Below are 72,089 nucleotides of genomic sequence, written 5' to 3'. Positions count from 1 at the left end.
GACCATACAAGATATGCAAAAGAGATTTACACATATGGTTAATCATTTTGCATCATTGGAAAAAATATTTCCTAATGAAGATCTCATTAACAAAGTGTTGAGATGTTTAAGCAGGCAATGGCAACCAAAGGTAACTACAATTGCAGAATCGAGAGATCTCACTAACATGTCTCTTGCAACTCTTTTTGGAAAGCTTCAGGAACACGAAATGGAACTTATGAGACTAAATCAACATGAAGAAAATGACAAGAAAAAGAAAGGAATTGCACTTAAAGCCTCATTTCCAATTCAAGAAGAAAGTAACAAAGAGGACTTGAATGAAATAGAAGAAGATGATGATTTCAGTTTCTTCATAAAGAGATTCAATAAATTCCTAAGAAACAAAGGAAATGAAAGAAGATCAAACTTCAAACCAAAGAAAAGAGGAGAAGATTCGTCTTCTATTCCAAAGTGTTATGAATGTAATCAACCTAGACATCTAAGAGTTGATTGCCCTGGTTTCAAGAAAAGAATGGAAAAATCTGACAAGAAAACCTTCAATGATAAGAAAGCAAAGAAAGCTTACATCACTTAGGAAGATAACAATATAGATTCACTTGGAGACTCTGAAAATGAAGTTGTGGATCTAAGTCTCATGGCCAAAAACTATGAAAGCAAATAATAGGATTCTTTGGAGAAAAGTTGGTACATTGATAGCGGACGCTCTAAAGACATGACGGGAGATGCATCAAAGTTTATTCATATTTCTCCCAATAATAGTGGACATCTGACCTATGGAGACAACAACAAAGGTAAAATTCTTGGAGTTGAAAAATAGGTACGAATCCTTCTACCTCCATAGAAAATATTTTACTTGTTGATGATCTTAAGCATGTTGGATCAAGTGGCCTCGAAATAATTAAGAAGGGGGGGTTGAATTAATTATTAATGTGTCTTGACTAATTAAAAATATATCCTTCTTAATGTTACTAGATTCAATTAGGCTTTTACTACTAAGTTAAGAAAGTAAAGAACATAAATAGAAACTTAACCAAAAGTAAAAGCAATAATTAAAAGTACACAGCGGAAATTAAAAAGTGTAGGGAAGAAGAAGACAAATACAAGATTTATACTGGTTCGGCCACAAATCGTGCCTACATCCAGTCCCCAAGCAACTTGCGGTTCTTGAGATTTCTTTCAACCTTGTAAAATCCTTTGCAAGCCAAAGATCCACAAGGGATGTACCCTCCCTTGTTCTCTTTGAATAACCAAGTGGATGTATCCTCCACTTGAACTGAACCACAAGAGATGTACCCTCTCTTGTTCTCAATATAACAATCCCCAAGTAGATGTACCCTCTACTTGTACCACAAATGATGTACCCTCCAATGTGTTAGGACAAAGAATTATCAGGCGGTTAGTCCTTTGAATCTTTGTAAGGGGAAACAAAAGATATCTCAAGCTGTTAGTCCTTTAAAATCTTTTGCTTAAGGGGAAGGGAAGAATCAAAAGAATTCTTAGGCGGTTAGTCCTTTGAATTCTCTTGGAAAGAGAGAAGGGAGACACAAAAGAATTTTGGTGGTTAGTCCTTCTATTCTTTTGGCAAGGGGTGAAGAGAAGAAAAGATAGCACACTTTTGTTTTCTGCAGAATTTTCACTTGCAGAAAAACAAGGTTTGGAAAAACAAAACTTAAAAAGCTTTTTGGCAAAGGAATTCTTAGAAGTTCTAAAAAATTGTTAAAGAGTTGTAAAAGTTCTTTTGAATGCAAGTCAAGGTCTTACTTTTATAGACTCTTCATGTTTGGTCAAGAAAACCATTGGAAGAGTTATAACCTTGAGAAAATCATGTCAAGAGTTACAACCTTGAGAAAATTATGTCAAGAGTTACAACTTTTGAACTTTTATTCAAAAGTTATCACTGGTAATTGATTACCATAATCATGTAATTGACTACACAATGCATTTATGAAAAGTTGTGACTCTTCACAATTGGATTTGAATTCCAACGTTCAGATACACTGGTAATCGATTACCAATATAGTGTAATCGATTACTCCATTTTGAAAAATATTTTGGAACATTACAAATCAGTTAAAAACATTTTGAAATCAAATTTGGTCACTGGTAATCGATTACTAGAGAGTAAATACTTTGGTAACTTAGAAATTTTTTTAGAAAACTCTTTTGCAAAACAAAATTGTGCTATGTTTGGATTTTTCAAAAATACTTCCCTTGTGAAGTCTTGACTGTTGCTTCTCGATTTCTTCTCTTGAATCTTGAAATCAACTTCTCTTGAATCTTGAGTCTTGAATCTTGATCTTTGTTGTTCTTGAATCTTGAATCTTGGAACTTAATTGTTCTTGAATCTTGATTCTTTGAGGCTTGATTCTTGAAGCATGATTCTTTGGAACTTGCTTAACTCTTGATTCTTTGGCATCATCAAAATAATCTTGGAAGTCATTGCTTCAACAATCTCCCCCTTTTTGATGATGACAATCCTGAAATCAAGAGGATACATACAAGTTTTGTTCTACCGTTCACTCATATATTTCTCCCCCTTTCTTTTTGAATTTATGCTTAATTTTAAGGCTTTGAAAATATAATATCTTGATTTCTAAAATACCCATTTTTCTCTCCCCCTTTGGCAACATCAAAAAGGCCAAAGTGCATAAAACATGAATAATTTAAAGCATACACAAAGCATAATTTATAAAACAAACATAAAAGATTCTAAAACATACATAAAGCAAAACATGAATAAAACCAAATTGAAATGCAAACCACTTAGTCATATATCACAAACCATAAATATCATGTTTAGTCATACTAAGCAAATATTAAAAAAAATACTTAAGTGTTCAAATGTCATAATAATATAGCCAAATACACGGCTAGAAATCAAAATACTATTAATAATAGTAATGTCTAAACTGATGGTGGTGGTGGAGGTAAATCAAGGCAGTCGCGAATGATGGTGACATCTTCTTCAACCTTTGTGATCCTTGAGTCCATTTCATTGAATCACGTGTCCACTTGTCGTTCCAAAGCATCAAACCTTTCACCAACATAGGTTTGAAGTCCATCAAACCTGTCCAAAATACTCTGAAGCAGAGAAGAGTCGCCTTCAACCGGTAATTGTCCTTCATCATCATTAGGTTGAGTACCCTTTTTTACCCAAGAGCCATCACGCTCTTTGCGGTAACCAAAGGACGCAACCACAGCAGCACCGATCAAGAAAGATCTCTTGATTGGAACATAAGGTTCAGAATCAAGAGGGATGTTAAAATGTTGAAGGAAAAGAGTGACTAAATAAGGACAGGGCAAATGAGCATTTAATCACAATGCCTTATGCATGTGATGCCGGACTAGGTGTGCCCAGTCAATTTGTCGGCTGGTATGAAAGGCTCACATGACTATAAGATCTTCTTCAGAAACCTGTGCAAGGTTTGAAGATCTTGAGAGTAAGATACGAACAATAAGATAGTGAAGGATGTGGCTTTCAAGAGCCAATGAATCGGCAAGCAGCCTTCCGGTCATATCCGCTTGGTTGGTGCAAACCAACCGGCGGGCATCATGCACAGAAAAATCAAATTTCCAATCATCATCCAGTGTACCTTCAAATGGTACACCTTCACTAGGCAATTGGGTCAAATCATAGAAGAGGGATTGGTCAATGACCATCTTTATCCCATAAACCTCAAAAATCAAGGTACTTTCTTGAATTTCAAGGTTAGAATAAAAAGCTTTTACCAATTCAGAATACACCGGCAGTTTTAAAGACATAAAGGAAATGAGATTTGAGTTTTGAAATACTTGAATGCATTTGAAACTCTCATCAGAAAAGAAATCCATATCTATGAACTTAGGGTCAATGATAGAATGAGAGGAAAAGAGGTTTGTGTACCATATATGTTGTTCTTCCGATGAGAACAATGAGGAGAAGGAAATGGAGGAAGGAATTGGACTATTCTGAGCCTCGGAGTGCCATTGGCTTCAACTTGAAGAACCCTTGCGTTTCTTCGAATCTTGATCTCGATTATTCTTGAAACTTGATTCTTGAAACTTGATTGTTGAATCTTGAATCTTGATTCTTGAGACTAGATTCTTGAATCTTTGGAATTTGCTTAACTTTTGATTCTTTGGCATCATCAAAATAACCTTGGAAGGCATTGCTTCCACAATCTCCCCCTTTTTGATTATGACAATCCTGAAATCAAGAGAGTACATACAAGTTTTGTTCTACCGTTCACTCATCCCTTTCTCCCCATTTCTTTTTGAATTTATGCTTAATTTTAAAGTTTTGAAAATATAATATCTTGATTTCTTAAAATACCCATTTTTTCTCCCCCTTTGGCAACATAAAAAAGGCCAAAGTGCGTAAAAAATACATAATTTAAAACATACACAAAGCATACTTTGTAAAACAAACATAAAAGATTAACCATACATGAAGCAAGACATGAATAAAACCAAATTGAAATGCAAACCACATAGTCATATATCGCAACCCATAAATATTCAGTCATACTAAGCAAATATTAAAAATACTATGTGTTCAAATGTCATAAGCATATAGCCAAATACATGGCTAGAAATCAAAATATAATAATAATAATAAAGTCTAAACTGATGGTGGTGGTAGAGGTAAATCAAGGCAGTCACAAATAATGGTGACATCTTCTTCAACCTTTGTGATCCTTGAGTTTATTGCATCGAATCGCATGTCCACTTGTTGTTCCAAAGCATCAAACCTTTCACCAACATAGGTTTGGAGTCCATAGAGTCCCCTTCAACCGATAATTTTCCTTCATCATCATTTGGTTGAGCACCCTTTTTTACCCAAAAGTCATCACTCTCTTTGCGGTAACCAAAGGACGCAACCACAGCAGCACCGATCAAGAAAGATCTCTTGATTGGAACATAAGGTTCAAAATCAAGAGGGATGTTAAAATGTTGAAGGAAAAGAGTGACTAAATGTGGATAAGGTAAGGGAGCATTTAATCACAATGCCTTATGCATGCAATACCGGACTAAATGTGCCTAATCAATTTGTCGGCCGGTATGAAAGGCCCACATGACTATAAGATCTTCTTCAGAAACCTGTGCAAGGTTTGAAGATCTTGGGAGTAAGATACGAACAATAAGATAGTGAAGGATGTGGCTTTCAAGAGCCAATGAACCGGCAAGCAGTCTTCTGGTCATATCCGCTTGGTTGGTGCAAACCAACCGGCGGGCATCATGCACAGAAAAATCAAACTTCCAATCATCGTCCAGTGCACCTTCAAATGGTACACTGTCACTAGACAATTGGGTCAAATCATAGAAGAGGGATTGGTCAATGACCATCTTTATCCCATAAACTTCTGAAATCAAGGTACTTTCTTAAATTTCAATATTAGAATAAAAAGCTTTTACCAATTCAGAATACACATGCAATTTTAGAGACATAAAGGGAATGAGATTTGAGTTTTGAAATGCTTGAATGCATTCGAAACTCTCATCAAAAAAGAAATCCATATCTATGAACTTAGGGTCAATGATTGAACGAGAGGAGAAGAGGTTTGTGTACCGTATATGTTGTTCTTCCGATGAGAACAATGAGGAGGAGGAAATGGAGGAAGGAATTGGAGTATCCTGAACCTCAGAATGCCATTGGCTTCTACTCGAAGAACCTTTGCGCTTCTTTGATGGTTCTACCATTTGATAGACTTTTTCGAAATTTCAATTGGTTGAAATGTAAGAGAATGATAAAAGATGAATTTTGGGCTTTGTGGGAAGTGATTTGGATAAGAAATGAGTGAGTTATGGCAAAAATACGAATTGGGAATGAGGGTTTCACGAGAGAAATGGAGGTTTTTGATTTCTGATTTTTGAAATCTGAATTTATGGGAGCAGGGACGTGTTGTACTCGATTACAACATTTGGTAATCGATTACACTCTTCCTGACTTGCTGTAATCGATTACAGTATTGTAGTAATTGATTACCAGAGAGCTTTTTAGGAAAACTAAGTGCTAAATGAATTCTTAGAGTGAAAGGATTTGAAAAGGGGTCAAAATATTTTATATCTAAAAATTCTTATATGAAAATAAATATATATAGCATAATAGATTAAAAAAAATTTATGAATGACTTTTAAGCAAGTAATTCACATATCATACAAAAAAAATAATGCAAGAATCATATGTACTATCAACTATTTGTTTTAATAATAAACTTCATGCTTCAAGAAAGAAAATAACTCAATCAAACATATAAGCACATAGCAATCAATCAATACAAAAAAAATAATTTGTTAGTCATCATATAAATAAGTTAATTGAAAGAAAAATTTCAATCAACTAAATTTAAAAGAGAATGATTTTGATGTTACCTTTTTCATGATTCAAGTGCCTAGATCTTTGAAGATGGAAGTCAACCTTTTGTTTTTCTTACTTAAACTTCTTGAGAGATGTTTTCATCACTTTCATAGTCCTTGGATAGAAGGTTGATCTCCTTCTCCGAACCATCGGATGAGTCATTGTCATCCCAAGCAATATACGCCTTCTTGGATCTTCTTTCTTTATAGCTTTGTGTTTCTGAAATTGCCATCATATGGCATCATTAAAACATCAAAGGCAAAGTCTTTGCTTCTACATATTTTTTTTAATACAATTTATATTTGTGTTTCTGAAATCCCACAACTTCCATATGATTATAGAAATGTTTGTAACTTCTCAAACACCTGAAATTGAAATTTTTGTCCTAATCATGCTATTTTTTCTTTTATGAGAGCATATGGAGCCACTGATGAGTGATGTACCTTGTGAACCATAAAAAACGTTTGCACTATTAAAACCAGTAACCCCTTCTTTTCTCTACTTTTGTCTCAGCTTTTTTGTACAAAACTAAATCTGAAAAAGGGTTTAGATGATAGTCTATTATTCTATTTGTACTTTGTTAGAGACCTAGGTTGACGTATCTTTAATAATCTTAAAATAGAAAACTGATGAACCTTTATCATGTTCATGTAAAAAATAGTGAAAAATAAATAGGCTAAGAAAGTAGAATCAGTTCCTTCATTTGTAGTGGTGTTATTTTTTTTGGCCATCCTTTCTTTACTTGGCTTTGGAGTGTCTAGAGAGAAGCGACGGAACGTATAGTTTCGCTTTCTTTTTCTCTTTATCCCCATCAGAAGAGAAAATTCAAAGAAGAAAATAAAGCTCTCTACATCTTGAAGATCATAAAACCAATCTTGATCCTCATCAACCTTTCACCATTCATTATGGCTAATCCAGGTACGCTTCCACATTTAGTTTTCATCATGATTTTGAGTATGGGAACACAATGGGGTTTTTTTTTATCTTTATGCAGTAATTTCTTTCTACATGGATAGAAAGCATGTGGTTAGGATTGATGATTGTTTGTTAGAATAAAATTAGGTTGATTGATTGAATCCCTACAATTTGGTATCAGAGTCACCCATACTTGATTCATGTATGATTTTGGAAATTTTATTTATTCAGGCTGCTGGCATATTCTAAATTTTAAATGAATTTAGATATTTTACATATTTTTGCTTGATCTTACCAACAATATATAACTTTGTGCTCGTTCTTACTTTTAGAGGTCACTGCAGTAAATTAAAATAACAATCATGAGCTTCTAAAATTTGAAATAGTTAAATAAAGTTAAAATAATTTACTCTAGAAATGTTTTATTTTTGGATTTGGTGCATCAATGTTCAAAATTTAGCTACGGTATATCATTTTAACTGTTTATCATTTCAATGAGCTAATTGAATCAAGATATCACCAAAGTGACCTCTCTTGTGTAGATTGTTCGGGAGAAATGTTAATGTGTGTGATTATATATATGAGTGGTGATTGGCCCAAAGGAAAGCTGCCATTTAACTAATTTTCATACATACCTCTAATGTTAATCGTATGATAATCATAAAGTTTTGCATGTGAATGATAAATCACATCAAAAGATGGGTTTGTTATTTGATATGCTTTTATATCAATGTTTGAACATTACAACAAGGATTTCACTAGCAATTAATACCACTGTCTAAAGACTTGATATTAATGGTGCACTAGATATCTTGAGATGGGTTATACCGTTATTTAAATGCATTGATGACTGTTCTGTTAGCTTATTATATTATTTGTTTTGATCTTTCCAGTTGTTGCTTCTATATCTGCTAATCTAAATTCGGTTCTGGTTCTTAATGGTACAAATTTTAAGGACTGGAAAGAGAACATGTAAATTGTTCTTGGCTGCATAGATCTAGACATTGCATTAAGGAAACTTCATGAGAAGTGGGATCACTCATGTGACATCCTAGAATTTCTATCCGGAATTTTGTAAGTGTTACAATATATATATATATATATATATATATATATATATATATTATTCAGTGTGTATATATATATATATTCTTGGTAGAAGTATGTACATTGGGGGAAAGATACGCGGGCTAGACTAATTAACGAAGAGTAACCCATAACCGGATGGTTATAGATTAATTCACAATTAATTAGTCTAAAAATTATCGTTTTGCATGCAACTTAAAATTTAACAAAACCAACCTCTGAACCACGCTCAGGGTCTCATTTTGAGCGTTTTGATATATATATTGCCTACTTTCGAAAACGGGCCCCGACGGGTGCAGAGAAACGCGAGGAACTAGAACCAGAGAGGCGGCACGCAAACCGAGGCAGGATTTCAGCTTCCAAAAAGGTCCATTTTTTTTCTCCTTTATGGCTGAGTATGAGGTCAAATCAAAGGAAAAGGTGGGCCCTTTTGCTCCAATTAAAAGTAGGACATGTGGCATTTGCTTTTGAAAAGAAAATGAAAAAGAAAAGAAAAATCATTTTTTTTATAAAAAGCCAAATCTTCTCTCTCTTTCTTTAGAAAATTTCAGCAGCTCTCTTTTCTTCCTTTTCTTCTCCTCCATTGTTGTCCCTCTTGAAGCTCCAAATTCCCTTCATTTCTACCCCAAATTGCAAGGAAAAGCTATTTTTGGAGTCTAGGAGCCTACCTCTACTTTGTGGGGCATTAAATTTCAGGTAAGGGTGGACTTTTTCTCACTTGAAATATGTGGGTGTTGGGTTTTTGGGAGCTATAATGGGTAGTTCTACTAGGTTATTGCCTTAGGGTAGTTGTTTGTGAAGGAAATTGTTGAAATTATGTTAAACTTGACATGTTTGATGTAAGCAAAACTACCCATGTTGATTTAGGGTTTAATAATGATGCTTTGTGATATATGTATGCTTAAAATGTTGATAGAAAACTGGTAGAGAGGATGGGGAGAGTTAACTTAGAGTTAAATGTGAGAATGGTAGTGTTGTAGGTGGAAAAGTGTGAGATTTTGAGGGTTAGAAAGACAAATTTGGGGTTAGGGGAAATTTGAGTCTAAAGTGAGTTGATTCTAGTTTAGAATGTCATTTAGGACTTGTAGGAAAGCTTGGTCAGAGCAAATGAAGAAAATGAGTGACAAATGTGAAAGAAAAGAGCCATTTATAGGGTAAATTGAGTGTTGAGAGGTAATTTTGAATAGGTGGAAATTTTACCTTAAAATCAGTTTGAGCAAGTCTAATTCAATGTTATAGACTTGATGAAGATGAGAGTTTACCCCAAAATCACCCAATTTTCATTTTCACCTTTCAAACCTTGAAAATTCACTAAATTTGATGGGTTTTGGATACCTAGAATTTTCTTTACCTTGGTTTGAAATTTGTTTTTGGCTTGAACATGATTTATACATGTTTTAGGACTTGTAGGATCCAATTTGAGTGAAATTGGATGCATGCAAGCTGGATTTCGAAATCTGCAAAATTATGCAGAAAAAAGCTGTCAAATTGTGCAGCAAAACTGCCAATTATGCAGAAAAAATGGTTGTGCAGTGCTAGTTTCTGCTGTCACGGGAAAGGCAGTATATCTCATGTTCTAGACATTTGCTAGTAGATCCCAACGGTCAAAACTTAGATTTCTGTATTAGGAACCCTCAGTTAAATTTTTAAGGCGATCCAATGGTTAACGAATCGGAACAAAAAGGATGTTACTGAGGTATGTGGGTAGGAAAAACTCTGTGGAATTTTGAATGAATCTTGTGCAAAGATTTCTGCCTCCACTCTGTTTTTCTTTGTTTAAGGTAGTTTCATGACAAATGGGATTGAATTGATTGGATATTGTGAAAGCTTGGAGGGGTTGATGGGGACCCGGTGCTGAGAGGAACGAGGAGAAGGCTACGTACATGCACGTGAGCTAAATTTAAAGGTGGGCAGCTGGGGATGGTGTGCTTATGCCTGGCTTGTGGAAATGTGATAGTTGATTTGTGCCATCGCCCGATTGCCACCTAGTACCACATATGACGGGTGCCCCATAATCCAATAAGCTTGATGTGAGAAAGCATGGAAGAGTCAATCTTCCTACTTTTATTTGTTGACCACAGAGTGGTACCTGGAGATATGTTGCGAGGATCAGGAGACCTTGGGGACGTCAGGTGGGGTGCTATTGCCCAAAACCAAGCTTGGCTAATCCCGACCCAACCCGGGCATAGTCAGCTAGTGAGAACCTGCAACGTACCTAAACAGGCGAGCTCCTGGCAGTCAACCAATAAAAGAACAAAAGCCCACGAAGCAAGGAGGCTTGTGTGGCGGCTGGCCAGCTATTTATCTTGGGTGTTATCTAAAAAATACCCTCTGGTAATCGATTACAGGGTTTAAAAATTGAGACAGGATGTTAAGTAGCTTCTGGTAATCGATTACACAGTGTGATAGGGCACTGGTAATCGATTACCAGTTGTGTGTAATCGATTACATAGTGTTACCTGCTACTGGTAATCGATTACCATTTATGTGTAATCGATTACACAATGTAACTTTTAGATTCCAATGTGCAAAGGCTGTGTAATTCGTTTTTGGGCACTGGTAATCGATTACATACTTTGGTAATCGATTTACCAGAGAGGAAATCCCTTGAAAAAGACATTTTGACTATCCGTAGTTGTTATGGGATGCATTGTATTGTTACCTGTGTAGTTAGATTTCTTGTGAAAGAGTCTACCCTCTTTCTTTCATCTCTTGTAGATCGCGATGGCAGTGCAGTTGATCCATGATCACGTTGTGATGGAGTGCCTAGAGGGTGTTTGGGAGACCCTCCAAGGCAATGAGAGGTGCCGATTTCGTGGCACAATTTGACTCACTGCTACTTCACTAGTACATCCGGAGCAACCGGCACGCACACTTCAGTAGCCTGTGGAGTGGATACTACCTACACCTACTCCATATCGACTAGTTGAGCCGGTTCAAGTGATAGAGGTGTCATCCTCTGAAGAGGATCTTGAAGAGGACCCAGAGGAGTTACCTCCTAAACCTGCTGCAGATGTCCCTGACTTCCCAAAGGATGATGAGGACCCACTCCCTGATGTTGATTCTCCAAAGGATATTATGTTAGCATCTGAGGCAGACTCTACATAGGAGAGTGGCCTTGGAGGGATAGTGAATAGTGACGACTCTTTACCATAGCAGATGGCTCCTTAGATTAGGCGTACATACTTTTTGTGGGTAGGTGTATCTAGTTCAGACTGCTAGGTTTACTCTTTTGATTTTTGGGTGGGTAGACCTCTTGTATAGAAATTTTGATGATTGTATATATTGTGGCTGAAGCCACCACAGTTGTTACCTTTGCTCTAGATGTCACTGTGCTATTTTGCAAACTCCCATATTTTAGACAGTTTTTGATGATGGAAACAATTATGTTTTATCTTATTATTTGACAAAAAGAAATGTTAACGAACTTTATTTGAAAAGAGTTTACCGACCACACCTTATTATCTTTCACGTGACGATCTAAAATGATGGCTGGTATATTTTTAAAAGAGAAAAATAGTTTGGAGGTTATGAGTGATCAGAAAGAAATGAATCTGAACATAGTTATGAACTATCCATTCAGGACTCTATAGTGATAATTTTCCTTCTGAATTTAATTACTGTGAAATGAATAACAGTGCGAAAAAAAAAGAAAAAAGAAAAAAAAAATTCCCATGGTTTCTGCGATTTGATTTATTACTATTAAACCAGTCATTATTTAGGGACACCACAACTCAAATCACATGAGTCTTATGATCATTAAGTGTGGCATTCCTGAGGTCTTTAGGGGTACTTTTTTAGATGATATAACTAGTGTCAAAGAATTCCTTGCTAAAATTGAAAAGCGCTTTGCAAAAAGCGATAAGGCAGAAACAAGTACTCTTCTTCAGAACTTCATTTCCATGAAGTATCAAGGCAAAGGAAATGTCAAGGAATACATTATGGGAATGTCAAATATTGCTTCAAAATTAAGGGCGCTAAAGCTTGAAGTTGAAAATCAACTCAACCAAAGAATCAAGAGTGTCAGATCTGACTGTGATGGTGAATACTATGGCAGATATGACGGTTCAGGTGAACAACGTCCGGGGCCTTTTGCCAGGTACCTAGAGGAATGTGGAATCGTCCCACAATACACCATGTTGGGGTCACCTAGCATGAATGGTGTGGTTGAAAGACGAAACAAAACTCTTAAGGATATGGTAAGAAGCATGATTTGTCATTTTAACTTACCAGAGTCACCCTGGGGAGAGGCACTAGAGACTGCAGCTTACATTCTAAATAGAGTGCCAACCAAGGCAGCTGCCAAAACACCTTATGAGCTTTGGGTTGGGCGAAAGCCTAGTCTGAAACATTTTCATGTATAGGGATGTCTAGTTGAGGCAAGGCCTTATAAGCCAAATGAAAGGAAATTGGACTCCCAAACAGTGAGCAGTTACTTTATTGGTTATTCTGAAAGATCCATGGGCTATAAATTTTATGATCCCAAATTAAAGACAATTTTTGAGACGGGAACTACCACATTCTTTGAGGATATTGAGTTTGGTGGGAAGAATAAGGTCAGAGACTTTGTCTTAGAGGAAGAATTAGTAACAATTCCAGAACCAATTCATACAGTTGCTTTTGATAAAGCAAATTCAGAACCTCTACAAGATATTGTTATTGAATCTCCCACTAAAGATAATTTGGTCGTTCATAAAGAACAAACTCAAGATCCTCAAGAACCTATACTTCATGAGCCAGTACCTTTGTGGAGATCTACAGGAGAAAGGAGAAGTGCTATTCCAGATGATTATTTGGTATTTCTTCAAGAACATGAGGAAAATAATGGTATGATGGAAGATGACCCAGTCAACCTCCATCAAGCCATGCAAGATTCCAACTCAGAAAAGTGGATTGAAGCAATGAATGAGGAGTATAAGTCCATGCTATGGAAGGAAGACTTCCAAGATTATTTTGATGATGCCAAAGAATCAAGAGTTAAGCAAGTTCCAAAGAATCAGGAGTCAATAAGCTTCAAGAATCAAGTTTCAAAGAATCAAGATTCAAGAATAATCAAGTTTCAAGAACAATCAAGATCAAGATTCAAGACTCAAGATTCAAGAATCAAGAGAAGACTCGATCAAGAGAAGTACTAAAAAAGTTTTTCAAAAACATTGAGTAGCACAAGAATTTTTCACAAAATCTTTTACCAAAGAGTTTTACTCTCTGGTAATCGATTACCAATAGCCTGCATTATTTTCAAAATTTATTTACAAAGTTGTAATTGATTACCATAATCATGTAATCGATTACCAATGTTTTAAAACGTTATATTTCAAATTTCAAGAGTCACAACTAGTGATAAAACATTTTCAAATCATTTTAAACTTGTGTAATCGATTACACAATACTTGCAATCGATTACCAGTGTTTCTAAACGTTTTGATTTTCAATTTTAAACATGAAGAGTCACATCTTTTGATGTGTAATAGATTACACTATAATGGTAATCGATTACCAGTGATTGATTTCCAAAAATAAATTTTCAAAAGTCACAATTCTTAAAGTGACTTGTTTCTAAAGATTTTTTCAAAAGTCACAGCTTTTTAAGTGACTAGTTTTCAAAAGAGTCATAATTTTTAAAAGATGACTAGTTTTAAAGAAATTGCCAAGAGTCACAAACTTTAACTTGAGTCATCAAATAATTATAAATATGTGACCATGGCATGAATTTCTATAACATTTTTTACAGAACTTTCTGATTCATTTCTCTTTATCTTTCTAAGAATTTTTGTTCAATACTTTCTCTTTCATGAAAAGTTCATTGACCAAAAACTTGTGCTATTCTTTTTCTTCATTCTTTTCTTTCTCTTGTCAAAAGATTCAAAGGACTAATCGCCTGAGAATTCTTTGGTTTCGTCCCTTCTTCCTCTTGACAAAAGATTCCAAAGGACTAACTGCCTGAGATATCTTATATTTCTTACAAAAGATTTCAAAGGACTAACCGTCTAATATATCTTTTCCCTTTCCCTTTATACAAAAGATTTCAAAGGACTAACCGCCTGAGATATCTTTTGTATCCCCCTCACAGAGAATTCAAGGGACTAACCGCCTAAGAATTCTTTGTCCTAACACATTGGAGGGTACATCCTTTGTAGCACAAGTAGAGGGTACATCTACTTGGGTTGTTATATTGAGAAAAGGAGAGGGTACATCTCTTGTGGATCAGTTCAAGTGGTGGGTACATCCACTTGGTTGTTCAAAGAGAACAAGGGAGGGTACATCCCTTGTGGATCTTTGGCTTGTAAAGGATTTTACAAGGTTGAAAGAAATCTCAAGAACCGTTGGAAGCTTGGGGACTGGATGTAGGCACAAGTTGTGGCCGAACCAGTATAAATCTTGTGTTTGTCTTCTTCTTCCCTACACTTTTTAATTTCCGTTGTGTACTTTTAGTTGCCGCTTTTACTTTTGGTTAAGTTATTGTTTCTGTTCTTAACTTAGTAGTAAAAGCCTAGTTGAATCTAATAACATTGAGAAGGATAAATTTTTAATTAGTCAAGACACATTAATAATTAATTCAACCCCCCTCCTTCTTAATTATTCCGAGGCCACTTGATCCAACACATACAAGGCAACAAGGTTTAGGAACTTGTCCTATTACTAGAAGGTGTGAAACCCATTGGTTGCAAATGGATATTTAAGACCAAGCGGGATTCCAAAGGTAATGTGGAGAGGTATAAGGCTCGTCTTGTGGTGAAGGGCTATACCCAAAAGGAAGGGATTGACTTTAAAGATACTTTCTCTCCAGTTTCATCAAAAGACTGTTTTAGGACAATCATTGCTCTTATTGCACATTATGATTTGGAGCTGCATCAAATGGATGTCAAGATGACATTTCTCAATGGCAACATTGATGAGACAATTTATATGGTGCAACCAAAAAACTTTGTGTCAGGAGACCCAAAGAATATGGTTTGTAAACTGACAAAATCCATTTACGGGCTAAAACAGGCATCTCATCAATAGTACCACAAATTTCATCAAGTAATTCTCTCATTTGGTTTCGAGATGAATCTTGTTGATGATTGTGTGTATCACAAATTTAGTGGGAGCAAGTACATTTTCCTAGTCTTATATGTTGATGACGTACTGCTTGCCACTAATGATATAGGCATGTTGCACGAAACCAAGAGATTTCTACCAAGAAACATCGAAATGAAAGATTTTGGTGATGCCTCCTTTGTATTAGGAATTCAGATACACCTAGATCAATCTCGGAGTATTCAAGGATTATCACAAAGGAGTGTAGAAGCAAAGATTTTGATGTTTTGATGATGCAAAGGGATCATGCGCTTCTCAAGTTTAATTCAAGAGGATCATACGCTTCTCAAGGTTAATTCAAGACAAGAATCCAAGAAATTCAAGATATATGATCAAGATAATCTCTAGATACTTAGGAAGGGAATTCCAAGTTGAAACAACAAGAGGTTTGGCCAAAGAATATGAGTTAAAATGTTTTTACAAGAGATTTACTCTCTGGTAATCGATTACCAGAGGATGTAATCGGTTACCAGTGGCCAAAATACTTACTGAAATGCTTTTAAAATGTTTTTAGATGTTTTTGAAAACATGTAATCGATTACATAAGTATTGTAATCGATTACCAACAGTTAAAACTATTTATAACAGCTATTGGAAATTTGAATTCAAATTTTACACCAAGTAATCGATTACACATGGATGGTAATCGATTGCTAGTAGTTATTGAACATTTTATAACATGTAGAATTCAAATTTTAAGCCTGTAATCGATTACACAAGTCTTGTAATTGAATACGAGAGAAGATTTTCAGAAAATAATTTCCAAGAGTCACATCTGTTCAAATGGTTTTTGAATGGCCATCAAAGGTCTATTTATATGTGACTTGGAACACGAATTTGCTTAGAGTTTTTCTGAACAAAAAGTCTTATCCTCTCAAAAGCAAAATTGTCTTATCCTCTAAAACATTCCTTGGCCAAAACACTTGCAATTCAATAAGGAATTATTTGAGTGCTCTATTGTTCAATCTATCTCTTTCAAGAGAGATTTCTTCTTCTCTTCTTCTTACATCTGAAAAGGGATTAAGAGACTGAGGGTCTCTTATTGTAAAGCAATCTGAACACAAAGGAAGGGTTGTCCTTGTGTGGTTCAGAACTTGTAAAGGGTTTTTTACAAGATAGTGGAACTCTCAAGCGGGTTGCTTGGGGACTGGATGTAGGCACAAGGGTGTGGCCGAACCAGTATAAAGCTGAGTTTGCACTTTCTCTTCCCTTAAACTCTTTTATTTATTGTTGCTTTACATTTACATTCAGATTGGTTATTTTGAATCATCTTTAAGGGAACTTAGAACTAGGGTTAAAATCAAAGTAGAATTTTTAATTAGGGGATAGTTTGTGATATCTTAATTCAACCCCCCATTCTTAAGATATATAAGGCCACTTGTCTAACAAGTGGTATCAGAGCTTCATTCTTGTATAAAGTTTAGAAGCTTCAAGAATAATGGCCTCAACAAACTTCTTATTCCCAGAAGGAAATTCAATAAATAGGCCTCATATTTTTAATGGAGAGGGTTACCACTACTGGAAAACCCAAATGCAAATCTTCATTGAGGCAATAGACTTAAATATTGGGAAGCCATAGAAGTAAGACCTTATGTACCCACCATGGTGGCTGGAAATGCAACAATAGAAAAACCTAGAGAAGAGTGGACTAAAGATGAAAGAATATTAGTGCAGTACAATTTAAAGGCTAAAAACATCATTACTTCTGCCCTAGGAATGGATGAATACTTTAGGGTTTCAAATTGTAAGAGCGTTAAGGATATGTGGGACACTCTACAAGTTACACATGAGGGAACAACTAATGTCAAACGATCTAGGATAAATACTTTAACTCATGAGTATGAATTATTTAGGATGAAGACAAATGAAAGTATACAAGATATGCAGAAAAGATTCACACATATAGTTAATCATCTTGCATCATTAGGAAGAATATTTCCAAACGAGGATCTCAAAAATAAAGTGTTAAGATGTCTAAGTAGAGAGTGGCAACCAAAGGTAACAGCCATCACAGAATCTAGAGATTTGTCTATTATGTCTCTTGCTACACTATTTGGAAAATTACAGGAACATGAGATGGAGTTGCAAAGACTAAATCAACATGAAGAAAATGATAAGAAGAAGAAGGGAATTGCTCTTAAAGCCCCATCTTCAATCCAAGAGGAAAGTGACATAGAAGATTCAATTGACTTAGATGAAGATGAAGATCTTATCCTCTTTGTCAAAAGATTCAACAAATTTATTAGAATGAGAGGAAATCCAAGAAGACAAAACTTCAAACCTAAAAGAAGGACTGAAGAGTCATTTCAAACTCCAAAATGCTTTGAGTGCAATCAACCCAGACATCTGAAGGCTGATTGTCCAATCTTTAAGAAAAGAATAGAGAAGTCTGAAAGGAAGACTATTTGAGAAAAGAACACAAAAAGGCCTACATCACATGGGATGATAATGACTTAGAATCGTCTGATGATTCTAAAAAAGAAATGATTAATCTATGTTTAATGGGAAAAAACTATGAAAGCGACGAAGATGTAACATCATCTAACAAATCTATTTCTTTTGATGAGTTACAAGATGCATTTGCTGAATTACATAGTGAATCAATTAAACTAGCAAAACTTGTTTCTTCATCTAAGAAAACAATTTCAGATTTAGAGAAAGAAATTTCAAAATTAAACAAAGAAATAGATCTTCTTAAAACTGAAGTTTCAATCTCTAAATCTAGTGATAAAGTTCATGTTTCTACTATGACTAATGAAAAAGTAAATTCATGTAGATGCTATGGCAAATATGTAGAAGAAATTAAAAATTTGAGAAACTCACTTGCAAAATTTTCTATTGGCAAGAATAACCTAGATGTCATATTAGGAAATCAAAGATGTATTCTTGATAAAGCAGGAATTGGATACAAACCAGAAAAACAGAAAATGTTTTACAAAAGTTTCTTTTCTTCCTCACAAAAATATAATTCTCCTTTCATTACATGTTTTTATTGTGGAAGAAAAGGACATCGAACATCTACATGCTATTTTAAGAAAAATTGTAACAACATTAAAATGATTTGGGTCCCAAAAGGATCCATTGTTCACACTAACACTCAAGGACCCAATAAAAATTGGGTACCTAAGTCACAATGTTAATCGTGTAGGAACCATTGAGGAAAAAGTGGTACATAAATAGCGGGTGCTCAAAACATATGATGGGAGATGCATCATAGTTCACACATATCTCTCCCAAGAAAAGCGGGCACGTAACTTATGGTGACAACAACAAAGGTAGAATTCTTGGAGTTGGAAAAATAGGTACGAACTCTTCAAACTCCATTGAAAATGTTCTACTTGTTGAAGGCCTTAAGCACAGCTTGCTTAGTGTTAGTCAATTATGTGATAAAGGCTATCTAGTATCATTTGATTCTCAAAAATGTCTCATTGAACATAAACGTGATACTAATATAAAGCATGTAGGGTTTAGAGTCAACAATGTTTATATGATAGACATAAGTCAAAAACTAGATAATAATCAATGTTTTCTTAGCAAAGATGATGATCCATGGCTATGGCATAAACGAATTGCTCACATAAACATGGAACAATTAAATAAATTAATTTCAAAAGATTTAGTTGTTGGTTTACCTAAACTAAAATTTGAAAAAAGATAGACTGTGTGATGCATGCCAAAAGGGAAAACAAACTAGAGTTTCATTCAAATCCAAAAACATTGTTTCAACTACTCAACCATTACACTTGTTACATATGGATTTGTTTGGTCCTTCTAGAATTATGAGTTTTGGTGGAAGCTATTATGCACTTGTCATTGTTGATGATTATTCTAGATATACTTGGACACTATTTATCACTCATAAGAATGATGCATTTCAAGCATTTAGGAAACTTGCAAAAGTTATTCAAAATAAGAAAAATCTCAAAATTATATCTATTAGGAGTGATCATGGGGGTGAGTTTGAAAATAAAGAATTTGATTTATTTTTTGATAAGCATGGCATTGAACATAACTTTTCTGCACCTAGAACCCCTCAACAAAATGAAGTTGTTGAAAGGAAAAATAGGTCTTTGGAAGAAATTGCTAGAACTTTATTAAATGATACTCCTCTTCCAAAATATTTTTGGGCTTAAGCCGTTAATACTGCATGCTATATCATGAATAGGGCTTTAATAAGACCCATTTTAAAGAAAACTCCATATGAATTGTTCAATGGTAGTGTCATACCCTAATTTTTTCCGGGAGTACTTGCGGTCAGTCCTTGAACCTTGTTTGCTCCCTTTGGAACCCTCGAAACAAGCATCCATGCGTAATCCATAAAGTTTCGCAACATTCCGGAAGGAAAACGAGCATAGTTGCGTAATCCGTAAAGTTTTGCAACATTCAAGAAAGAAAATAGGTGTCGTTGCATAATCCGTAAAGTTCCACAACGTTTCGGAAAGAAATCAATAAAAAAAACACAAAAGGGGGGTGTATTTAATGAAAAGAAGGGTGCAAATAGCAACCAAGCCCACTTGGGCCTTCCTGAGGGTTCCAAAAGAAGGCAGTGCCTTTTGGTGGAAGCAACCCTGCTCGCCTGGGCGAGTTGGGCAACAACCACCTCCCTCTTTTCTCCTATAAATAGGGAAAAGAAGGCAGAGCAAAAATGTTCAACCCTTCTGGTATTGAGAAATCTCTCAAAATTAGTGAGAAAAATTGTTTCCGTGAAAAAAATCCAAGCCGAGGTGCTTCCTTAACGCTTTCGAGACGTTTCCGTAAGCAATTTCGTGGAGATTCTTCACCGTTCTTCATCGTTCTTCATTCGTTCTTCGTCGTTCTTCGGTCTTCGGCCGGTAAGTTCCTGAAATCAAATCTTTCAATTCATTCTATGCACCCTTAGTAGTCCCTATTTCTTTTGCATACTTTTGTTTCCATTACGTTTGTTTTTCGTACCCCCTTTTAACGTGCTTTAACCATTTATTTAAGCCATTATCTCGCCTAATAAATGATAAAATGAATTTCAACCGATCATTTGTGTTGTAATCTCGTTTAATCACTGTTAAAATAAAATCCAACCGATCGTTCACGTTGTAACCTCGGTTAAATAAAAAAAATGCAAAATAATGATAAAATAATCAAAATATCTTTGAATAAAATAATAAAAAAAAAATCAATTGGACGTTTTTCTTTGGAAGTTTCCTTGAATGAATTGACTAATAACCAAAGTGAAACTAAAGCTAAAATCAACTCACAAATCAAGCTTTGTCCGCAAAAATCACTAAAAACCATTTTAAGGTCCAACGCCTTAAACGGTCCTCTTTGCTTTTATCGGTTAACATGGACTGTTCAAAAGCATAAAATCAACATGTAATTTTACCACTTTTGCAAGAACTACGTAGGTCTGATTTCCTCATCGCAATTGAGGATACGTAGGAGCAAAAGCCCCGCTTTTGTCGACCACCCCAAGAGATCGTTAATGGTCCAATGCCTTAACGTTTCTCTACTTTCAAAAACCAAGAGATCGTTAATGGTCCAACGCCTTAATGTTTCTCTCCTTTCAAAATCAAAAGATCGTTTAATGGACCAACGCCTTAAATGACCTTTTGTTCGGTTAAAATATATCTTGCGAAAAAAGATAAAAACAACTTAACCAACATTTAGTTCTCAAAGAACTACGTAGGTCTGATTTCCTCATCGCAATTGAGGATATGTAGGAGCGAGGGAAATACCCTTGTCGACCACAAAAAGATAAAAAATACAAAAGGCATAAAAAGAAAAAAAACGTAAAAAAGGGAAAATAAAACAAATTGAAGATATAATATTGTGCATCCGATTAAAGGCTGTCATCCCTTGCGATGGACGCGTGGGGTGCTAATACCTTCCCTGTGCGTAAAAACAACTCCTGAACCTTTCACGATTAAAGTTTGTAGACCACACCTTTTCAGTTTTTTTGACGTTTTCCTCGAATAAACGTTGGTGGCGACTCCGTGCATTTTCCTCCCTTGGAAGACGCACCCATGAGTCTCGCGTCGCCCTCCTGCAGAAGGGTAGGTTGCGATAGTTGGCGACTCCACTAGGGACTTGTTTTAAGAGAGTTAGGCCATTTTTGATCTATGTGCATTCCTTACCATGACTTCTCTTTTGTTTGTTTTCCTTTATTTTATCTTATGTCCTTGTATATAACTCTTTGATGCTTTTAGTGTGCTTTTTAATGTATGCATGAGATAGATATTTATTCATTTGATGCACACAAACACCAACACCTTTTTGCACACACGGTGAGTTAAAAAAAAAGGGCCCTATACCCAGGTCCATGGGAACATAAGGAGTGAAGGTGAATTTGTGGTCATGTTGGGTCTCTGACTTGCTTGATAATAGTGAACCCTCATCTAGAGTTTTTCTCTTTGATAACATATTGTTGTTGGTAGTCCCTACTGCCGCAATATGTTTGTTAAAGGGAATGACACCTCTAGAAACCGTCAAGAGAGATATGACCACCTTGGGAATTATCACTAAAAAAACTTTTTAGTTCCTCCTGTTTAGGTCCCTAAAATAGGGGCACGAAGCGAACACGCTACGTACCTGTTAAACACTACCATGCACATAAACTTAAATGACATATACCCTTTTTGTTGTATGATAATTTGTGGATATTTCCATGTTGTGTATATCTCCTTGTTACCTTTTTTCGCATTTGCATCATGTCATCATGCACGGGTTGCATTTTGATCCCCTCATTTTGTCACGAGAAGTCGAAAGGTCTGTGTCACTTTCTTAAATGCATGCATCGGGCGCTATGCTGCTCGAATGCTGTATTTAAGAAAGAGATGATCTCCCGGCCTTTCATATCCGTAAAATGCATCTGTGCCATAAGCATTTTTTCATGCATTCATCCATTTTTCCGGTGATAGATGTCAGAGTCTTGATTCACACAGGATTTTTATTCCACTTTAGTAAAACATGGGATCGAGTCAGGCGCCTTGGCTTAAAAAGAAGTTCTATCAAGTCAAGATAGGGAGCCTAGAAGTCGCCAGTCTGAAAGAGTTAGGATAGTTGATGGGTCAACTCCAGCGACAAGCCTTTCGCAAAGCCTATGGTAAGATCTGGGACCTAACCATGGCGAAGGTCTCCACGGAGGCCATTGCCTCCCTCGCCCAATATTATGACCAGCCTTTGAGGTGCTACACCTTTGGGAACTTCCAGTTAAGACCCACGGTGGAAGAGTTGGAAGAGATCCTGGGATGCCCTTGGGAGGAAGGAAACCATATCTTTTCTCAGGCTTTTATCCCTCCTTGGCTAGAATTTCCAAAATAGTCAAAATCTCAACACAGGAATTGGACCGCGGAAAGCAAGTCGAAAATGGGGTGCTTGGAATACCAATGAAATGTTTGGAAGAAAAGGCGAGAACCTTGGCAAGTCAAGACAAATGGGCCCCGTTCATGGACATCCTGGCACTCTTGATCTTCAGGGTGGTCCTCTTTCCAAATGTGGATGGGTTGGTGGACCGAGCAGCGATTGATGCTTTTCTCGCCTTTTACGACCGCAGGGAAAGCCTGGTTATCGCTATCTTAGCCGATCTATATGACACATTCGACCGAAGATGTGAGAAAAACAGTGCAAGGATCGTTTGTTGTACACTGGCCCTCTACGTATGGTTGGTTTCACACCTTTTTCGCCAAGAGGTGAGACCTGTTTGCCCGATAGAAGGCCACCACTCATGCACCGAGAAAAAGGAGGCAAACTGGGACCGACTCTTAGCAAGCAAAGAAGGAGCGTCTGTCAATTGGTTCCCCCGATGGAAAGAATAATGGAAGCTTGCTTGTGGGGCTTCTATGGAGGTTGGATCTTTGAGCTTCAATGAGGTCCTTCAATGGTGATTTTCCACCATGGAGATGCAGCAGAAGACAAAGGAGAATAAGTGAGAAGAGGCGCCATCCACTAGGGAATAAGCCATGGAAGAAGGAGCTTCACCACCAAGATGAGCCTTGGATAAGAAGCTTGGAGAGGATGCTTCAATGGAGGAAAAGAAAGAGGGAGAGAAAGAGAGAGTGGGGAGCACGAAATTGAAGGAAGAAAAAGGGAGAGAAGTTGAACTTTGAGTTGTGTCTCACAAGACTCTCATTCATCAAAGTTACAACAAGTGTTACATATGCTTCTATTTATAGACTAGGTAGCTTCCTTGAGAAGCTTTCTTGAGAAAACTTCCTTGAGAAGCTTCTTTGAGAAAACTTCCTTGAGAAGCTAGAGCTTAGCTACACACACCCCTTTCATAACTAAGCTCACCTCCTTGAGAAGCTTCCTTAAGAAGATTCCTAAAGAAGCTAGAGCTTAGCTACACACACATCTCTAATAGCTAAGCTCACCTCCTTGAGATGAGAAGCTAGAGCTTAGCTACACACCCCCTATAATAGCTAAGCTCACCCCCATGACAAAAAACATGAAAATACAAAAAAAAAGTCCTTACTACAAAGACTACTCAAAATGCCCCGAAATACAAGGCTAAAACCCTATACTACTAGAATGGCCAAAATACAAGGCCCAAACGAAGGAAAAACCTATTCTAATATTTACAAAGATAAGCGGGCTCATACTTAGCCCATGGGCTCAAAATATACCCTAAGGCTCATGAGAACCCTAGGGCCTTCCCTTGGATCTCTAGCCCAATCTACTTGGAGTCTTCTACCCAATGCCCTTGCGGGATAGGATTGCATCATTCCCTCCACCTTGGAAAGGATTTGACCTCAAATCCCAAGGTTCTTTATACTTTGGGCTCCTTCCCTCAACACCTGTAAAAAGAAAAAAAAACATATGTATTAGTGGTGTTTGGTATGTTGAAGTAAGGTAAGGTTTGAAAACCCATTTCCTGGGCATCTTCCCATGAAGGAACATGGTTTCTCACCAACTCAATGAGTGGTGCTACAAGTATAGAAAAATATGGGACAAACCTTTTGTTAAAGTTTGTTAAGTCATGGAAGCCCCAAATTTTTCTTATACTTGGTGGAGTGGGCCACTCAGGAATGACCTTTATTCTCTTAGGGTTCATGGGAACCCCTTGATCACTATTTGAAAAATTAAGAAAAGTAAGGCAATAAAACATACCTTTTTCTGTATTTTCATATTGATTATTCCTACCAAAAAGTATGACAAATCTAAGGTGTCCCATATGAGTACCTAAGTTTGTATTGAAACTAAAAATAAGAATAAACCTACCTAATGGGTCCCTATGTACACACACCATGAAGATGTTAGGTGTACGAGTGATTTTACAAAAGAGGGTTGCACCACTCAAAACATTCATCATACCACCTATTTTAGGGACTTGGTGCCTAATAATACCTATTTTGGGCACCAACAAAGCACAAGGATTTAAGCTCTTGCGAACCAAACTCTCATCCAACAACTTCTTTACTTGAGGAATAAACTCAAGCCCAAGAGGTGTGGCAATGCTAGCAAGTGCCTTTTTACAAAAGAGAAAATGTGGAGGTTGTCTAAGAGGGAAAGTTTCTTTATTGTTTGTCTTTATTGTAAAATGAGTTTCCTTCTTAGCTAAACTCTTGGAGGAGACACTTACCTCCTTGCACTTCTCTTTAACCACTAATGGTTGTCCTTCTTCTTGGGGGTAGATTTCTTCACTAGATTCTTCCCCTTTTGCTTTTTCACTTTCACTAGAGGAAGGTGAAGTAGTAGCCTCATCTTGGCTACTATAAATGTCTTGGCCCCTCATAATCATGGTTTTTGTGGTGGGGCATTGAGAAGTAATGTGTCCTCTTCCAAGACATTTAAAGCACTTTATAGAGCTAGTTTTCTCTTGCATACTAGCCTTAGGGGCTTGCTTTTCTATTGTCTTTCCCTTATCATCTTTGGGCTTAGAAGGTGTCACCCCTAAGATGCCTTGACCTTGGTCTTTCTTTGGATAAGAGTGAGAGACATAAGATTTTGAAGTAGACATCTTTTTAAGTTGTTGCTCTACCCTTATTTCCCAATCTATGTTAGCCTCTACATTGTCCTTCCCATGGAAGTATGAGAGTTTAATGTTAGCCTCTTGAGGATTTCTTTCCTTTTCTCTTCTATGGGAGTGAGGTCTAAGATGTGACCTATGCCTTCCTTCGTAATAGTCACGAAGTTCTTCACTTAGGCTTTTGCAAGAGTTATGACTTCTATAGGAGGCATGTTTTTCTCTTTTCATTTCTTTCATTATTTTTCTTCTTTCTTCCTCTCTTATTTTCTTTCTTTCATCTTGACTTATTTCTTCCACTCTTTTTTTTCCTTTTTCTTTTCTCTCTTGTTTTTCTTTCCATAACTTTAGGGAACTCAACTCATCTAAGATTCTAGATAAAGGGTCTGTATGACTAGTACCCTCGCCATTAACACTAGATGAATGATGACTCATGTTGGTTCCTAAGTTGCGGTTCTTTCTTGTTGGAGGTTTGAAAACAAAAGGTAAAAGAAATTATGGTTGAAACTATCCAAAATAAACACTAAAAGAGGTGTGAAAGATAAGGTAAAACTAATTGGTAAAAGGAAACCTATCTAGGCGGTTTGACAATGGAAGGTAAAGGAAATAAGCTATGAAAGTAAGCAAGAAATGTAAACTAGGCGAATCCTAAGAGTGTTTGGATGACCAAATTCAAGGTTCCCAACAAAACACTCACTATCCTAGGGAAAAATTGCCTAAAATTATTGCACACAAATGGAAGTTTGGTAACCTATTGGAGGCTCCCAACACACTTCCAATGAAAGGCCTTTTTGTTACAAAACTTGAAAGCAATGAAGGTAAGTAAATTGCAAATTACAAAATTAAAAAACGGTCCTCAATTTTGGTGGTTGTTCTCTCTTTGGTGATTCACTCAATTTGGAGTGCTTCTTAGTCCAATAGCTCTTAAGGTGGTTGGCCCCTTGCTTCTTGACTCAGATTCTTCAAGGGATGACACCAATCCTCCTTTCCAATTCCCTATATGGCAACTCACAAACAAGGAAACAAAGAGACAAGCAATAACCAAAGACCAAAAAAAATGAAATGAAAGATAAACCAATGGAGTTTTTAACAAGACAATTTTTCAAGGATTATTCAACAATTAAAGCAATGAAAAGGACATAGAAGCAAGCTAAGACTAAAAGAGAAACTTAGAATGGCTCTAGAGTAGAGTAAAAAAAACTAAAAAAAAAAGACTCAACAAACCTCTAGCTTTGGCACTTGTCTTCACACTAATTTTCAATTGAAATTTCCAATTATAGAATAAATTTTGAGCCAAAACAACAAGCACACTTCCCTTTCACCCTTTTTTTTCTGGATACTGATTTTCCTGCCAACTTGTGTGATTTTTCGTATTTTTTCATTTTATCCAAATCACTTGTTTACTTTTTTATAACTTTTTTCCAGATTTCTAGAAAATTCAGTAAAAATTTCAGCTAAAAATTCGAAGTAACCAATTCTCAGTAATTTTTACAAGTTTGTATGTCCAAGCTGCCAGCACCAGCGATTTGTTTCTTTAAGCATGGTATATTGATTGCCTTGGGCTTACTTTCAACCTTCCTATGTATGTTGAACTCACTAGGATTTTTTACCACAGTTTTAGGAGTTCAATATTCACTTAGGATCAACATTTCAGCCAGCAATTCAATCACCAAAACTCAAATTCACAATAGACACAATCATAAGGAAACCTAAAAGTTCAAGAAAAGGTTCACAATCAAAGACTCTCTAAGAATTTTGCATGAACATGTTAAGGACTAATTAACATGAAAGATTTGACTCAAATCAAATAATAGGCTAAAATAATTTCATACACTCATGAACAAATGAGTTAGACAAAGAAACAAGAAAATAAAATTCAGCACAACATATGAAATCTTATGTGACAAGTTTCATTACTAGACATGACTTCTATGACAAAACTGCAATAGGTGAACAAGTCACTCTAGATTTTTGAGGTTTTCTTCTACTTTAATATTTTTGTAAGAATTTTATGGTTTAGGTTTCAGCCACAAAAAATAACAAGACAAAACTCAAAGGAACCTAAACTCAACACAATTCATGGTTCAAGAACAAGAACAACAAATTTGAACCATAGAAAATCAAATCTAGTTTCTATAGCAAGTTTAATCGGTGGAAACTCTAAAGAATCATGTTAACAACATTTAGAACAAGACATGCGAGGAGATACATGGAGAAAAATGAAGAAACAACAATGGAAGAGAAGGTAAAGAAAAAAAATTAATGGAGGTTTAAGGAGCACCTAGTTGAAGCTCTTGTGCTCTGATTACCACTTGATGGAAGCTTGCTTGTGGGGCTTCTATGGAGGCTGGATCTTTGAGCTTCAATGAGGTCCTTCAATGGTGATTTTCCACCATGGAGATGCAGCAGAAGACAAAGGAGAATAGGTGAGAGGAGGCGCCATCCACTAGGGAATAAGCCATGGAAGAAGGAGCTTCACCACCAAGATGAGCCTTGGATAAGAAGCTTGGAGAGGATGCTTCAATGGAGGAAAAGAAAGAGGGAGAGAAAGAGAGAGTGGGGATCACGAAATTGAAGGAAGAAAAAGGGAGAGAAGTTGAACTTTGAGTTGTGTCTCACAAGACTCTCATTCATCAAAGTTACAACAAGTGTTACACATGCTTCTATTTATAGACTAGGTAGCTTCCTTGAGAAGCTTTCTTGAGAAAACTTCCTTGAGAAGCTTCTTTGAGAAAACTTCCTTGAGAAGCTAGAGCTTAGCTACACACACCCCTTTCATAACTAAGCTCACCTCCTTGAGAAGCTTCCTTAAGAAGATTCCTAAAGAAGCTAGAGCTTAGCTACACACACATCTCTAATAGCTAAGCTCACCTCCTTGAGATGAGAAGCTAGAGCTTAGCTACACACCCCCTATAATAGCTAAGCTCACCCCCATGACAAAAAACATGAAAATACAAAAAAAAAGTCCTTACTACAAAGACTACTCAAAATGCCCCGAAATACAAGGCTAAAACCCTATACTACTAGAATGGCCAAAATACAAGGCCCAAACGAAGGAAAAACCTATTCTAATATTTACAAAGATAAGCGGGCTCATACTTAGCCCATGGGCTCAAAATATACCCTAAGGCTCATGAGAACCCTAGGGCCTTCCCTTGGATCTCTAGCCCAATCTACTTGGAGTCTTCTACCCAATGCCCTTGCGGGATAATGAAAGTCTTATGAGATACACTTCAAAGTTCCACTTCTTTCCTTCTTTTATTCCTTCAATTTCGTGCTCCCCCCTTCTCTCTTTCTTTTCCTCCATTAAAGCATCCTCTTCAAGCTTCTTATCCAAGGCAATTCTTGGTGGTGAAGCTCCTTCTTCCTTGGCTTATTCCCTAGTGGATGGTGCCTCCCCTATCCTCTTCTCCTTTGCCTTCCGCTGCATCTCCATGGTGAAAAATCACCATTGAAGGACCTCATTGAAGCTCAAAGATCCAGCCTCCATAGAAGCTCCACAAGCAAGCTTCCATCAAGTGTTCCCTTGATGGGGACGAGGGGTTGCATTAATTGCATTAATTACAATCCCATCCTCACCATAAGACAATTTGGCTACCCTATGAGAGGAGCACCATTAGAGGAAGGCCTCACACCTTTTATTGCGCGAGGTTTCAATAGCACCAACGTGAGGGTGCTTCAGAGGGTCCGCAAGGCATGAGAAAGGGTGCAAAAGAAGGACGAGGAACTTAGGGGAAGTAGCAATGGGCCCATCGACGGTTACCGTAGGTGGTTGAAAGCCTACACACAAGGTCTGGATTGGCTTCCAAATTTGAGAACTACTAAAGCGGTGGAGGGTGAAGCTCCAGAAGAAGACGAAGAGGTACAAGCCCTTAAAACAGAGCTTGAGAGAGCCCAAACAACCAAAGAAAAATTCAAGTTAGCAGCTGTTAGGATCCGAAAAGAGAACGCCGAACTGAGAGACATCAACATAGCCACCATCAAAGAGGGCCCACAAGGAAGAACATGGCCGGAACAAGTTCCGAGGGGCTATGTGGGGCAGTAACAACGAACTTAAACTCCGAAGAGAGGAAAGGGACCAATCGCAATTAGATGGCATAATTCTGAAGGACGAATTGAAGACTTGCCTAAGGTCAAAGAGGAGTTTGTCTCAGCGGTTATGCGAGACCGAAACAAATTGCCATCATCAGCAAGTACAAGGAAGAATTAAATTTGGCCACCGCCCATGAGCACGAAGTGGCGGACGAATACACCCGAGTGTACGCAGAAAAGGAGGCTAGAGGAAGGGTGATTGACTCATTACATCAAGAAGCGGCGATGTGGATGGACCGGTTTGCTCTCACTTTAAACAGGAGCCAAGAACTTCCACGATTACTGGCAAAGGCCAAAGCAATGGCAGACGCGTACTCCGCCCCCGAGGAAATCCACGAGCTCCTCAGCTATTGTCAACATATGATAGACTTGATGGCCCATATAATTAGGAGCCTTTAGGGAGTTTGTATTGTCACTCAGATCTTGACTAGTTATAACTTTCTAAATAAAATGAGTTTATCCCATGATTTTACTCCAAAAATAAGTGCGAATCAAATCACTCCCACACTTTATCTCTAGCATGCATTCATTCCTCATTACGTACTCCTCACATTTTGTCTCTTTAGGAAAGACGCCATTACTAAACACGCCCCAAGGCATCCCAATCGCACCAGATCCAAATCTAGGACGATGGGTGACCTAGAGGAAGTGCAGGAACAGATGAAAGCCGACATGTCGGCTTTGAAAGAACAAATGGCTTCTATGATGAAGGCCATGCTGGGAATGAAATGACTAATGGAGAGTACACCGGGGCATGTCAGCAACCCCCATCCGGGGTACAACCAAGGTGCTTACCCCTACGGTTTACCGCCCAACTACACACCACCAACCATGCATGAAGACATGGGTTACATTACTCCCTTCATCCTCGAAGGGGAGCCTCCTCGGCATCCTAACGGGGTCCACAAGAATCCTCAAAAGCATGCTCAGGGAGACGTCGACTCATACTCCCCATTTCCCACTGAGGGGTTGGCGCCCAACTCACTACCACAACCCAACATCACGGGAGAGCCTCGAAACCACCCAACACAGCCAATGTTTCTATCCGTGGGAGAGCCACCCCCGACAGTGGAAGGAAAGGGGAAACTCGATCTCATCGAAGAGAGATTGAGGGTTGTTGAAGGATTCGGCGATTATCCGTTCACAGATATGACCGACCTGTGCCTTGTGCCGAACGTTGTCATCCCTCCGAAGTTCAAGGTACCTAACTTCGATAGGTATAAAGGGACGACTTGTCCTAAGAATCACCTAAAAATGTACTGTCGAAAGATGGGTGCATATTCTAGGGACGATAAGTTATTGATGCATTTCTTTCAAGATAGTTTGGCTGGGGCAGCAGTCATCTGGTACACTAACCTAGAAGCTTCCCGCATCCGCACCTGGAAGGATCTAATTACGACCTTCCTTAGGCAGTATCAGTACAGCTCTGACATGGCTCCTGATCGAACTCAACTGCAAAACATGAGTAAACAGGAACACGAGTCTTTTAAAGAATACGCTCAGCGTTGGAGGGACCTAGTAGCGCAAGTAGCCCCTCCCATGGTCAAGAGAGAAATGGCTACTATGATAGTAGATACCTTACGTGTATTCTACTATGAGAAATTAGTGGGCTACATGCTCTCTAGCTTCGTGGACTTAGTTTTCGCGGAAGAAAGGATTGAGGTGGGTTTGAAGAGGGGAAAGTTTGATTACGTCTCCCCAGTAGGTGCCAGCGGTAGGAGTGTCGGAACAACTGGGGCAAAGAAGAAAGAGGGAGATGCCCATACCGTCACTTCAACACCTGCGTGGCCCAAGCCACCACAAACCCCCGACGGTACCCACCAATACGCACAACATCACCCGAGTTTTTTGGCTCGCGCTGGGGGCTCTCCCGACACAGCACTCGCCCAGCCAAGGGCGCCCACGCCCCTAGAAGGGGGAGCTCCTCAGGCTCCGGCTCCAACCCGACCTCACTCGACCAATAATGCCCACCTTGGCTCGAGCTCCAACACGGCAAGGAACTTCTTGCCAAGGCAGGCTCAGATTTTCACCCTGATCCCAATGACGTATGGGGACCTCTTACCATCTCTCATCACCAACCAATTGGCCATGGTGATTCCGGGAAGGGTCCTCCAGCCTCCATTCCCAAAGTGGTATAACCCTAGCGTAACCTGCGCATAACATGGGGGAGCCCCAAGCCACTCGGTCAAACAGTGCTTGGCCTTGAAGAGCAAGGTCCAAGGCTTGATAGAAGCCGGATGGTTGACATTTCAAGAGGACAGGCCCAACATAACGACAAACCCTCATGCCAATCATGGAGGGGGAGCTGTTAATGCCATCAAGGTGAGTAGGTTGCACGAGCTCAAACTTTTGAAGGATGTAACGACCTCCAGAAGGTTTATCTACAAAGCCTTGCAAAAGGCGGGCATGATTCCCCGCGGCGAGCACAAAGAGGATTCATGTTTAATGCATCCGGGCGTACTGCATGATATGCAAACGTGTTCAACGGTAAGAGATCTATTGCAACAAATGATAGACTAAGGCCGGCTTGAGGTTAGCAATGAGGGGGAAGAGGAACAACATATATGCATGCAGTTGGCAGATAAGGAAGGTCCTAAAAGGCCTAAACCCTTGGTAATACACTTCACCAGGGACACGGCTCCCCAAAGGCCCCGACACCCCTCGGCAGTGTCGGGCGTTAGACCTATTATGTTTCCTTACAAGAACAGTCATGCAGTTCTGTGGAGGTACGTCCCTCCGGGCGATATGAAGGAAGAAGCTACCGACGTAAAGTTTCCCAACATTGCATAAAGAAAATAGGTGTCATTGCATAATCCGTAAAGTTTCGCAACGTTTCGGAAAGAAATCAATAAAAAAACACAAAAGGGGTGTATTTAGTGAAAAAGGGGTGCAAATAGCAACCAGGCCCACTTGGGCCTTCCTGAGGGTTCTAAAAGAAGGGGGTGCCTTCTGGTGGAAGCAACCCTGCTCGCCTGAGAAAAATTGTTTCCGTGAAAAATATCCAAGCCGAGGTGCCTCCGTAATGCTTGCGAGACATTTCCATAAGCGATTTCATGGAGATTCTTCACCGTTCTTAATCGTTCTTCGTTCATTCTTCGGTCTTCAACCGGTAAGTTCCCGAAATTGAATCTTTTAATTCATTATATGCACCCTTAGTGGTCCCTATTTGTTTTGCGTACTTATGTTTTCATTACGTTTGTTTTCCGTACTCCCTTTTAACATGCTTTAACCGTTTATTTAAGCCATTATCTCGCCTAATAAATGATAAAATGAATTTCAACCAATCATTTGTGTTGTAATCTTTAATCACTGTTAAAATAAAATCCAACCGATCGTTCACGCTGTAACCTCGGTTAAATAAAAAAAATGCAAAATAATGATAAAATAATCAAGATATCTTTGAATAAAATAATAAAAAAAATCAATCGGACGTTTTTCTTTGGAAGTTTCCTTGAATGAATTGACTAATAACCAAAGTGAAACTAAAGCTAAAATCAACTCACAAATCAAGCTTTGTCCGCAAAAATCACTAAAAACCATTTTAAGGTCCAACGCCTTAAACGATCCTCTTTACTTTTATCGGTTAACATGGACCATTCAAAAGCATAAAATCAACATGTAATTTTACCTCTTTTGCAAGAACTACGTAGGTCTGATTTCCTCATCGCTCTTGAGGATACGTAGGAGCAAAAGCCCCGCTTTTGTCGACCACCCCAAGAGATCGTTAATGGTCCAACGCCTTAACGTTTCTCTCCTTTCAAAATCAAAAGATCGTTTAATGGACCAACGCCTTAAATGACCTTTTGTTCAGTTAAAATATATCTTGCGAAAAAAGATAAAAACAACTTAACCAACGTTTAGTTCTCAAAGAACTACGTAGGTCTGATTTCCTCATCGCAATTGAGGATACGTAGGAGCGAGGGAAACACCTTTGTCGACCATAAAAAGATATAAAATACAAAAGGCATAAAAAGACATAAAAACATAAAAAAAGGGAAAATAAAACAAATTGAAGACATAATATTGCACATCTGATTAAAGGTTGTCGTCCCTTACAACGGATGTGTGGGGTGCTAATACCTTCCCCGTGCGTAAAAACAACTCCCGAACCTTTCACGATTAAAGTTCGTAGACCACACATTTCTGGTTTTTCCGACGTTTTCCTTGAATAAACATTGGTGGTGACTCTATGCATTTTCCTCCCTTGGAAGACGCACCCGTGAGTCCCACGTCGCCCTCACGCCGAAGAGTAGGTTGCGACTGGTAGGAAACCAAACATCTCACATCTTCATGTTTTTGGTTGCAAGTGTTTTGTATTAAACAATGGAAAATAAAACTTAGGAAAGTTTGATGCTAAATCAGATGAAGGAATTTTCCTTGGTTATTCTTTGCATAGTAAAGCTTATAGAATATATAATAAGAGAACAATGACAATTAAAGAATCGATTCATGTTTCCTTTGATGAGTCTAATGTTATTTCTCCAAGAAAGGATATTTTAGATGATATTTCAGAATCTTTAGAACAAATGCATATTCATGGAGAAGATTATAAAGGAAAAGGAGAAGGAAGCAATGAAGATACTCCAGTAGAAGTCAAAGCAAATAATGATCTTCCAAGAGAGTGGAAAGCTTCAAGAGATCATTCCCTTGACAACATTATTGGTGATATCTCAAAAGGGGTAACAACTAGACACTCTCTCAAAGATTTATGTAATAACATGGCTTTTGTATCTATGATTGAACCTAAAAATTTAAATGAAGCCATAATAGATGAAAATTGGATAATAGCTATGCAGGAAGAACTAAACCAATTTGAAAGAAATAATGTTTGGGAGTTAGTTGAGAAACCCGAAAACTACCCAATCATTGGGACAAAATGGGTGTTTAGAAATAAATTAGATGAAAATGACATAGTTATTAGAAATAAGGCTAGATTAGTCGCCAAAGGATATAATCAAGAAGAGGGGATAGATTATGAGGAAACATATGCTCCAGTTGCTAGATTAGAAGCCATCAGAATGGTATTAGCCTATGCATCCATAATGGACTTTAAGCTTTATTAAATGGATGTAAAAAGTGCATTCTTAAATGGCTTTATTCAAGCGGAAGTATATGTAAATCAACCCCCTAGATTTGAAAACTCAGACAAGCCTAATCATGTTTTTAGATTAAAAAAGGCTTTATATGGCTTAAAGCAAGCCCCTAAGGCTTGGTATGAGCATTTGAGTAAGTTCCTTTTAGAAAAGGATTTCTCAAGAGGCAAAGTAGATACTACTATTTTCATAAAGAGAAAATTACATGATATTTTATTGGTTCAAATTTATGTTGATGATAATATTTTTGGATCTACTAATGAATTATTGTGCAAGGAATTCTCTCATGACATGCAAAGTGAGTTTGAAATGTCAATGATGGGAGAACTTAATTTCTTTCTTGGATTACAAATTAAATAAACCAAGACTGGAATTTTTGTCAATCAATCCAAGTACTGCAAAGAGTTAATTCACATATTCGGGATGGAAAATGCTAAGCACATGGCTACACCAATGAGCACTGCTTGCTATTTAGATAAAGATGAAACCGGTCAGTCAATAGATGTTAAGCAATATCGAGGTATGATCGGATGCCTTTTTTATTTATCCATTAGCAGACCTGATATAATGTTTAGTGTGTGTATGTGTGCTAGATTTCAATCAAATCCCAAACAGTCACATCTTAGTGTCGTTAAAAGAATCATAAGATATTTGTTAGGCACTATGAATATAGGTTTATGGTATCCTAGGAATTCCACATGCACCTTAATAGCATACTCTGATTCAGACTTTGCCGGTTCTAAAACAGATAGAAAGAGAACAAGTGGAACTTGTCAATTCATTGGATCTGCTCTAGTCTCTTGGCATAGTAAGAAACAAAATAGTGTCGCTTTATCCACTGTAGAAGCGGAATATATTTATGTCGGCAGTTGTTGTGCACATATTTTATGGATGAAGCAACAACTCTCTGACTATGGAATCCTTCTTGACCTTATACCTATTAGGTGTGATAGTACAAGTGCAATCAATCTTTCCAAAAATCTAGTTAAACATTCTAGAACCAAACATATAGAAATTAGACACCATTTTCTAAGAGATCATGTTCTGAAGGGAGATTGTGTGCTAGAATTTGTTGATACAAAGAATTAGCTTGTTGATATCTTCACAAAACCTCTCCCCAAAGAAACATTCTTTTACATTAGAAGAGAATTAGGCCTATTAGATATTAGTGATTTGGATAAATAAGGATTGATTGGTTGATTGAAATATTTATGTTTGATGATTGATTGATTGTATTTGATTCTAAGATTTTGATTATGTTTGATTGGTGTGTTATTGTGTGATTGATGCTTGCTTGATTGAATTAAAATGAGTATCAGTATTGATGATTGATATAGTTAGATGTTTTTAGCATAGACATAGATAATTTTTAGAAGAAAAAGCCTAGTTAGTGTTCTGGTAATCGATTACCATTACGTGTAATCGATTACACAAGAACAGATAGCCTGTAATTGATTACAGCAACCTGTAATCGATTAACAGAAGGCTAAGGGCTCCTGTAATCAATTACCAAACCTTGTAATCGATTATAGAATGTCATCTTCTATAAATAGGCACGTTTCAGAAGCTGCAGTCACGAAAACTTTGAGCTACGGTGCCCCCTTTCTCCCAAAACTTCCAACCATCATATCTCACTCATTTCTCAACCAAATCACCTCCCACAAAGCCCATTCTTAATCATTTTTTATTCTCTTTCATTCCAATCGATCAAAATCTTCATCAAATGGCCGAATCATCCAGGAAGCGCAAGGGTTCATCCACCTCCCTTGTCATCCTCTACACTAGAACACCACGTCTCGGAGCCACCGGAGCATCCCCGGCACCAATTCCACCTTCCTTGTCATCCTCTACACTATTTTCATCTGATGAACAACGTATCCAATACTCCTCTCTCTTTCAATCTCATCAAATTCTTGATCCCAAATATCTTGACCTAGAATTCTTTGATGGGGAAACATTTGATTGCTATCAAATGTTTCAAAACACTAGTCTGATTCCTTTTATGTCATTAAAACTACCATATTATCCTGAGTTAGTACAAGTCTTTTACTCAAATTTGAAAATTCAGGATGGAACTTTAATTTCTGAGGTGCATGGTATTCCTATGATTATTGATGAGTCTCTTTTCTTTTCTCTGACATAACTACCCAGTCAAGGTGCACCTTTTGAGGGCACCATTGTTGACGACTAGAAGTTTGATTACTCCAGTCATGATGCCCACCGCATGGTCTGCATTGACCAGGCGGATATGATCGGCAGACTTCTTACCGGTTCATTGACATTTGATTGCCGCATCATGCACTATATCATTGTTAGAATTTTGATGCCTCGTTCTTCTAATCTAGCTCAAGCCTCTGAGGATGACTTGATTTTGATGTGGGCTTTCTTGACCTGTCTTCCAATCGACTGGGCCCATTTGATTCGCCACCACATGCATAAGGCATTGCGGTGTAATACACCTCTACCTTACCCTCAGCTTGTGACTTTATTTCTTCAACATTTTGAAATTCCCTTGAATTCTGAGCCCTTTGTGCAAGTTAAACGTTCATTTGCTATTGGTTCCAGTGTGGTAACCTCCTTTGGCTACCGTAAGGACATGGATGGGCAATGGTTGAAGAAGGATGCGCAACCTCCGCAAGATGAGCGTACTCCCTCTCCTCCGACTCAACGAGATGACTCCTCAGCCCTCATGCATGAAGTTCTTTCAGAGTTACAAGGCCTCTGCACCTATGTTGGTGAGCGCTTTGATTCCTTGGATGGTCGTATCGATGCCATTGATGCTCGCTTTGCAGGCATGGATACCCGCATCACTCAGCTTGAGGAGGATATAAGTTATGTTCGTCAGTGCTTCAATCTTCCTCCACCATCTTCATAGATTTAGATTATTATTATATTTGATTTTACGCCGTGTATTTGGCTATGTTTTTTAAGACATTATTCTTAGAACTTTAGTTATATTTAAGTATTTGGCACTTAGTATTTTATGACTGAATTATGTTTGATTTTGACTTATGAATGATTATGGTTGTGTTATTTTCTGCCTTATGTTAATTTCCACATACTTTGGCTTTTTGATGTTGCCAAAGGGAGAGAGAAATGGGGCTTAGAAGCTTAGAAATCAAGAGATCATAAATTCCAAAACATAGAGGGAGTATGGAATGAGTGAACGTTCTATCTTCTATCTTGTATCTTGATTTTAGGAATTAAATTGTCATCATCAAAAAAGGGGAGATTTTATAAGCAAAGACTTTGATGTTTTGATGATGCCAAAGGATCATGCGCTTCTCAAGTTTAATTCAAGAGGATCATATGCTTCTCAAGGTTAATTCAAGACAAGAATCCAAGAAATTCAAGATATATGATCAAGATAATCTCTAGAGACTTAGGAAGGGAATTCCAAGTTGAAACAGCAAGAGGTTTGGCCAAAGAATATGAGTTAAAATGTTTTTACAAGGATGTAATCGATTACTAGTGGCAAAAATACTTACTGAAATGCTTTTAAAATGTTTTTAGATGTTTTTGAAAACATGTAAACGATTACATAAGTATTGTAATCGATTACCAGCAGCTAAAACTATTTATAATAGCTATTGGAAATTTGAATTCAAATTTTACACCCAGTAATCGATTACACATGGATGGTAATCAATTACCAGTAGTTATTGAACGTTTTATAATAGTTAGAATTCAAATTTTAAGCCTGTAATCGATTACACAAGTCTTGTAATCGATTACCAGAGGAGATTTTCAGAAAATAATTTCCAAGAGTCACATCTGTTCAAATGGTTTTTGAATGGCCATCAAAGGTCTATTTATATGTGACTTGGAACACGAATTTTCTTAAAGTTTTTCTGAACAAAAAGTCTTATCCTCTCAAAAGCAAAATATTCTTATCCTCTAAAGCATTCCTTGGCCAAAACACTTGCAATTCAATAAGGAATTATTTGAGTGCTCCATTGTTCAATCTATCTCTTTCAAGAGAGATTTCTTCTTCTCTTCTTCTTACATCTGAAAAGGGATTCAGAGACCAAGGGTCTCTTGTTGTAAAGCAATCTGAACACAAAGGAAGGGTTGTCCTTGTGTGGTTCAGAACTTGTAAAGGGTTTTTTACAAGATAGTGGAACTCTCAAGTGGGTTGCTTGGGGACTGGACGTAGGCACAAGGGTGTGGCCGAACCAGTATAAAACTGAGTTTGCACTTTCTCTTCCTTTAAACTATTTTATTTATTGTTGCTTTACATTTACATTCAGATTGGTTATTTTGAATCATCTTTTAGAAATCTATCTTTAAGGGAGCTTGGAACTTGGGTTAAAATCAAAGTAGAATTTTTAATTAAGGGATAGTTTGTGATATCTTAATTCAATCCCTCCTTCTTAAGATATCTGAGGCCACTTGTCTAACAAGGAGCTATATCAAAAAGATACTTAAAAGGTTTGGCATGCAGGAATGTAAATCTGGGGATACTCCAGTTGCTAAGGGAGACAACTGCAGGGAGTTTGATGTATGCCCAAGTATGTATGCATTCGGATATAGCATTCATAGTTGGGGTATTAGGCAGATATTTAAGCAATCCAGGAATGAATCATTGGAAAACAGCCAAAAGAGTTATGAGATATTTGAAGAGAACAAAGTATTATATGCTCACATAGAAGAGGTCAGATGAGTTGGAGATCACTGGGTATTCTGACTCGGATTTTGTAGGATGCCTTGATAGTTTGAGATCCACTTTGAGTTACATTTTCATGTTAGCCGTTGGTGCGGTTTCATGGCGCAGTGCCAAGTAAACCCTTACTACTTCATCCATTATGGCGGCAGAATTTGTGGCATGCTATGAGGCATCAAATCATGGAATATAGTAGAGAAATTTTGTCACAGGGCTACAAATTATGGAGGAAATTGAAAGACCACTTAAGTTATATTGTGACAATAAATCAACTGTATTGTACTCTAACAACAATAGGAGCTCGACCAAGTCAAAGCATATTGACATCAAGTTCCTAGCTGTTAAGGAAAGGGAATAGAGTGGACAAATTTCCATAGAACACTTAGGGACAAAATCCATGATAGCAAGTCCTCTTACTAAGGGACTTCCACCCAAGGTCTTTCATGAGCTTGTTTCTCACATAGGTGTTTTACAGTTCAAGGAATCTTTGGTTTAGTGGGAATTAGTCACTTTTATGTATTTTATGTTCTATGTTAGATTTTATGTATGCATACATTGACTTTTGGATATATTTAGTTGTGTGTGTGTGTGTGTTTTTTTTTTTTATTATTCAATTGTTACACTTTGTACATTAAGGTTATTAAATGATCTCATTAAGGTAAAGTAGGACCAATTGAAAATAGACGTGTATAGGCCACCTTCACGCAAGTTTCATGCTACACATTTCATGATGAGTTTATGTCATTTGATTCTATCAGCATTAGTGATCATTGATGAGTTTAGTTGTGATTGATACAATGAAAACTACTTTGGTTCTACATGCGGATGTAATCAATGGACAAGATTTTTGGAATATGCTCAAGGCATATAATGGCAAATTTTGAGCTCATAAAGTCTAACACATTCATAAGGATTGTAAGGATATATATATTTATGACTAGTGAGAGATTGTTAGCAATTTTGGGCCATATATATATATATATATATATATATATATATATATATATATATATATATATATATATCACATAATTGAATGAGTTAGGGCCATTATTTTATTAGCCAAAATATTAAAGTGGTCAAATCAATATAAAATTATGGCTAAGGGCATATATGTCATGAAAGGCTAATTGTGTAGATACCATTAGTGATATTATAATTTGATGAGGGGCCATATTATAATTATCAAATTTGGGGTAACTGATGGCAGTTACAAATACAAGAGGTTATGGTCCCCATTTGTAGAGAGAAGCGACAAAATGTATAGTTTCACTTTCTTTTTCTCTTTATGCACATCAGAAGAGAAAATTCAAAGAAGAAAATAAAGCTCTCTACATCTGGAAGATCATAAAACCAATCTTGATCCTCATCAACCTTTCATCATTCCATTATGGCTAATCCAAGTATGCTCTGCATTTAGTTTTCATCATGATTTTGAGTATGGGAACACAATGGGGTTTTATTCATCTTTATGCAGTAATTTCTCTCTACATGGATAGAAAGCATATGGTTAGGATTGATGATTTTTTGTCATAATTAAATTAGGTTGATTGATTGAATCCCTACATCAAGTGCATTTTTCAATCAAATATTATTTAAATGGATGTCACATTTGTTGTTTGTTGGGTTATTACTTTCTGAAATGACAAAAATCAAACCTGAAGGAATATTGTGCAGTTATTTTGAACAGACAACAATGGTAGTGACTAATTGTAGTTTTTCACTTCATTTGGTTGAATATTTTGGGGAATACTTGCATGTTTTTGCATGTTTACTTTATTGGGCTTAAATTATCTCATATTCTGTGTGTGTGTGTGTGTGTGTGTGTGTGTGTGTGTGTGTGTGTGTGTGTTTCAAATCTTATTGAACAGATAATAGCACTGCTTCCTGACACACACGGAGCAAAACTCACTAAGAAGCTTAGTGAAGCCAACCAGCAAAATCAGTTTCTAAAAAGATAGGTATCTGGACACACACACACACACATATATATTATATTTGTGCCAAACTATAGATGGATCATTGGGAAGATGTATGGGATGTCAATAATACATGGGATGGATTTAATCAATTCAATCTAGATGTAGCATCTTCTTAATTATGATGTTGATAGGTGAATGAATTCATTAGAGGGAAAAGGCCTAACATTGGGTCAATTGTAGAGTGAAAGCAGCCTTAAACATTGTCTCTTAAAGGAGGTGACAATGTTAGGAATCCCATATTTAGAAGAATAAGAAGCTTAATGTGGTACTTAAGCCATGATAATACTTTTTTGTTATTTTTCTGGTAAAAGAAATGGATAAACAGGAAAATTTGATAATTATAATAGTCCATTTGCATAAGCTGTTAGAGCTGAAATTCTATTTTGAAGTTGATTATTAAAAGCTATCATCATTGACTAATATATTGTTTGCCATAAAATGGAAGTATAAATGCTGAGAGTTTCTTGGGAATAGACTTGTTTTCTGATATTCTTCTTTTTTTTTTCTCCCCACCAGCATGAGTTGAGCATAATTGTATTATGTTTTTGTTAAAAGTTGTTTGAGCCTTCTAAGTTGCTTGACCAACAGTTTTCATACTGCATAACTGAATGAATATACCTTTTCATAACTATGTCAGTATCTTGATTGCTATTGATTTGAGAATTGACTCTTGAAATTTTACAAGACTTTTGATGGTGGTTTATCACTTCTATCCCATTTTATACTGATGTTGCACCTCATGAATACTCTTCCTTCAGTGTTCTTGCTGTAGTGATATTCTCTTTTCGTTGTTAGAAATCATGAACTCCAAGCTGTTGATATTGAAAACATAAATCATGTTATTTTTAGCATTTTAATTGTTCAAAATTTATGCATATGTTATTAAGCTTATTATAAGTTAGAAACTGTGTGGATAAACACGAAATGGGAGAATACTAATTCAAAATTTTGCTGAAGTTTCTACTATTTTCAACTAACCTTAATATATAATATCAAATTTTTTGTTTGAAAATTTTAAGATACTAATTGTTGTAAATTATAAAATATTTCAACAATTAAATTAATTTGATCATGAGTAAACAAAGTGTCATCTAGCAGATTAATTGAAGTTTGATTCTCTATCCAATCAATTATTGAGCTCTGCAAGCTTGCATTGTTAATTGTAGTATTTGTGACACTTGCTTTTCTCATTGAAATTCATGTGTTTCATCATATTGGGTGCTAAGATATTGTTTACTTTAGGGGTAGGCCTTGGCCAGATTAGTAGAAGAAATAGCTCAATGTGGTATTCCAGAAGGTTCAAGGAAGATCAATGGAAAGTACATTCATTCTCACCTTGTTGCTAGATTAGAAGGTATATTGGTATTTGCTCTAACTATTACTCACGATTAGAGCCTACCCTATATGATTAACAAGAGTACTTCCTAGTTCTGGATAACTATGTGTTAATGTTTGTGTGGAATATGCTAATAAAGCTTCTCAACAATGTCTTTTTTTTCCAACTTTGCCCTATTTGTGCCCTTATCAGTGCAAATGCATTGTTTTTTCCTACATAGTTGTAAATGAACAACTGAAGGAAAAAATAAAGGATGTCGGTACGACATAATCAAAGGAGGTTTCGGTGTTTTGGGTTGGCATGGCTGAGGTAAACACATTTAAGATTAGACTTCCAAATGTTCAATAAGAATTTGGTTTAAAACTTTGAATGTGGGAAAACTGTGTTTTGCTTACATTAATGACTATTTGTATAATATATAGTGCTCTCAGCTTTAATACTACATAGCTTTCTATTGCTAATATTAAGAACGCAATTGAATTAGCTCCTTGAAGCAAATAACTAGAATCATTGAATATTATTTGCTTCCTCTCCTTTCCTTGCTATTCTTCACAAAAAGTTCAGCTTGATCAATAAACACATACAAACTTCTTTGCCTATAATACATCACCAAGCTATTTCAAATATGAGATTTGATTTCTCTAGAAAATGTATCCCATAAAATATATATGGCATCCTTGCTTGCGAAGACTGATACTAATGTTACATAAGCATACTAATTTGTACAAATTTGATTTTCAGCACCAAGCATTGCCTTTTAATGTTTAGGATATAAAATAATTGTTTCATGAAGTGTATGTCTATGAAACATTATGGTATAGTGTGGTTTCAGAAATTTAATGTGTTTGCTAATGCCTAAATTGTCTGTATGAACTTTTATTTCCTATCAGAGTGTGCAAGTTATGGGCACCTTTGATGGCTGGAGCCAAGGGGAGCACCTTTCACCTAAGTATACTAGTTCTTACACAAGGTTTTCAACTACATTGTTGCTTAGGCCAGGAAGCTACTATTTTTTGTTAACTTTCTGAAGCTTTCGAACTGACTTTATAACATGGAGGCTTCTTCTAACTCATAAACAAAAAATATTATGCAGTTATGAAATCAAATTCTTAGTAGATGGTGAATGACATTTGTCACCAGAGTTTCCCATTATTGGTGAAGGGTTAACCAAAAATAATTTGCTAGTTGTTGAGTAATGAATTAATGATTAATATTTTCAATCCTAGTAACTGATACATAAGCAGAAACTTGAGTGTTATTTTGTTAAATTTTTTAAAAGTTTCTTTCTTTGGTGTATACGCACAGACTTTTTTAATGTTATGTGTTGCTACACTTTTTGATCTACAATTATATTTTTAGGTTTTCAGCTAAGGGTATTTCTTGGTTGATAGTACTTAATAGACAGATAAAAATGTAGAGATCAAAATGAATATTACCTCTTCCATAAAACTTTTTTTGTACTCACGGTTAACAATTAAACCTTGCTCGACATGTTTAAGAGATTCAATTATTTTTCAGCTAGGTTGAATCTTGTTAGTACTTGTAATTTCATTTTAAATGCTTGCTTGGAGAATATTAGTTTTGGGCCAAAATTAGTTTTGGTTCCTATACATTTTGATACAATGGTTTTGATCTTCGTATTTTCAAAGATTTGTGAATTTCCTTCCTCTTTATGGAGCTTAGGATATTAGGCAGATGGAAATTTCCTCCCTCAAGGAGAATAGGCTTTTCTGTATTTTGTTTTCATTGCTTACTTATTATATTGTGCACTTTGGTTGTATATTGATGTGCTAAAAGAGCCATTCCAATTAAAAATCTTTTTTTTTTTTGGGTTTCAAAATTCATATAGTTATCTAATATTTATAGTTTTTACACTTTGCAGAGGGATGAAAGGATGCCATGACATTCTGGCTACAAGTGGTTAGTCACAGCTTTGCAAATTGAGTTTAAATCATACCACTATATATATATATGGCTTTCTTTTGTTACACATGACTAAAATAATGCTTGAACTTTTTACAAATTATTAGGTGGCAATTAACAAAAACGTATTGGTATGAATGATTGTATAGGCGATCATGAAAACAAATGACATTTAAAAAAAACAATACATTCTAAGACGTTTTTAGAGTCGAAACTATCTTCAAATGTACCACATTTTAATACGGTTCTAGCGTTAGAACTGTCTTAGAATGTGCTACATTCCAAGATGATGGTCTTCTTTCGAAAATCACCTTAGAATGCGACACATTCTAAGACGGTTCTAAGGAATCGTTATCATAGATGCCTATACATTCTATGACGTCCGTTAGACGATAGTTCATAACCGACGTTGTATGTGCAAAATAATCAATGTAAAAGGACATTCGTATAATAGTGTGATTTGTGTGTGATTCATGTCCTATAATGAAACTAATATGACCAACAATAAATCAATGTTTGTTTTTTTTTTTAAGAAAAAAAAACTTTTCGTCAAAGATTTATAATAAAACTTTTATTAAGTTAAAGAAATACCTGATTTATTTATGTTCTTTAATAAAAAAAATGGTTAATTTTAAGAAATTATTAAGTGATTCATGAGTATAATATTATTTATAATTCACATGTTACACATAATTATTAATCAAAATCATAAATGATGTGATAATTTTAAACCAGCTAATAATTTCTGTCAATTGAATCAAGTTTAGCCGAAGAAAATGTTTTCGTCTTCCATTAAAGCAGCGATTGAAGCATTATTAAATGATAGAACGAATGAGCCTAAATTTACCGTGTCCAAAAGATCCACAGTTCATATTTATTATGAAATGAACATCTCTAAAATTCTAAATGAACATTACCTTAAACCATTCAGACATGCGCTTCCTTCTTAGATCAATCGCATGCCATTTTTTTTCATTAAACATTCGTTACTTTCTTACTTAATTTGAGTACAAATACGTACCATCGAAAAACCTGTTTAATATAAATTCTTAATTTGTTCTCCAAACTAAAAATAAAAGTGTAAAGTTATTGTAAATACTACATAAAACATAAATAGAGAAATAATATTGTTTTTTTTTTATAATCCTTGAAGTTTAATAATAAGTGAATTTAGACCCGTGATTTCTTCCTCTACTCCCGTCATTCTTTCTCAATTAATGATCAGTCTTATATTTCCTATAGAAACAAGAAACAATATTGTTACATATTATTAGCATGTTCTGATTAATTCATTTTGCATTAGTATTTTCATTTAACAAAGAATCTAAATTTGGAACATGTACCTTACACATCATTCATAATTAATAATCTTGCAAACATTGATAATTTACAACAACTGATCTCGTGCTCATACTTTATTGCTTTATTGAGAAAGACATTAAGCTTTTTATACTGAAACATACTTTTCTAAACTTGATAATATTCTATGGATCAGTCTCTCGCACTCTCTAATTCTATACTACTAGTGCTCCCTCCACATTTCCACTAACCTATTCAAAGCCATGATTGAAGATCCACCTTTTGTCATTGCTTCGGTGGCACTGATTTTCATTTTAAAAATCCTCTGTCTAATTTCTTTCCCTCTGTCCGAGTCCATGAGTTCCATGACTCGGTCCCTCAACTCGGTAGAACTCACTAAGCCGTCTTTGTTTTGCTTCACCGCCAAACCCACCTTCATTTCCTCCACCAAGATCACCTTATTCATCTTCTGCTCCGCGTAGAGAGGCCACGCCACCATTGGCACAGCTTCACAAACCGCCTCCAACACCGAGTTCCACCCGCAGTGAGTCACGAACCCACCCACCGAGTCATGACTCAGTATCGCCGCCTGTGGGGCCCAGTCCCTCACCACCATTCCCTTCTCCTTGGTCCTCTCCAAAAACCCTTCCGGCAACAACTCGTCCAAACTTGGTGGTTCAACCGAGTCACCATTTTCGAACTCGCTCCTCACAACCCACAAGAACCTTTGCTCACTCTTCTCCAACCCAATAGCAATCTCTCCCAACTGAGTCCTCGAGAATCTCCCCATGCTTCCGAAACTCAGAAACAAAACACTATGACTCGGTTGTGAATCGAGCCAACTCAAACACTCGTTATCATCCTTTCTACAAGAAGCAGAAGCAATGACGGGTCCAATGCAAAACACTTTCGGCGTGGTTCCTTCCATTAACCCTTCGGAAAAAGCTTCCACAACCCTCTCTTCCATGGCTTCACACGTGTTTACTATAACCCCGTCACTGTCCCTCATGCACGTGGCGATGTCGATGAAAACCTGGTAAACTTCTTTCGCACGATCCTGCACCGTCTCCGGCATGTCATCGGTGTGGATCTTCGGTAACCCTGGGATTTCGACGTGCATGTTGAGGTCCTTGAGAGACTTTGTGTAGTTTTCATGAAAGATAGTTTGATAAAGGAAAACGGCGAGGGTGGAGGCGCCGGAAGTGTAGTAGAAGTAAGTGGGGATCTGAAGCGTGTTAGTGACACGTGCGGCGCTGTAGTTTATGAAGTCCAAGACTATTGCTTTGAGGTTTGAGGTTTGGGAGATAGAGTTGAGGATGCGGCGGAGGTGGTGGGTGGTGGCGCGGCAGAGCTCGAAGGTGAGGGCCATGGGAGGGAGGACAGTAGGGATGGAGATCTGAGGGATGCGGTGGAAGGTAATGGAGGGGGTGGCGGCGCTGACGGCGGCGATATATTTGGAGGTGGCGTCGCAGGTGAAGGCGGTGGGGGAGGTGGGTGTGTCTTGGTTGGGGGGTGGGGTTAGGAAAAGAATGGTGATGGAAAGTGAAGGGTGGTGGGTTAGTATGAGTTTGCCTAGTTCCACCATGGAAACTAGGTGTCCCCTTCCCAAAGCTGAGTATAGAACTATAGAGTCCTTCATGGTCATGAATATTCAAGAGTAAGTGTTTTTTTTTTTTTTTCTCTCCTAATGATTGTAACTTGTAGGGAGAATTGCTGGGCGTAAAGGAGAAGAGTTTCTTGCTCTATTTATGGCCAGCGTAGAGTCCGCAAGCTGCGTAATATTTATTTAAATAATAGCAAGTATGTTTAATTAAATAGAGCTTTACATTTACATATTTAAATCTAAATTATTAATTAAATTAGTATAATTTTGCACCGTTCATTCACGTACGTACTCTGATTATAATTTAGATAAAAAAAAATTATCTAGGAAATCCTAACACTCTAAAATGGTCAAGATAATGTGGTACCACTATCATACACCAGTATTGTCCGGATACGGAAAATATATATAAAAAACTTATTTCTAGAAAAAATAACAGATACGGTTAGGATACTACTTAAATTGGGGACACCGCTCAAGCTATATTAGGATACAGTTTCAATATGGCTTGAGCCATTTTTTTTTAATGTTAGTTTTTAAGTTTTTTTTAATTTTAATATTTTAAAATTAAAAAATGCTAAAAGGATAAGAATTAGGAAAAACTCTACTTTCCTTATAAATCTATATATTTGCATCCATACATATATAATTTTTTTTATATATTAAGATATAAAAACATATCATATCCTTAATTTTAAAATATTTGTTGTATCATCATATATGTGTGGTGTCATACCATCTGGTATTCCGTATCTAAGCTTCACAGCAATGTACTCAATTATTCTTATTAATTATTATTTTGAAATAAACTAAAAAGTTACCGGGGGGTCAAGATATGTAATAATAATAGTTTTTTGTTATACATGCCTATGCTTCTAGATGTTGAATATTTAATGGCTAATCACTTGAGTGTTGAGTGTGTTCACTTGGAGGCATGTGGTGGATACCGTGATGTGTCATCTGTCAGTACTTGAGCCCACATGTACTGATATTAATAGGAGGGATTTCATGGAATCTTGAAAAAAAAAATTCCTCATTTTTTAATATGTTCGTACTAATTAAATTCTGACTCAAAAAACAAGTATCTAAAATTCAACTCTTTTTTATGATAACTATTTTGTACAGTGAAAAATATGATAACCTAACCGTTTTGTATGCATGTCTCAATTATAGAAGTATAATATTGATTATATGTATATTCTGTTTTTCACGTTTCTTTCTATATTTTTAAATTAATACTCACTTTGTAGAAAAAACAAAATATAGACGGCTAATAGAAAATTATTTCATATAATTACTCAATCACAAATTATTATATTATACGTGACAAACCTGTGGATTTTTATAATAATTATATTAAAATTCATATAAATAATAAATTATAATTAAATAATAAAATAAAATTATTTTACATTTATCGGTATATAATGATTAAACTCTTTTTTTATCACATAATTTATTACATTTATAATTATTTTATCTAATTCTATCGAACTATACTGAGAGAGGGTTCTCGATCAGTTGGATTTAAGTGCTTCCTAGGTTAATATTAAATTTAGAGAATAATGACATATTTTATAACACATTTTTTCTAATATTTTATAAAAAAATATGGGTGTGTTTTTTCATAAAAAAAAAATATGGGTGCGTTTTTTTTTGTCCTAATTTGAGATGCATTAATTATTAGTTTCTTTCTATAATCTTATTTACTGAAAAACATATTAATTAAATATCCGTTTTCTATCATCTTATTTATTATAAAACATATCAATTAAATGTCCATTTTGACGTAAGTGAATGCATTAATTAACTGATTTATTTTAAAAGGGTTATTATGAGGAAATAATTTATTGACACCTAACAAAAAAGAGAGGGAAAAATGTAAATATAAAAAATGATATAATAAGGTAGAAAAGGAGAGATAAAATAAAAATAGTTGGTATTGTATGGCGTATAATATATATGTGAAGGTATCTATGATCCCTCTTATTTTATTTTTTTAAGAATCTCTCTTTTTATTATAATACATTTTATTTTATTTTTGTTTTGATCTCATCTATACTTCATTTTTTTTATGTTTTTCATATTTCTAGTCACAACATTTACTACATCTATCATTTTTCATTATTTACTTTTTTTATTCCAAAGTCATGTTAAATACACACATCTAGCTTTACATCAACCCTTATTATTTCTTTTTATCTATCTTTCAATTGCATATCATATCACCTATTATTCTAGATTTCTCTTTAGTTATTTCTTGAGAGATTAACATTTAAAGATGATTTGATTGTGTAGAATAGAATAGAATGAAAGAGAATTTGAGAATAAATATTTAAATTAAAATAGAATAAAAAATGTGTGAAACCCACACAAATTTTTATAAAATTTCTCTTCTTTTTTCTCACTTTAAACTCAATTAAACTATGACTTGAACAATATTTCTCCCACTTTAAAAAGGAATATATAACCTTAGAAGATTGGTTTTTCATGTTGAGTATAATCTCTTGACATTTTTTTAATAGACTTTTCATTGTTAATTAAAATTTATCAATAACTATAAAATTATCAATGAAACTTAATAAATAAGAAATGAAACTTATAAAATTTTATGTTTTTAACAAATTTTCTTTAATAATAAAGAATATGTTTTTTTTTTAAAAACATGTTAAAGAATATTCTCAGCATTTCTCGTATGTTGATATTTTTTTCATTTTAAAATGAACCAAAACTATGATCACTACTACAAAAATGTGTTTCTACGACGTTGATTTAACATCGGTTGTGAAATAACCATTATGGAATAAAACGTGGTGGTATTTTTGTAAATAAATACAACCATTTCATGACGTTTTTCCAAACATCGTCTTAGAAACTACCATTTCATGACATTTTTGCAAAAATCGTCTTAAAATGGTTGTCATTCCATGATGGTTTCCCAAAAACCATCTTAGGAAGCTGTCATTATAAGATGATTTTGTGAAAATCGTCTTAGAAGGTTTTCCACTACGATTTTACTAAAATTGTCTTAGAGTGTGTTTTTAATTTTTTATCTCTACCTCCACTCTCTTGCACTCTCTGTTAATGTTTCTCCCTCTCCCTCTCACTCTCCGACTCCCGTTCTACCTCGTGCTCTGTTTCTTACTCCCCCTCTCACTTTCCAACATCGAACCCATCATGCTTCCTTCTTCTTTTCCATTTCTCGTTGCACTCTCTATTGCTTTGTGTTCCTCAAAATGCACTGCTTGTGTTCATTTGGCACCACATTCAGGTTTGGGTTTAGTCTCGTCAATTTTCAACAATCTCCTCTGCGGTGGTACTTCTTCTCTACGACAGCAACGACGACAACAAGGTTCAAAAACCCTTACCCACCCAACCTCACCATCTTTAAACCAAGGGTGCACACTGACATACAAAATGCCTTGGAGAAGCTATAGATCTAGCCACCAAAGTCATAGATCTGGCCATTAAAATATAAATTCCCCCTTTCACTTCGTAGAATCTTTGCCTCACTCCTCTGCATTCTCCACTAGATTTTCGATATCACAATCTTTACCTCCTTTTAACATCTTCGTTACATCGTGTTGGATCAAGTGGCCTCAGAATAATTAAGAGGGGGGTTGAATTAATTATTAACCAACCTTTACTAATTAAAAAGCTATCCTTCTTAATGTTACCAAAAGTAAAAGCAATAATTAAAGTGCACAGCGGAAATTAAAGAGTGTAGGGAAGAAGAAGACAAATACAAGAGTTTTATACTGGTTCAGCAACAACTTGTGCCTACATTCAGTCCCCAAGCGACCTACGGTCCTTGAGATTTCTTTTCAACCTTGTAAAATCCTTTACAAGCAAAGATCCACAAGGGATGTACCCTCCCTTGTTCTCTTTGAACAACCTAGTGGATGTACCCTCCACTAGAACTGATCCACAAGAGATGTACCCTCTCTTGTTCTCAGTCACAACAACCCAAGTAGATGTACCCTCTACTTGTACCACAAAGGATGTACCCTCCAATGTGTTAAGACAAAGTTCTCAGGCGGTTAGTCCTTTGAAATCTTTTGTTTATGGGAAAGGGAAAAATCAAAAAAATTCTTAGACTGTGTCGTTTTGAATTCTTTGACAAGGGAGAAGAGAGACACAAAAGAATTCGGGCAGTTAGTCCTTCGTTCTTTTGGAAAAGGGAGAAGAGAGACACAAAAAGAATTCAAGCGGTTAGTCCTTGGCGAATTTTTTTGGCAAAGAGAGAAGGGAATGAAAAAGATGAATAGCACACTTTTGTTTTCAAGGTTTAGAAAACCAGAAAGCTTTTGGAAAAGGAAGAAGAAGAAGAAGAAATTCAAGAAGATGTTCAAAGAGATACAAAGGTTGTAAAGGATTGTAATAATTGTTATTAAAATGCAAGTTAAGGTCTTGCTTTTATAGACTCTTCATGTCTGGTCAAGAAAACCATTAGAAGAGTTATAAACTTTAGAAAAACTTGAAAACCATTGGAAGAGTTACATCTTTTGATTTTTATTCAAAACTTATCACTGGTAATCGATTACCAAATCATTGTAATCGATTACACAAAGCATTTTTGTGAAAGGATGTGACTCTTCACAATTGAATTTGAATTTCAACATTCAAACACACTGGCAATTGATTACCAAAATCTTGTAATCAATTACACCATTTTGAAATTAATTGGAACGTTGTAAATTCAGTTTGAAAGCTTTTGAAAACAAACTTTGCTACTGGTAATCAATTACAATAAACTGGTAATCGATTACCAGAGAGTAAAAACTCTTTGGTAAAAGCTTTTGTGAAAACTTCATGTCCTACTCAATGTTTTGAAAAACTTTTAGTACTTATCTTGATTGAGTCTTCTCTTGATTCTTGAATCTTGAGTCTTGAATCTTGAAACTTGATTCTTGAATCTTGAAATCAAATTTCTCTTGATTCTTGAATTGTTCTTGACTCAATCTTGAAATCACTATCTTGGGAATTGTTCTTGACTCAATCTTGAAATCATTCTCTTGGGCTTTTTGTCATCATCTTTGTTATCATCAAAACAACTTGAATCAATCTTGATTCATCATCATCATGAAGCTTGCTTCTACACGCCGTAGTTTTTGTCGCTTGAACCAACAAGCACACTTTAGTCTACTCTCTCAATGGTGGAGAATTGAATTCTTGAATTAAAGGCTTTATCCCTATTGCCGAGATTCAATTCTTCTCCATTATAGAAATTTGAGACACAACTTAACTCAAGTATGTAAAGATATTTGACCAAGTATCATCTTTCATTAATCATTGCCTATTATTACCTTACGTGGCATAAAATCTCTGAACTTTGAACCATATTAGAATTGAATTCTAATTCCTTTTTTTCTGTTTCTTTCTCATACAAACCATCCACCTATCTTTCTATATATATATATATATATATATATATATATATATATATATATATATATATATATATATATATATATATATTTCTTGTTATTATCTGTTTAATAAATAGTTTTATGATTGTATCCTATTACTTTAATTAGAATTATGATCCTCATATAATAAATTTTTTTATATATTGTCCATAACTTGGTTTATAAATTGGTTTATTTGGTCATCGTTGAATATTGTTTTTATCTTCTCTTTCTTTCTCTCACTGATAAAGTGTTGCTTTCCTTATTTTAATTTTAGTGATGATTGATCATTCACTTGGGGTGAGGATTTGATGAATCCAATGGGAACTAATACTCTAAACAAAGAGGAACTCAAAGAGATTGAGAATCTCATAAGGAAGGACATTGAAGAGGCTCCAATTGTGCTTGAGGATGTGAGCAGAATAACACCATGGTTAAGACAGATTACACTTTGAGGGCTAGTAGCTAGTGTCCTAATTGGGATAATTTATAGTGTGATTGTGATGAAGTTGATCCTCACAACTAGGTTAGTCCCCAATCTCAATGTCTTAACTACTCTCCTTGAATTTTTGTTCATTAGAGCTTGGACTAAGGTTTTTGCAAAGGCCAAGATTGTTTCGACCTCGTTCACTAGACAGGAGAACACCATAACCCAGACTTGTGCGGTCGCTTGATATAGCATTGCAGAAGGAGGGAGGTCTTTTTTCTGAACTTAATTCTATCAACTTGAGTTTGTGCAAATATTGATAGTGTGTTCATTGAAACGAGCTTGTGTAATTGTAGGTAGTTTTAGTTCTTATCTCCTGGGTTTGAATAGGGGTTGGTATAGAGGAGAATAATCCTGGTAGTACCAAGGAGCCTAGAATTGGATGGATGACAACCTTTCTCTTTATGACCAGCTTTGTTGGATTGTTGGCATTGGTTCCCATTAGAAAGGTATTTCATTTTAGTAGTGAGTTATATGATGTTTCATGCGACACAAGTCATTTAATACAATTGGTTGTTCAAATGTTGTTATTCTCTATGTTTTGTTGTTTAGTAATTTACTGTATAAGTGATGATTTCATTTTTATGGATTTTTGTTATGCTTGACTTGAGTGGTGTTGCTGATGAAGTTTATATTGTTTAACAAATTATGATAATAGACTACAAATCAACATATCCAAGTGGAACACTATTATTGTTGTTCTTATTAACGGGTTCCATACTCCTAAAGGAGATGTGAGAGCCAAGTATAAACATGTTTTGTTTTGCCCCTTTTTGTTGTGTGTGTTTTCAAGTTAAATAAGGTGAATGCTTATATGAAATCAAACTAGTTCAACTTCTTTTCTAAGAAGTAGGTTCATGGTTTCTTGAAATTCTTCTTAGTTAGTTTCCTTTGGGCTTTCTTTTAGTGGTTTTATTTGGGTGAAGATAACTGTGGATTTGTTCAGTTTTCCACTTTTGGATTGAAAGCATGGAAAAACTCATATGTTCTTTTGTCTTTATTCAACTATCAAAAGTCTTTGAACCTTAAAATAATGAGTCTATTTTTACTAATCAAAAGTGTTTCAATTTGGCAGATTTTAGTTTAATTTTAGCATGACTTATGTCGAAATAGGAATGATTTGCTCCCATCTTATAAATTTATCATTGCTTCTTGGTGTTGTGATTTTGTGAAGCATTATGTGGACCTTAATTAGGGGAGTAAAGGGGAATGGTTTCTTGGAAGCATACCAAAAAGTAGCATGAAGAGTCTTAATTGTTACAAGGTCTAGATTTTGTTAGATTATGAATGGTCACTGATTTGGTACACCAACGTCCTTCCTTTACCCTTACCATTGTCACCCTCCCTCTAACGAACCCTATGATGTGCCATCATTTTCTTCTATTTTCTAAACCCTTTTTGCACCATTTGAATTATTGATTGGTTTTAATTGTCAATTAATTAGGCAGTTTTATAATTTGGGCTCATTTAGCTAATTTGATGTTTTTAATCTAATTTCAGGAATTAATGAAACATTGGGCTTAATCCGGATTTTGGTTGTGGACTTGAAGAGGGCAAATAAAGCAGCGCTTACCTTAGTTAATTTCTAATTAGGAAATTTCGCAATTTTATTTTATGTTGTTCAGTGTTTATTTCGTTTTGGGCCAGAGTATTGTAATAGGGCCCAGTGACTTTGAGTGACTCTTTTTAAATAGCTTCCTTGGGATTCGTGCAGGGCATTCTATTCTGTTATGCTATTCATTATTCAAAGCTTTGTTTTAGGGTTTTTCGTTTTTCTGTTTTGCTGCTTCTGAGTTCGTAATGCAATTTTACGTTTTCTGCTTCTAATTACAATTTCGTTCTTGCTTCTTCTTTTACTCTCATTTACGTTTCTGTTCCATTTTACATTTCTGTTCGTTTACGTTTCTGTTCATTTACGTTTCCATTCATTTACGTTTCTGCTTCATGTTTCAATTGCGTTTTCTGTTTGAATCCATGGAAGGCTAGATTTTCTGGTGTTGTTTCCTTTTGAGGACGAAGCCCAACTCTCTTTGAGGTTTCGCTTGTAATGTGGTTCCCTGGCAGTTTTCCCTTCACCAGTTATCCCAATTTCGTGAATATTAATCAGTGCACGCTTCGTGTTCGATTAATTGCCTCTGAGCCTAACTTGCGTTCATGCTTAATGGACGAAGGGCTAACTGGTGTATGTGGTGCCTAATCACGTATTGAAAACCCTAAGTTGATTTTCGCTTAGTAAATTGAAATAGGGTTAGATTAAGTGGTTGACTTTTAAGGACGAATTCTCCATAACCCAGGATAAGAGAGTGGCTTCTGAATCAGAGGAAACAACCCGTTTTTAATATTAGTAGTTTCGTATTCCATTTTATTTGTTCTGCTCTTTAATTACCAAACAACCAAACCCCCCCATCGTTACTGTTACTGCAAGCATATTATGAACATTTGGCTTGTCACTGCTCGTTGGGAAACGACCTAGGATCACTTCCTAGTTACTGCATTTTCATGTTTATTTGATTCGGGTACGACCTCGATCACCCTACCCTTTTCAAAAACTTCTTTGTGGTAGATCAAGGATTTAAAAAACCATATATGGGATCAGAAACAACAGATCCACTCAATATCTATTTTTTTTTCCTGTTGGGTAGATATTTTATGCATTGCATGATAGGCCTCATTACTTGTTTTCCTGATATAACTTGTTTTTTTAGCAAATGTAATTTTCCCTTGAAAGTTAATGTCAAGTTGTTTTTGTTGTGCTTTTCTCTAGTACATAATTCATATGACTACTATATTCTGAATGTCTTACCTTCTGTCATTTTCCCCCTTTGCAGACAACTGTTGAGGATGTTTTTGCTGTTGAGGAAAAAGGTGATTTTCACTTAAGATTGACTTTTATTCATCTCGGATTTACTGTATAACATTTAATTAACAATTATACATTAGAATGATTCAATTTGGATCACTTTTAGCAATATGATGTGAATGTATCTCATGCAGGTTTTGATGATGCCAAAATTTTACTTGATGAACACAAATTGAATCAAGTCAAAGAATAAGATCAATAAAATCTAAGATAAGAACAAAGTAAATTTGTTAAAATAATCTCAATTTGATTACTATAGTTTTGCCGCAAAATCTTTACTATCAAAATTCTTTTATTAAAATTAAAATCAGTTCAAAAATATCTTTTTGAATTGATAATCGATTACCAGGTTTATGTAATCGATTACCAGAGAGTTTGTGAAAATGACATATTGAAAAATTTTGAACTGATGAACCAACGGTACAAAATTATTAGAATTTTGATATGTGTAATTGGTTACAAGAATCATGTAATCGATTACCAGCGAAGAGATTTCAGAAAAAACATTTTGAAAAGACACATCTCTTCAATTTATGTTTTGAACAGGCACAATGGGCCTATGTATATGTGTCCTAACTTCGAAAAGAAGTGAATTATCAGAGAACTTAACTTTCAAAATCTTGAAAAACATCATTGGCCAAACTCTTGCAAATTATTGAGAATTCCTCTAGGAACTTCAAGTTATATCGTCTGCTCTAAAAGAGAGAAATCATTCTTTTCATCTTATAAAACTCAGTTGTAATCAAGATATTGTTTATCTCTTGTCATGTGAAAAGCTTGAACACAAAGGTGAGGGATCCTAAGGTGTGTTTAGAGATTGTAAATGATTTACAAGGATAGTGGAAAATCTCAAGTGGGTTACTTGAGGACTGGACATAGGCATGGGAAATGGCCGAACCAGTATAAATCGAGTTTGCAATTCTCTATTCCCTTATCTCGTTTATTTTTATTGCAATTTACTTTGTGTTGCACATTTAAAGAACATTGTTAAATTGATTGTTGTTTTTTCTTCTACATTCTAAATCTATCACATATCATTTAAAAGGGAATTAAAACTTGTTAGTCGGAAAATTTTTAAGACTTAATTCCCCCACCCCTTAAGTTATTGAGGCCACTTGTTCAACAAGTGGTATCAGAATAGGATTCTTGTTTAAAGTTTAAAAACTTCAAGAATAATTATGGCATCATCTAACTTTCTATTTCCCAAGGGAAACTTTATTAATAGACCTCTTATGTTTAATGGTGAGAGTTATTACTATTGGAAAACCCGTATGCAGATTTTTATAGAAGCCATATATTTGAATATATGGGAAGCCATTGAAATTGATCCTTTCAATGGGATGAAGATGAAAGAAAAAGAGTTCAATATAACTTAAAAGCCAAGAATATAATCAGTTCTTGATTAGGCATGGATGAGTACTTTAGAGTTTCAAATTGTAAAAATGAAAAAGAAATGTAGGATACATTACAAGTAACACATGAAGGCACAACTGATGTTAAAAGATCTAGAATAAACACTCTCACACATGAGTATGAACTTTTTAGAATGAATTAAAATGAGACTATACAAGAGATTCAAAAAAGATTTACACATATAGTTAATCATCTTTCCTCATTAGGAAAAATGTTTCCTAATCAAGATCCCATTAACAAAGTGTTGAGATGTTTAAGCAGGCAATGGAAACCGAAAGTAACTGCAATTGCGGAATCAAAAGATCTCACCAACATGTCTGATCGAGGCCGTACCCGAATCAAATAAACATTAAAATGTAGTAACTAGGAAGTGATCCTAGGTCGTTTCCCAACGAGCAATGATAAACCAAATGTTCATAACAGTTAGTAGGAAATAGTAACAAATTGGGGGGGGGGGGGGGTGTTTGCTTTTGTAAATTAAATAGCGAGTAAAATTGAATTAGAAAAATATCAGAATTAAAATACGTTGCTTCCCCTTGATTCACAAGCAAGTCTCTTATCCTAGGTTACGAGAATTTATCCTTTATCAGTTTAACCACTTAATCCAACCCTAAATTAAATTACTAAGCGAAATTTAACATAAGGCATTCATTATGTGATTAAGCAACATATACACCAATTACTCATAAACGATCATTAAGCATGAACGTAAATTAAGCACAGAGACAATTAATCAAGCACTAAGCATGCATGAATTAATAGCAACAAATTTAGAGTAATTAGTGAAGTGGAAAAATTGAACAGAATTTAACAATAATAATAGAACCTCAAAGAGAACTACGCTTGATCCTCAAGAGAAAGCAACGCTGGGGACTTAGCCTTCCATTAATCAATAGATAACGAACTTATAAATTGAAGAACGAAATTTTATTGCTACAGGAATTGCAAAACGAAAAAAAATGTCTCAAAGAAAAAGCCTAAAACTAGAAAACGAAAATAGGGGAGAGAGAAGAGAGAGCCTAAACTAGAACCTTGGTGTTGTTATATAGTTTTCCAGCCCCAAAGCTTACAAATATTTTTTAAATCCAAGCCCATAAATAAAATAAAATCAAATCTAGATAAGATAAGATAAGATAAGATCTAGATGATATAAAATCTAAATAATATCTAGATAAGATAAGATAAGATCTAATTTTGTAGAATAAAATAGTCTGTCCTCTTCAAATCCAAGCCCAATTCTGGATTCAAGCCCAATGCTTCATTAATTCCTGAAATTAGATTAAACACATCAATTAGCTGAATGAGCCCAAATAATAAAACTGCTTAATTAATTTGACAATTGAAATTAATCAGTACTTAAAATGGTGCAAAAAGGTTAAGAAATAGGAGAAAATAATGGCACATCAATGTCTCTTGCCACTATCTTTGGGAAACTTCAAGAACATGAAATAGAACTTATGAGACTCAACCAACATGAAGAAAATGAAAAAAGAAGAAAGGAATTGCACTCAAAGCCTCATATTCTATTCATGAAGAAAGTGATAAAGAAGACATGGATGAACAAAATAATTTAGAAGAAGATGATGATTTCAGTCTCTATGTAAAAAGATTCAATAAATTTATGAGGAACAAAGGAAATTGAATTTTAATCTAGAGAAGAAAGGAGGAGATTCCTCCTCATTTCCAAAATGATACGAATGCGATCAACCTGGGCACCTAAGATTTGATTGTCCTGTCTTTAAAAGAAGAATGGAAAAATCCGACAAGAAAACTTTCAAAGATAAGAAAGAAAAGAAAGCATATATCACTTGGGAAGATAATGACATGGATTCATCAAGTGATTCAGAAAACGAAATTGTAAATCTAAGCCTCATGGCCAAAGACTAAGAAAGCGAAGAAGAGGACTCCTTGAAGCAAAGTTGGTACATTGATAGCGGTTGCTCCAGACAGATGACAAAAGGTGCATCAAAGTTTATTCATATTTCTCCCAAGGATAGTGGACATGTGACCTATGGAGACAACAATAAAGGTAAAATTCTTGGAGTTAGAAAATTAGGTACGAATCCCTTTACCTTCATAGAAAATGTTTTACCTGTTGATGGTCTTAAGCATAGTTTATTAAGAGTTAGTCAATTATGTGATAAAGGTTTTTTGGTGTCATTTGATTCTCATAATTTCTTTATTGAAAGTAAACATGACAAGAAAATAAAACATGTAGGACTGATGTGTCATCATTTTCTCATATTTCTTAACCCTTTTTGTTACCATTTTAATTACTGATTAGCCTTAATTGTCAAATTAATTATGCAGTTTTATCATTTGGGCCTACTGGATTAATTTTGTGTTTTTAATTTAATTTCAGGAGAATTATAAGTAATTGGGCTTGAATCCAAAATTGGGCTTGGACTTGAAGAGAGCAGACAATTTTATTCTACCAAATCTTATCTTATCTAGATTTTATCTGATCAAGATATTATTTAATCTAGATTTTATCTTATCATGTCTAGATTTTATCTCATCTAGATATTATTTCATCTAGATCTTATCTTATCTAGATTTTATTTCATCTAAATATTATTTCATCTAGATTTTATCTTATCTTATCTTATCTAGATTTTATTTTATTTATGGGCTTGGACTTAAAACATATTTGTAAGCTTCGGGGGTTAAGAACTATATAACAACACCAAGGTTCTAGTTTTAGGCTCTCGCTCTCTCTCTCTCTCTCTCTCTCTCTCTCTCTCTCTCTCTTTCGTTTTAGCTTTTTTGTTTTGGAGAATAATTCTAGTTTTCTTCGTTTTCTACTACAATTTCATTTGCTATTGATTAATGGAAGGCTAAGTCTCCAATGTTGTTTTCTCTTGAGGATCAAGCACAACTCTCCTTGAGGTTTTATTATTACTATTGCATTCTGCTCAGTTTTTCCTCTTCACCAATTACTCTATATTTGTTGTTATTAATCCATGCATGTTTAGTGCTTGATTAATTGTCTCTACGCTTAATTTACGTTCATGCTTAATGATCAGTGTCGTTCATGATTAATTGGTGTATGTGTTGCTTAATCACATAATGATACCCTTATGTTAAATTTCGCTTAGTAATTTAATTTAGGGTTGGATTAAGTGGTTGAACTGATAAAGGATAAATCCTCATAACCTAGGATAAGAGACTTGCTTGTGAATCAAGGGGAAACAACGTGTTTTAATTCTGATATTTTCTAATTCAAATTTACTTGTTGTTTAATTTACAAAAACAAACAATCCCCCCCATTCGTTACTATTTTATTACAATCTGTTATGAACATTTGGTTGACCATTCCTCATTGGGAGATGACCTACGATCACTTCCTAGATACTGCATTTTTAATGTTTATTTGATTTGGGTACGACCTAGATCAAATTTGGCGCCGTTGCCGGGGAGCAGTGGGCCAAAGGTTCATAATAGTGTTTAGTTATCTTATTTTGTGTAGCGTTCTGTTTTGTATTTCAGTTGCATTCCCTGTTTAGCGACTGTTCTAGCGATGGATTCAGCGACTGATTCAGCCTTTTGTTTTGTTGTGAACAGTGCTGAGCAGTATTAGCGACAGATTTTGCAATTTAATTAATGATTTTTGTTTTGATAGTTAGAGTTGTTATTTTTGGATGAATTTTTGTGTGATAGCTTCTTTTGATCCATATTTTGTGTGAAAAATACCAGGAGCACTTGGTGTGGCATTGAAAGAGAAAAATTTTTGGAACTTGTTTTTAGCAAAACTTAAAAGGGCCATAACTTTTGCTTCGGGTATCAGAACGACTATTATTATATATGCATTTGGGATAGAAAAAAATTTCTCATATTGTGGAAACCCGCTGAAGCCGGTTGGGGTCTCCCAAACTCCAAAAATAAGCCGTTTACTAATTTTTTTTTATTTTTCAAGTATTATTGTCCTATTTTTCTAATCTTTGCTTAGGTAGTTTACATAGTTAGACTTTGAATTTTTGTTTGAAAATTTTTGTGCTATCTTTTCATGATTTTAGGGTGTTCCTCACAGAATTTCAGCTTATTTTGATATCGTTTGAGTATAGCTGTAGTTTTACCCCCTTGTTAGGTGCTGTTGAGAAACACATTATTTGCTGCATATAGTGCATGACTAGGGACAATCCAAGTGATTTACAACCCTTTGATCCTGAAATAGATAGAACATTTCATAGATTAGTTAGGGATAGTGTGCATCCTGGTCATTCTGTGAATTTTGAGCATTCTGTTGAGGGTGATTCTGAATATTCTGATTTTGAGCATTCCACTACTAATTTTTATACTGAGAACATGGATCAACCTCCACCTCGTGAGAGGACTCATAGGAAGACGGCTGCACCTGATTTCACTTATGAAAGCTTGTGCATTCAATATCCTGATGAGGGTATTCCATATGTTCTCAAGACTGGACTAATACATTTGCTGCCTAAGTTTCATGGTATTGCAGGTGAAGATCCTCTTAAGCATCTTAAGGAGTTCCATATTGTTTGTTCCACCATGAATCCCCTTGATGTCCAAGAAGATCATATCTTTCTAAAGGCTTTTACTCATTCTCTGGAGGGAGTGGCAAAAGATTGGCTACACTACCTTGCTCTCAGGTCTATTTTCAGCTGGGATGACCTTAAGAGGGTGTTCTTGGAGAAATTCTTCTCTGCATCTAGGACCACTGCCATCAGAAAAGACATTTCAGGCATCAGGCAACTTAGTGGAGAAAGCCTGTATGAGTATTGGGAAATATTCAAGAAATTATGTGCAAGCTGTCCTCACCACCAGATTTCTAAGCAACTCCTTCTTCAATATTTCTGTGAGGGACTTAGCAACATGGATAGGAGTATGATTGATGCTGCCGGTGGTGGAGCTCTTGGTGATATGACCCCTGTTGAAGCTAGGAATTTGATTGAGAAGATGGCTTCCAACTCCCAACAATTCAGTGCAAGAAATGATGCTATTGTCCTTAGAGGAGTCCATGAGGTGGCCACAAATTCATCTTCATCTATTGAAAATAAAAAGCTTGAAGGAAAAATTGATGCCTTGGTCAACCTAGTAACTCAGCTTGCCATGAGTCAGAAATCTACACCTGTTGCAAGAGTCTGTGGTCTATGTTCTTCTGCATATCACCATACAGATCTCTGTCCTTTTTTGCAACAATCTGGAGTCAATGAACGACCTGAAGCTTATGCTGCAAACATTTATAATAGACCTCTTCAGCAGCAAAACCAACAACAGAAGAATAATTATGACCTTTCAAGCAATAGATACAATCCAGGTTGGAAGAATCATCCAAATCTGAGATGGACAAGTCCTCCACAACAACAACAGCTTGTCCATCCTTTTCAGAATGTTGTTGGTCCAAGCAAGCCATATGTTCCTCCTCCAATACAGCAGCAACAACAGCAGTAGTCACAACAAAGACAACAAGCAGTTGAGGCTCCTCCTCAACCTTCCTTAGAAGAGTTAGTGAGGCAAATGATCATCCAGGATATGCAATTTCAGCAAGAGACAAGAGCCTCCATTCAAAGTATGACAAATCAGATAGGGCAGTGGCTACTCAGATGAACCAAGCTCAGTCCCAAAATTCTGACAAATTGCCTTCACAAACTGTGCAGAATCCAAAAAATGTGAGTGCCATCACCTTGAGGTCTGACAACCAAATTCAAGTGCCTCCACCAGTAGTATCACCTGCACCTGAACCTGTCAAGCTTCATTCTACACCTGAAAAAGAGGATGAGATAGTTGCACAAAAGAGAAAGCTTCCTAACAAAAATTTTCATGCAGGTGGACCTTCTTCTAGTAATTCTGACTTACAGTAGCCTTTTATCCCTCTTCCATTCCCACCTAGAGCAATTCCAAACAAAAAGATGGAAGAAGTGGAAAAGGAGATCTTGGAGATCTTCAAGAAAGTAGAGGTGAACATACCTCTACTAGATGCCATCAAGAAGATTCCAAGATATGCCATGTTTCTAAAGGAGTTGTGCACCCACAAAAGGAAGCTCAAAGGCAATGAACGGATTAGCATGGGCAAAAATGTGTCAGCATTGATAGGTAAATCTGTTCCTCATATTCCTAAGAAATATAACGACCCAGGTACTTTCTGTATACCTTGTATTATTGGGAACAATAAATTTGAGAATGCCATGCTAGATTTAGGGGCATCAGTTAGTGTCATGCCTCTGTCCATTTTCAATTCTTTATCTCTTGGACCTTTACAATCTACGGATGTGGTGATTCATTTGGCAAATAAAAGTGTTGCTTACCCCGCAGGTTTCATAGAGGATGTGCTGGTTCGGGTTGGTGAACTTATTTTTCCTGTTGATTTTTATGTTCTTAATATGGAAGAGGGATTTTCCCATGGTTCAGTTCCAATTATTTTAGGCAGGCCATTTATGAAAACAGCCCAAACCAAGATAGATGTTTATGCTGGCACATTGTCTATGGAATTTGGTGATATTGTTGTTCATTTTAATATTCTTGATGCCATGAAACATCCATCTAAGGATCATTCCATTTTTCTTGCTGAGATAATTGATCAGATTGTTGATGATTATATGTTTGAATTTGATTCTCTTCATGGTAAGAAACATCCATTTTTATCTGATCTGCACACTTGTCATTCCTTATGCATTGAATCTGAATCTGAGTTTGAATTTGATCTTGTATCTGATTTTTATGCTGAGAATAAATTTGAATTTGAGTCTGGTTCTGACTTTCTAGGTGTTGTACCTCTTGATGTTGATTTTTTAGAGTTAGAATGCACTAACCATGTTGTAGGAAGAACATATACTTCTGACTTGCTTTATGAGGTACAGGCTCATGAATCTTCTTTTTCTCCTACCATGGTGCCTCCCACTGTTAAGCCACCACCCACACCTGAGTTGAAGCCCTTACCAGTAAACCTCAAATATGCTTACTTGGAGGACAAGGAAAATTTTTCAGTGATCATATCTGCCTCCCTTGATGCTGAGCAAGAGGAGAAGTTGTTGCTAGTGCTCAAGAAGCATAAGAAAGCCATTGGATGGACTTTAGCAGACATCCCTGGTTTTAGCCCATCTACCTGCATGCATAGGATACTTTTAGAGGATGGAGCTAAGCCAGTGAGGCAGCCACAATGGAGACTCAATCCTATTATTCTAGATGTGGTGAAAAAGGAAGTGACCAAGCTCCTACAAGCTGGAATCATCTACCCCATTTCTGACAGTCAGTGGGTGATTCCAGTCCAAGTGGTTCCTAAGAAGACAACCCTCACAGTGATCAAGAATGAAAATGATGAGCTTATCCCCACAAGAGTGCAGAATAGCTGACGAGTTTGCATTGATTATAGGAGGCTGAATCAGGTAACCAGAAAAGATCATTTTCCCCTGCCTTTCATTGATCAAATGCTTGAGCGCTTGACAGGTAAGTCTCATTACTGTTTTCTTGATGGTTTTTCTGGTTATTTACAAATTCATATTGCTCCTGAGGATCAAGAAAAGACCACATTCACCTGTCCCTTTGGCACTTTCGCCTATAGGAGGATGCCCTTTGGCCTATGCAACGCCCCTGATACCTTCCAGCGGTGTATGCTTAGCATTTTCAGTGATTTTTTAGAGACTTGCATAGAGGTGTTTATGGATGATTTTACTGTTTATGGATCCTCTTTTGATACATGTTTGGATAGTCTGGATAGAGTTCTTAGTAGATGCATTGAAACTAACCTTGTGCTGAATTTTGAAAAATGTCACTTCATGGTAGAACATGGTATAGTTTTAGGGCATATCATTTCAAATAGGGGCATAGAGGTAGACCCTACAAAAATAGATGTTATTTCACAATTTCCTTACCCCACTTGCGTGCGAGAGGTTCATTCTTTTCTTGGTCATGCAGGGTTTTATAGGCGCTTTATCAAGGATTTTAGCAAAGTGGCCCTTCCATTATCCAATCTGCTGCAAAAGGAGGTGTAGTTTGATTTTGATGACCGCTGCAAAGAGGCTTTTGATTGCCTCAAGCATGCGGTGACTACCACCCCTATCAGTTAGGCACCTGATTGGACATCCCCATTTGAGTTAATGTGCAATGCATCCAATTACGCATTGGGGGCTGTCCTTGCTCAAAAGATTGATAAGCTGCCTCGGGTGATCTACTACACTTCCAGAACTTTGGATGCTGCTCAAGCAAATTACACTACCACAGAGAAGGAGCTATTAGCGATAGTTTTTGCTTCATATTTGCTTGGTACTCGTGTTATTGTTTATACTGACCATGCAGATCTGAAGTACCTGTTGAAGAAGGCTGAATCAAAGCCTAGATTGATCAAGTGGATGCTTTGGCTCCAAGAGTTTGATTTGGAGATTCGTGATCGGAGTGGCGCACAGAACCTCGTGGCTGACCACCTGAGTAGGATTAAGCGTGCGTCTGAAGACTCACCCATTCAGGATGATTTTCCGGATGACCATTTGTACATTCTGTATAGTATTTATGATTCCTTCCTCATTCCTTGGTTTGCTAATATTGTGAATTATTTGGTTGCTTCTGTTTTTCCTCCCTTAGCATCTAAAGCTCAAAATGATAAAATTAAGAGTGATGCTAAGCATTATATTTGGGATGACCCCTATTTGTGGAAGTTGAGCAGTGACCAGGTTATTAGGAGATGCATTCCAGACCATGAGATTGACTCAGTCCTGCAATTCTGTCATTCTTCCGAACCAGGTGGCCATCTTGACATACATAGGACAACTCGCAAGTTGCTTGACTACGTTTCTATTGGCCCACCATCTTCAAGGATGCGTGGAGAATTTGTACAACTTGTGAGCCTTGTCAGAGAGTAGGCGGCTCACCTTCATGGAGACCACAAATGCCTCAACAACCCATGTTATTCTGTGAGGTGTTTGATGTCTGGGGTATAGATTTTATGGGGCCTTTCCCTGTCTCTTTTGGTTTTGTTTATATTCTCCTTGTTGTTGATTATGTTTCAAAATAGGTGGAAGCCAAACCCACAAGAACTAACGATGCTAAGGTTGTTGTGGATTTTGTTAGATCTAATCTGTTTTGTAGGTTTGGAGTCCCTAGAGCCATCGTTAGTGATCAAGGCACCCATTTTTGTAACAGATCCATGTATGCCTTGCTCAAAAAGTATGGGGTTGTGCACAAAATTTCCACACCTTACCACCCCTAAACTAATGGGTAGGCTGAGATTTCAAACTGGGAGATAAAAAGGATCTTAGAGAAGATTGTGCAGCCAAACAGAAAGGATTGGAGCACCAGGCTAGATGATGCTCTTTGGGCGCATAGGATTGCCTACAAAGCACCCATAGGAATGTCTCCTTATCGGGTTGTCTTTGGCAAGGCATGTCATCTTCCTGTAGAGATAGAGCACAAAGCCTATTGGGATGTAAAGACCTGCAACTTCTCTATTGATCAGGCTGGAGAGGAAAGGAAGTTGCAACTAAGTGAGCTAGATGAGATCCGTTTAGAAGCCTATGAGAATTCCAAATTCTACAAGGAGAAGACCAAGAAGTTCCATGATAGCTTGATAGCTAAGATAGACTTCGTGGTTGGACAGAAAGTTTTATTGTATAACTCTAGGCTCGGACTCATGAGTGGTAAGTTGAGGTCAAAGTGGATTGGTCCTTTTGTGGTGACTAATGTTTTTCCTTATGGTACAGTTGAGATCAAAAGTGAATCCACAGATAAGGGCTTCAAGGTCAATGGACACCGGCTGAAACCATTCCTCACAAATCCCTCCTTAGTGGATGTAGTGGTGGAGGAGACCTCCTTACTTCACCCTACTTCTCTTCCGCCATGATTTAGGGAGTTTTATTTTTCACCCTACTTCTTTACTTTTATTGCACTTGTCCAAACTTCTTGATTGCTTTAATTGTTCTTGATCTTATGATTGTGCTACATTGAGGACAATGTGTTGTTTAAGTGTGAGGGGGGGGGGGGGGGAGAAGATTAATTTTGTTGGGTATTCTAGTTTAATTTTATTAGGTTTTCTAGTTTAATTTTGTTAGGTTTTCTAGGTTAATTTTGTTATTTTGGTTTTATGTTTTGTGTACAACATTGCATGTTCTCTTTTAATTATAGGTTATGTACAGGTAATGGGTAATTGTTTTTTTAAATAGGAGTTTCTTGGCATTTTGTGAATTGAATCCTTGTTTTTCTCTACATGTCAAGTTAGTTTTGAAAGTTCGAATTGAAAGTGATAGATTTACCCTTGGTGAGAGTTTGAGCCATCATCATCTATTTTATTCGGTGTGTTTTGCCCCATTGATTGCTTGCACAATAGCCTTGGCTTTACTCTTGTTGATAGTTCTTGCTTCACATGCATGTTGGGAGATGATTTAGGCATTTTGTTCTTATAAACCTCTAGCCAAATGAACCTACCTTGAATTAATTCCTTTGATATCCCCTTTGAGCCGATGTTCCTCTTTCTTTGTTTTGAAGCTCATTACAAGCCTTAAGTGAAAAACCATGATTTCACCCTACCCTTAAGGAATTTTGGAGCTTTGGAATTGTTTTGGGAATAAGTGTGAAGGGGGGGGGGGGTATGTTTCATTGGATGATATGTTTTTGTTGGCCATGCTTGATGATGTATTTTGGCCATGCTTGATGTATATACATATATTGCCTAATTGTTGCTTTATTTTTCAAATGCTTTCAACTGCTACTGTTCACGTTAAAAAAAATAAATAAAAAGAATAAAAAAAGAATAAAATATAGAAAAAGAATGAGGTTGAATAAATGAGGTCTTGGTTTGAAGACTTGAATTGGTTTGAGGACTCGGCTGATTTTGTTTTGGGTTACTTTTTAGAACTTAATTTGTAATTTTGGTTTTGGGGTATATTATTTTTTCTTACTTCCCACATATTCCCCATTGCTCCTCTATTTCTTTGGGTTTTAGCTACCATCCCATACTTTCATCTACCTTGTCCTTGGCCCCATTACAACCTTAAAAGACCTTTTGATCCTCATGTTCATGTGCTTGTGATGTGGTTGTCAATTTTAGAGTCTTGTCAAGTCTATGTGGTGTTTGTTTTCATGGGTGCTCTGAGAGTAAACAGTAGCCTAGACACTTGAGAGATAGAGTGCATATCTTGTGCGGCTTTATCACTTTTCATTCTTGAGCTGATTTACTATCTTGCCATGTTTGAAATGCTTGGATGATTTTCATGACGACCTTGACTCTTTAACTCTTTACGTGTTGCATGTTACCCATTCTTTTCATTCCTTGAGATTCATTGAGAAATATGTAATTGTTGTTGTGTTTGTTTGTTTCTCTTTAATGTCTCTGGAGTTGTCCCTTGCTTTGTTTTTTGATTTTGCCCAGGAGTGCAAAAGGCTAAGTGTGAGGGGATTTGATGTGTCATCATTTTCTAATATTTCTTAACCCTTTTTGTCACCATTTTAATTACTGATTAACCTTAATTGTCAAATTAATTATGCAGTTTTATCATTTGGGCCTACTGGATTAATTTTGTGTTTTTAATTTAATTTCAAGAGAATTATAAGTAATTGGGCTTGAATCCGGAATTGGGCTTGGATTTGAAGAGAGCAGACAATTTTATTCTACCAAATCTTATCTTATCTCTCATCTAGATATTATTTAATCTAGATTTTATCTTATCATATCTAGATTTTATCTCATCTAGATATTATTTCATCTAGATCTTATCTTATCTAGATTTTATTTCATCTAGATATTATTTCATCTAGATTTTATCTTATCTTATCTAGATTTTATTTTATTTATGGGCTTGGACTTAAAACAGATTTGTAAGCTTTGGGGTCTGAGAACTATATAACAACACCAAGGTTCTAGTTTTAGGCTCTCACTCTCTCTCTCTCTCTCTCTCTCTCTCTCTCTCTCTCTTTCTTTTTAGCTTTTTTGTTTTGGAGAATAATTCTAGTTTTCTTCATTTTTTACTACAATTTCGTTTGCTATTGATTAATGGAAGGCTAAGTCTCCAGCGTTGTTTTCTCTTAAGGATCAAGCACAGCTCTCTTTGAGGTTTTATTAATACTATTACATTCTGCTCAGTTTTTCCTCTTCACCAATTACTCTGTATTTGTTGCTATTAATCCATGCATGCTTAGTGCTTGATTAATTGTCTCTGCGCTTAATTTACGTTCATGCTTAATGATCAGTTTCGTTCATGATTAATTGGTGTATGTGTTGCTTAATCACATAATTAATGCCTTATGTTAAATTTCGCTTAGTAATTTAATTTAGGGTTGGATTAAGTGGTTGAACTGATAAAGGATAAATCCTCGTAACCTAGGATAAGAGACTTGCTTTTGAATCATGGGGAAACAACGTGTTTTAATTCTAATATTTTCTAATTCAAATTTACTTGTTGTTTAATTTACAAAAACAAACAATCCCCCCATTCGTTACTATTTTATTACAATCTGTTATGAATGTTTGGTTGACCATTGCTCGTTGGGAGACGACCTAGGATCACTTCCTAGATACTGCATTTTTAATGTTTATTTGATTCGGGTACAACCTTGTCATACCCTAATTTCGTCCGGGGATTATTATTTGATGATATACAACCTTTGATTGGCTGCTTCGAGATACTTGGCACCCTTTGTTGCACAATATGTGAAGTCCCGAGACGTGCCGAAAATCAAAAGGAAGCAGGCTTACGCGATCCGTGAAAATTCCGTAATGTGATGGAAGTCGAAAAGAGGTGTTTTTCGCAATCCGTGAGTTTTCGTAACTTCTTCGAAAGCTAAAAAAGAGTAAATACATAATCCGTAAGGATTCGTAACCTTACGGAAGGAAAATAAGTATCGTTACGATTCGTAAAGTTTCGTAACGTTACGAAAAAAGAATTAACAAAAAAGGTAAAGGGGGGTGCATTTAGTAAAAAAAAGGGGGTACAAATAGCAATCAGGCCCACTTGGGCCTTCCAAATTCTTCCTCCAGAAGGCTGTTACTTCTGGAGGAAGCAACCTTACTCGCCTGGGCGAGCTGGGTGGCAAGCTCCTCCCCTATTTTGCTATAAATAAGGGGAGGAGTGAAGAGGGAAGGGGTTCAGCCTTCTTGGCACTTCGTATTCTCTTAAATTTGCTGAGGAAAATTGTTTCCGTGAAGAAAATCCAAGCCGAGGTTCATCCGTAACGTTTCTGTGAGTAATTACGTGAAGATTTTCAACCGTTCTTCGACATTCATCGTTCGTTCTTCGTTTTCTTCAGTCTTCAACTAGAAAGTATCTCAAACCGAGCTTTTCAATTCATTCTATGTACCCGTGGTGTTCCACATTTTGTTTCATGTATTTTTATTCTCATTTTCATTTACTTTTCGTACCCCCTTTTGACGTGCTTCAGTCATTTATTTAAGTCGTTTCTCTCCTAATCTAAAAATAAAATAAATTTTCACCGATCATTTGAATTGTATCATCCGTTAACTTCTGTTAAAATGAATTCCGACCATTCGGTCGTGCCGTAACCACGTTGGAAATAAAAAAAGAGGTAAAATAATAATATAATAATAAAAAAACATCTTTTAGTAAAATGAAGCAGAAAAATCAATCGGACGTTTTCTCTTTGGGATTTCTCATTCTTAATTGAATTGACTAATAACTAAAGTGAAACTAAGGCTAAAATCAATTCGCCAAGTCAAGCTCGTCCACCAAAAAAATCACTAAAAAAGGATTTGAAAGTTTTATCTCAGCTATTTCTTACCAAGTTAAATGGATCATTTTTAAAGGCCCAACACCTTTAAGTGATCACCTTTCAAGTAAAAGAATCGCTTGATTCACCTTTAAAGAAGAACTACGTAGGTTTGATTTCCTCTTTGATGGAGGGTACGTAGGAGCAAGAGCCCCGCTTTTGTTGACCTCAAAAAATAAAAAGAAATAAAAGTTAAGATAACACAATTTCACAAATTCTAAAAAATAGGCTGTTGTCCTTTGAGACAAACGTGAGAGGTGCTAATACCTTCCTCAAACGTAAATACAACTCCCAAACTTAGAATTTTCATTTTGACCGGTTTCCTTCGGTTTTCCCAACGTTTTCCACAAATAAACGTTGGTGGCGACTCCGCGCATCTTTCCTCCTTTGGAAGGCGCACCCGTGAGCCTCACCTCGCTTGCCCGCAAGAGGGCATGTTGCGACAAACCTCGATCAAGGACATAGAACTAATAATGTGTACATGATAAATCTAGATAAAACCCCAAATCATGCTCAATGCTTTCTAAGCATAGAGGATGAATCATGGTTGCGGCATAGAAGAATTGCTCATATAAATATGGAACACTTAAATAAATTAATTTCAAAAGATTTAGTAATTGGCTTGCCAAGACTAAAATTTGAAAAGGATAGATTGTGTGATGCATGTCAAAAGGGAAAACAAGTAAGGGTTTCTTTCAAATCAAAGAATGTTGTTTCAACCACTCGACCCTTACAGCTTTTGCACATGGATCTCTTTGGTTCTTCTAGAACTCTAAGCTTTGGTGGAAATTATTATGCTCTTGTCATAGTAGATGATTATTCTAGATTTACATGGACTTTATTACTTGTTCACAAAATAGATGAATTTCATGCTTTTAAGAAACTTGCCAAAATCATTCAAAATAAGAAA

The 72,089-nt window shown here is 36.0% G+C and overlaps 2 protein-coding genes, 1 non-coding gene and 1 pseudogene across 3 annotated transcripts; 3 read left to right on the top strand and 1 right to left on the bottom strand.

The window, feature by feature from the left end:
- Window positions 1-30,179: 30,179 nt before the first annotated feature.
- On the top strand, window positions 30,180-31,604 carry LOC112997869 (uncharacterized). The gene has a single exon (XM_026123919.1). It carries the CDS (start codon window positions 30,180-30,182, stop codon window positions 31,602-31,604), a length of 1,425 nt encoding a protein of 474 aa, XP_025979704.1.
- A 7,371-nt stretch (window positions 31,605-38,975) lies between these two features.
- Window positions 38,976-43,714, top strand: LOC112997868 (protein PTST, chloroplastic-like; annotated as a pseudogene).
- A 980-nt stretch (window positions 43,715-44,694) lies between these two features.
- On the top strand, window positions 44,695-44,785 carry MIR4378B (microRNA MIR4378b). The gene has a single exon (NR_048706.1). It is a non-coding gene; the product is annotated as a microRNA MIR4378b (primary transcript).
- Window positions 44,786-45,795: 1,010 nt separating this feature from the next.
- LOC548026 (UDP-glycosyltransferase 1) lies at window positions 45,796-47,556 on the bottom strand. The gene has a single exon (XM_003533920.5). The coding sequence runs from the start codon at window positions 47,383-47,385 to the stop codon at window positions 45,964-45,966; it is 1,422 nt and encodes a 473-aa protein (XP_003533968.1). The 5' UTR covers window positions 47,386-47,556; the 3' UTR covers window positions 45,796-45,963.
- Between the last annotated feature and the right edge of the window lie 24,533 nt (window positions 47,557-72,089).

Source organism: Glycine max, chromosome 9 (genome assembly GCF_000004515.6).
Source record: "Glycine max cultivar Williams 82 chromosome 9, Glycine_max_v4.0, whole genome shotgun sequence".
Classification (NCBI taxonomy): domain Eukaryota; kingdom Viridiplantae; phylum Streptophyta; class Magnoliopsida; order Fabales; family Fabaceae; genus Glycine; species Glycine max.
This window is presented reverse-complemented; position numbering and strand designations above follow the sequence as displayed.

Bases quoted from the DNA above. Each gene is read 5' to 3' on its own strand.
- LOC112997869 (XM_026123919.1), top strand. From the start codon at position 30,180: ATGGAGAGTACACCGGGGCATGTCAGCAACCCCCATCCGGGGTACAAC.
- LOC548026 (XM_003533920.5), bottom strand. From the start codon at position 47,385: ATGACCATGAAGGACTCTATAGTTCTATACTCAGCTTTGGGAAGGGGA.